The sequence below is a fragment of the Prionailurus bengalensis genome, chromosome D1 (genome assembly GCF_016509475.1).
Source record: "Prionailurus bengalensis isolate Pbe53 chromosome D1, Fcat_Pben_1.1_paternal_pri, whole genome shotgun sequence".
Taxonomy (NCBI): Eukaryota; Metazoa; Chordata; class Mammalia; order Carnivora; family Felidae; genus Prionailurus; species Prionailurus bengalensis.
Window position 1 is genome coordinate 64,197,963 of NC_057346.1, and position 72,089 is coordinate 64,270,051.

Here is a 72,089-nt window from a genome sequence, read left to right on the forward strand (position 1 = left end):
TAAATCTGATTGGTTGTTCTACTTGGATCTTGAATCCTCTCTTTTATTACAAATCTTCCTAAACTTAAAGAAAGTTGGCTGGAACCTTACTACAATTCTTAGTTCTTTCTGGTTTGTTTTCTAATTGACAACATGTGAAAATCTTAACCTCAGCCAACTTTAGGAACCAAGCCATTTATGAACATGTTTGGGATTGAGGATAATTTCCTTTGTCTCTTGAATATTGCTTGGATTTCTCTGTGGGGAGTCCATCTACATGATTGGATTTTTTAGTACTAGCTGCTGCAGTTGGAATTGTGACTGAAATAAGACTGAAGATTTAAAAGCTCAGATGCCAGAACAAGACTCTAGGGCTTTGGATTCCAATTCTGGTAAATGATATCTGTGTGACTAGTAAGGTACTTTGCATTTCTACACTTCAATTTCCTTATCTGTAAAATAGAGATTGAAAATATACTTCCTCATAGGATTATCATGAAGATTAAATAAACTAACACATATAAAGTACTTAGAACTATGCCAGACTCATAGTAAGCATTCAGTAAGTGTTAGTCATTATCATCAGACACAGCTGGAACTCCTTGGTTGAAGAAGGCAGACTTGTAATAATATTGTCTTCATCAGGTCTCCATCTCAGGTCCTATATTTCTCTTAGTTTAGGTTCCTGAAAGAAGAGGCTAAGAAAAGAACTTTGGTGCAGATAGCTTATTGGAAAAGTGATTCTAGGAAGTGGTATAAGGAAACAGTAAGAGTGAGACAGGAAACAACTAAACACCAATGAAGTTTGGATTATTGAAGTTGATACTCTAGACCATGCATTCTGTATGGGAGCAATGTAAATCCCAAAGTTCTTAGAAGAAGAGAGAAATGTTAGACATCGCAATGGTTTGTGGTCCTCTAGAGGGCTGCAGTATATAAATAGATGTACAGTATATCTGTGCTATTCAAATTTCATTCTGAATTCATCTAAAACAAAATTCTGAAAAAGTCCTTTAGGGACTATAATAATAATGATAATAGTAATAGTAATAATAATAAACATGGCACAGACAATGGGGACTTAACTCCATAGAGCTCAACCTGTAAGAATCATACAGAGTGCTTCCCAGAAATACCTGGTGTCTTTATTCATCACTTTTCCTTTGCGCTCTGGTTAAAGATTGCCTTTGGGGCATTAACTTGCCCATACTTCAACATCTTGGGCAGAATGCTAAAAGACAAAGTGGGGCGCTCTTGACGTAGAATGTCAGCAGTGCCAAGCAAGTCAGAATTGTCCACTACAGCTGATGCTAAGGTCAGAGGTGAGCTGAAACTGGGCATTATGGAGTAGTAAAATTCACTAATATCTAGTTCAGAAGTTTAAGCTCCTGCTTATTACTGGCTTTTTTTTTTTCTTGAATAGGGCCTTGGCCACTGAAGTCTTATTATGTTACAGTTCTGAATGTCACATTTTTTCATGATACTTTTCCTTTTAATCATGTGAAATATTTATACAAGGGCCAGGATTATGATCCATGGGTGTATATTTTTCTTTTCTTCCTTTACCTTGTTTGGATTGCTACTTTAGAGGCCTCTTTTAAAAATGCTATGGAAGGGGTGCCTGCGTGGCTCAGGTGGTTAAGCATCTGACTCTTGACTTTGGCTCAAGTCATGATCTCACAGTTGGTGAGATCGAGCCCCACATCAGCCTGTATGCTGACAGCCAGAGTCTGCTTGGGATTCTGTCTTTCTTCTCTCTCTGCTCCACCCATCATCCCCACTGCTCACACATTCTCTCTCTGTCTCAAAATAAATAAACATTAAAAAAATAAAAAATAAAGATGCTACGGAAAAACAGGCAGAACTAATAGCTGCAGTTTATCTGTTGGCTTTGAAACCATATTTGAAACTCCTACTCTATTATGAACAAATTTATTATTGACCTCTGTGTTTTGATTTTGAATTATAAAAGCAAAAGTGGTTTTATTGACTAAACAAGTTCACCTCATTCTCAGACTGCTAATCCAGGTAAATACAAAATATTTATTGAGAATAAAAAAATTAAATTGATCCAAAGACAATTCCCCAATAAAACTTCACGGTAATTTAGCAATATGTAAGTATGTTGATATCAGGATTAGGTAGAAGCCATGTCAAGTAGGATAGTCAGCCTACCAAATGGATCAAGCAAAGAAAGACGTGCTTAAAAACTATGTAACAGCAATATGCATCCTAATGCCAACTGGCACCTACCAGGAAGCATCTGAAAACAAATAGTCCAACAAGGTGCACTTGTTATCATTGTGCTTGTTTATAAAGATTGTGAAAACTGAACATTCAGAATGCATGTGTTTTCTTTCTGATGACAGGTAAACAGGAATAAACATTAATGGGAGAAGGAAACCAAACTTCTGTGGCTGAATTTATCTTGCTGGGACTTTCACAGGATCCAAAGATCCAGATCCTGCTGTTCTGTGTTTTCCTTACCGTTTACCTTCTCTCTGTGTTTGGAAACCTGCTTATAATAATCCTCATTCAAAGTGACTCTCGACTTCACACTCCCATGTACTTTTTCCTCAAAAACTTGTCCTTTGCTGACCTCTGTTTCTCTACAAGCATTGTTCCTCAGATGTTGGTCCACTTCCTCGTAAAAAGGAAAACCATTTCCTTTGCTGGATGCTCACTGCAGATAATTGTCTTCCTTTTAGCAGGGTGTACAGAGTGTGCACTTCTGGCAGTGATGTCCTATGACCGCTATGTGGCTGTCTGCAAGCCCCTGCATTATTCCACTGTCATGACGCAGAGGGTTTGTGTCCAGTTGGCCATAGTGTCTTGGATCAGTGGGGCATTTGTATGTTCAGTGGACAGTGCATTTACACTGTGTCTCCCCTACCAGGGACAGAATATAATTAATCATTATTTTTGTGAACCTCCTGCACTCCTGAAGCTGGCTTCAGCAGACACCTACAATGCTGAGATGGCTCTCTTTTCAATGGGTGTGATTATCCTCTTAGCACCTCTCTCCTTCATCCTTGTCTCCTACTGGCATATTATCTCAACAGTGATTCAGATGCAGTCAGAGGAGGGGAGGCTCAAGGTCTTTTCTACCTGTGGTTCTCATCTCACTGTTGTGGTTCTCTACTATGGCTCTGGAATATTTGCCTACATGAGACCCAATTCCAAGACAATGAATGAAAAGGATCAGGTCATCTCTGTGTTCTATTCAGTTATGACTTCCATGTTGAACCCCATAATTTATAGCCTGAGGAACAAGGACGTGAAGGGTGCTCTCAGGAGGCTGGTTGGAAGATAGTCTGCCTTCAGAGGCAGTGATTTCTGACATTTTTCTTAAGCACTTGGAAGATTATGACTGACAACAATAGCTCTACTACTATCCTTGTCCTTTCTTTCCCTCGCTTTATATGCTCCAGTTGATTTTTCTTCTCCACACATATTCATTAAATGCGTATTCAGTGCAAGCACTGTGTCTAGAACCTCACAATATGTAAAAGTTTGTGTCTTCCTTAAAAGGTTTCCTTACCTCTGGGTCAACAGAGTCATGTTCTGTCTTGTACTCTTTTGTTTTCTTATGGTCTCTTTTTGTAGTTCTTTCCTGAGGGAAATATTTTCCTAGCAAAGTAAACTCACCGTTGAAATGTTGGACCAAGGGAAAAAATGGATTAATCTCCCTGAACATATTTCTAGCATCCTTCACCTACTAATGAGCTGGAAAACCCAAGTTGTCATACAGTCACCTGTGGGCTTGCTGAAGTTCTGTTTCCACGTTTCTGACTAAATCAACAGTGACTGGTTAAAAAGTCAGCATTCTTTTCAGACATAAGGATGTCTTATGAGATATACCCATAGATGCATTATCTCAAACTGCCTTATTTCCAGTTAAAAGTGATTGAATCCTATAGAGTTTCTGTAACTTTCAGGCCCTCCTTGGCAATGAATTTAACTGTACTGCGTGATGACCCTTTCTAAAGCATTCCTTTCTTCTTTCTCTTTTCTCCTTCCTCCATTTTTTTTTTGTGGATGATTTTGTGCATAGTGTGTACAGGTATGAAAGAGTGTGCAAGTATGTACAGTTGTCTGCATGTGTATGTGTGTCTGTTGTCTGTGACATGTAAGCTTGACTATGTAGAATTCTCTACCAATATTATTGAATTGGATTTCTTCTCACCCCTTTACTAAGTACTATATTATCTTAGGCCAGTCTCACCTGTCCCCTAATTATTTTCCATGCCCTCCTCAGTTTTGTAGCTGTCTGCTACAATGAGTAGCAGAATAAGTTTGAGAGTGATTTCAAATTTATCACTTTGTTCTGGAGGGAGTAGAGAATACAGGTGAATTCAACCTCAGAAAATAAAAGTAAATGTTTCCTTTTTTGATTATGAAAGGAATAATGTGAGAGTATTAAAAAACAAAATCACACATAATTCCCCCTCAAGGAATAAGTCCTGTCAACATGTCAATTTTATCCTTTCAGATTTCTCTCTTTCTCTCTCTCTCTCTCTCTCTCTCTCTCTCTCTCTCTCTCTCATCTCTATCTCTATCTCTTTCTCAAGAACGCATGCAGTGTTGGCGAGGTAATAAAAATTAAAATTGCTTCATGTACGTGAAGAACTTGAATAAGTCTCATTGCTTTGAATGGGGTTTCTTTTTCCTGATACATTTCACTAACCCCCCAGTGAAAAGAATCTGAATAAAGATCCTGCCAACCTTCTTCCTAATGGATATGAATCTGTAGAAGACTGTTAGCCCAGAAGGTTAGAGTACAATAGCATATTTAAACCACTTATAGAAAGTTTGGTGTTTGATAATAGGGGCAGGAGCTCCAAAATGTCATTACAAGATTTGGTATTGAAAGTGGCTGGTGTGAACAACCACCGGAAATATTTTGGACAGGAAAAATTAATCAATGAATTAAGGTGAGATTGGCAAATTGGGGCTGGGTAGAAGGAAAGAAAAGAGAGAAAAGCCAAAGTAAAAGACATAAGTCCAAGATCTAGGTGTCAGTAGATTTGGTTTCTCCTGAGTCCTCTCTACTTAGTTTGCATATGGCAGGCTTTTCTCTGTGTCCTCACAGGGCCTTTCCTCTGTGTACTTGTACCCCATATATCTCTTTGGGTGTCCAAATTTCCTTTTCTTATAAGGACGCCCCTCAAATTAGATGAGGGCCCACCATACTGACAAAGTTTAACCTAATCACATCTTTAAAGGCCCTATCTTCATTAGCTGGTCACATATGACTCCCCCTTAATAGTTTTTCCTCTGTTGGGAGGTCGCTTTTAAGCCTACCAAGTGGTTCTATTGGCCTGAGTCCCTTCTACAGAGACTTGGCTAATTCTCTTCCATAGGATTCACATATGGCCAAGTGGAGTCATGCTTGTTCCTATTTCGTTAAATTCTGGGAGTGTGGAATGCTGTCTCTTCTCTTCAACCAGGGAGACTATACCAGTCCATAATTGACCTTTAGATTATTTATTTGTGAAGAAGGTACTTGTTCTAACATTAATCAAATTCCAGATTAGACACAAAAGTACTTTTGAAGTTCTTGTCACTTGAGGTGAGGGGAAGCACCTTATTTTCTCATGGAAGGAAGAGTAAAAATATCTTCAGAGTATTCCTCTCCACCAGCTTCCAACTATCTCTATTTTATACCATAGTAGCGTTTAAGGTTTATTGCCTATAAATCATCTATTCATCACTTCCATATAAGTTTTCCCTAATGTTTGGAATTTGGAGGTACATGAAAAATGCCTCCATGGATTTTAGGTAATATTTCTGTTCTATTAAATTAGTATACATGCAATAATCTAGCTGAAATTCTAGGAAATTCAGTCAAGTAGTACCATTTAAAAATAATGTACCGTGTTATATTTATTTACTCTCCATGACACTCATTATTCAACCATTTTTTAAATCTCCTCATCATTTTGTACATTCTAGTAAATATAAGACTATACCTTTGAGCAATGTCATTTATCTTAAATATTATTGTCTTACAATATAGCAGTTAGGTCAATGCCTTCCACATATGCTTGTGACCCTTATCGTTTCAGGGCAGTTTGACTTCCACTAGCAACTATAAGCATCTTTTGCATCCAGACTTTCTTTGGCCGATATGCCAGTTCTGCTCACATGCGCAGATGGCCTGTGGCCCAGGGAATTAATGCCCCCTGCAGCAACCAGGACTTAATGGATGATTGGTGACAGTTGGTGTCTCAATACCCCAGATCCCTCACACCTTAGGTGCGATATACGTCTGAAGTACATGTTCTACTCTTCTTTCTCAGAGTTCTCCAGGAGGATTAAGATCCAGTTGCCCATAGTAACTTGCTTGATGACAAAACCTTTATTTGTTCTTTTGCTTTCCTGTCCCACTTCCCCATCCTATTAGTTTTAAACTATAATCACTCCCTAAATGAACTTTTTTTCATTCAAATCCTTGCTCATGGTCAACTTCTGAGGGACCCAGACACACTCATTGTTTATAAATTATGTTTCCCCTGCTACAAATTGTTTCAGCTGCATGCTATCTGCTCAGTCCTTTGATGTTAATTAAAAACTGTATCCTCTGGGTGTCTGAATTAAGGAGGTAAAGAAAGGGAAAATATGGGGGAAAACTCTGACTTGGACTAGCTTCTGTACCATTAGATGATATTTTTCCATTTTCTGGTCTGGGAAACCTCTTTATTTTGGAATTAAACATAAATAAAACTTAGCCTAAATTATTTGGGTATATCAAGTTTTAAATTCCCAAGTTTGAAGCAAAACTTGTTATTTATTTTTTTAATTTTTAAAAATGTTTATTTATTTTTGAGAGAGAGAGAGAGACAGAGCACTAGCAGGGGAGGGGCAGAGAGACAGAGAGACACAGAATCTGAAGCAGACTCCAGGCTCTGAGCTGCAAGCACAGAGCCCGATGCGGGGCTCAAACTCATGGACCATGAAATCATGACCAGAGCTGAAGTCAGACACTCAACTGATTGAACCACCCAGATGCCCCAAAACTTGTTTTTTAATATATTCTTTGTTAAAATATAGAGTTGGTGAACATTTCTTCTAAATCTTGTCCTATAACTTTTCTTATCTCTAGTTTACTGACCTGAAGTCAGCTTTAAGATACACTTATATCTTCATGAATATTTTATTTGTTTGTTTATTTATTTATTTACTTTCTTGTTACCAGACCAAATATTGAATTTAACAACAATTATAGAGTAAAGGTACTATATAGAGATTGCCAAATTGGATTATAGATAATTGTTACTATTTACTGTTATTTTAAAAAAAATTAAATATTTATTATTGAGGTATATAGCTGACATACAATGTTATATTAGTTTCAGGTGTACAACATAGTGATCCAGCAATTCTATACATTACTCAGTGCTCACCACAAAATATAGTCACCATCTGTTACCGTACAATGTTACTAAAATATTATTGACTATATTCCCTATGCTGTACTTTCCATCTCCTTGACTTACTTATTTTACAACTGAAAATTTGTACCTCTTAATTCTCTTCACCTATTTTGCCCATCCCTCAACTCCCCTCTTCTCTGGCAACTGTCAGTTTGTTCTCTATATTTATGTGTCTGTTTTTTTTTAAGTTTATTTATTTTTGAGAAAGGAGGGGAAGGGCAGAGAGAGGGAGAAACATGATCCTAAGCAGACTCCACACTGTCAGCACAGAGCCAGATGTGGTTTCTATCTCATGACCCATGAGACCATGACCGGAGCTAACACCGAGAGTTGATGCTTAACCGACTGAACCACTCAGGTGCCCCATGAGTCTGGGTTTTGTTTGTTTGTTCATTTGTTTTGCTTCTTAGATTTCATATACAGGTGAAATCATATTTGTTTTCTGGTATTTGTTGCTGGTATTTGTTTCTCTGTCTGATGTATTTCACTTAGCACAATACCCTCTAGGTCCACCCACGTTGCAAATGGCAAGATGCCATTTTTTATGGCAGAATAATCTATCACTATATAGATATATATCACATATTTTTTGTATCCATTTATCTGTGGATGGACACTTGGGTTGCTTCCATCATCTGGGCATTATTTATATATCTTTTTGAGTTAGTGTTCTCATTTATTTGGATAAATATCCCTACTGGAATTACCAGATCATATGCTATTTCTATCTCTAATTTTTTTGAGAAACCTCTATACTGTTCTCCACAGTGGTTGCATCCATTTACACTCCCACCAATAGTGTATGAGGGTTCCCTTTTCTCCACATCCTCACCAACACTTGATACTGCTTGTCATTTTGATACTAGCCATTCTGACTCGTGTGAGGTGATATCTTATTGTGGTTTTGATTTGCATTTCTCTGATAATTAGGGACATTCAGCATCTTTTCATGTGTCTGTTGGGTACCTGTGTGTGTTCTTTGGAAAAATCCCAGACAAAGCTGGAGGTATCACAATCCTAGATTTCAAGATATACTACAAAGTCATAGTAACCAAAACAGTATGGTTCTGGCACAAAAATAGACACATAGATCAATAGAAAAGAATAGAGAGCCAGAAACAAACTCATATTATTCATCTATGACAAATGCGGCAAGAATATATAATTGAGAAAAGACAGCCTTTTCATTAATGGTGCTGGGAAAACTGGATAGCTACATGCAAAAGAATGAGAGTGGACTACATTCTTTTACCAGCACAGAAATACACTCAAAATGGATTAGAAACCTAAATATGAGATCTGACCATAAAAGTAAAAGAAACATAGGCCATAATCTCTTGGACATCAGCCTTAGCAACATAAGCTACTCTGATATGACTCCTCAGACAAGGGAAGCAAAAGCAAAAATAAACTATTGGGACTACGCCAAAATAAAAAGCTTCTGCACAATGACAGAAACCATCAACAAAACAAAAATGCAACCTAGTGAATGGGAGAAGATACTTGCAAATGATGTATTCAATAAGGGGTTAATATAAAAAATATATAAATAGCTTACACAGCTCAACACCAAAAAAAAAAAAAGACAATTTGATTAAAAAATGAGCAGAGGGCCTGAATACACGTTTTTGCCCCATGGATATTTTAGTTGGAATTTGACAGCAGCTGTGGTAGAAACCTTCATTTATTCACTCCTTTATTAATTTAGCAAACATTTATTGAGTACATTTATGCAGTTACCATGCTATGAGCTAGAAATGTGACTGGGAACAAAACAGACTAGTTCCTGCCCTTCTGGATTATGCTAGCATGGTGTGCTACCAGATTAACACAGAGATCAGAAGAAAAAAAAATATTCCTGCTAGTATGGAACGAAAAAATCTTTAGCCTTTTTACACCAAAAGAAAAGGAATGTGGGAATTAGGTGAGTTTAAAACAAACCCAGTAACACAAAATAGTATGTATTACAGTATTTGGCAAAGAAGATTTTGGTGATCTTGAGACAAAGTAGGTCAGTTCAGTCAAGTGAGGCACTTGGCAGGAGGTGATACAAATGGGCCGAGGAATACAATTCAGAGGTGAAGTGTGCCACAAGATGTGCCATGAAGTGAAGTCTGAGCCATAAAAACACCTACACTTGATGCCATAGGATCTCTTTCCTTTCAGACTACCCAGAATGGAGAGTATTATTGTCAACCTGGGAATCACCTACTGAAGATGTTGTAGGCTCCACCAAATGAAAAGCCTGGATCCCCACCCAACCCCATAGAAGAGAGCAATTAAGGACAGCTCCCTAAATAAGAAATATGCATTGAACTGTTACCTGTGTGAGAAATACAATTTTATTGGGTTATGCTACTGTTATTTCTGGGTTTTCTGGGCAAATGTTCTCTTCGTGTATAATGAATGAGCAATTAAAGTAGCAGTAGACCCAATTATTATAAATGCTTTTTGAAAAAATATATGGCAAAAAATGGGAGGCATTTAGAGAGATAGTCCAAAGGAAAGAAAATCCAAATTGTTGTTTGTCTGAACAGGGAGATCTTGATCATATCTGGAAGCTGATGAGGTAGCAGGAAGAGCTTACAAAACAAGAACATGTATACAATGGAGCACACGAGACAGGCAATGAACATGAGAATTCAGAATCAAGGTAACAATTACAGAAGATATTGTGGGAGTGTCCTAGAGCTGACACAAAACCTACTTTAAGATCTGGGGCAGAACACTGACCAGGAAAAGGATGCTTCTTCTTGGTGTATCCAGTCAGAAATTCAGAAATGGGCCATCAGTGCCACCTTAGGGGAAGATGGAAACCTGGGGCATCTGAGCTCATTTAGTGAGAGAAAAGAGCAGGGCTACCAGGCCAGGAAACATGCCCAAGAGGACTCATTAACATCTTGTTTCCTGGACCAGCATTTCCAGGGGAGGCCATTTCAGCTGAGAAGATAAGTCCCTGTGAATGCAGGAATGGAATAAAGCAGAGGGGGGAGGGGTCATGGGAAAGGAGCCAGAACAGCCTCCCCAGAGACAGTGAGGCCAAGCACAGCAGGGTCTCCCTTGGGGAGCTCTTCCAATATCTACTTCTTCCAGATTCCTGCTGCTCTCATCCTTGCTCCCAGACCCTAGCAGGAGTAAATGGCAGTCTGAGCATCTGGACCCAAGAACTCAGCCTGACAACTTCTCCAGAGCTGGATGGGTTCTTGACCTAGGGAACTGAGTGACAGAAACAGTTTCTTCTAATTCTCTATGGGTGTGAGAGCAGGAAATCCATCACTGAAGTAAGAGCGCCACAGAAACTACCCAAGGACTGAACTAGCCCTCTGTCTCCACTGCATCTCCAGAGAGGACCTTTAGAAGAATAGAAGGACCAGAAGGGGCCCTGACAGCTGTATTGGTCAGACTCCTCAGACTCTTAACCCAGCTTAGCAAAATTTCAACCAGTTGGACACTGCTGGAAAAGCCTCACCCTTTCCCCATTTCTACAGGAAAATCCTTCGCCTTCAAACAACCCACAGGGCAGTTTGCACGTTTGGCCGTCTGGGCTTCTCACTACCTGAGGTAAGTAAGGGCTTTGTCTCTCTGTCAGGGAAGTGTGCAGCCTCTAGGAATGCTGAGTTGAGAAACGGAGCCCCAAACAGACCCTAAGAACTTAAGCTACTCTGTCTTCCAGATTCTCTAGTGCTTTGGGGCCTGTACTTGATCCTAATGCCCTCTATTCTTGGTTTTCTAAACATGAAGAAAAATCAGTGAAAATGATGAAGGAGTCTGTGCCACATCCCAGGCCAGGGTGTCTGCTTCCTGGTGGAAATACCAGTACCTATCTTTAGCACTCCTGGGCTTTCTGCCCTCTGCTCAGAGATTTTTGGCCCTATCTGGTAAAAAATGTCTCCAAAGGGCCATCTAAGAGCAAATGATATGCCCGTCATATGCTCTAATAATACCTTTTGTGCCATTAAGATCCTGTGGACCCAGAAGAGACCCGTAGGGGAACCAGTGAAATGTCCAAATATAGAAGCCACAGTATAGGGGAAAGATTTAGAGAAACATGCTTCTCTGACAGATTCTTTAACACATGTTCAGAATTGGATTTATCTGCCTAGTTCCCATGATGCATGACATCGATACTTGTCAATCCCAAGTCCCTGTCTCTTCTGACTTTTCTGGGGTGGGATACCACATTCCAAACGTGGCTTTCCAGAACAGGAGTTCATCCTCCCTATCCCCACGACCCTTCAATCCAGTGGAGATACTCTGGTCCTGCAAGAAGGAGAGTGGGGATCTGGGTCGGGTGCACAAGAGGGAAGATAGGATTAATGAGCCTGATTACAGCATACAGCACATGCTCTTTTGTTGCCTGCACCTTTCACCGTTTCCCCCAAACACAAACACTCTGATATTCCTGGGCAGAGCCTCATCCGTTATCAGATTTTGGAGTTTTCCCAGGCTCACATGTTGTCATAGCCTGTAAAGAAACACCTATGTCCTTTCGTCCAAAAGGTTTAGCTCCTAAAACCAACACCATGTCAAACTCATCACCCCTTAGTCTGAGACAGTCTAGAATTCCTTCTCTCTCAGGCACACGGAGAGTGTGGAGCTGGCCCAGAGAGGTGACTAAGGTGGACTTACTTAACTCTTTCATGATGCTTCCATCTACAACCTTTAATTCTGCAAACCTTTAATTATGCAGTCATAAGTTATGGAAAATGAAGTGGAAGTGTTTTATTGAAAATCACATTTCTGTACCTGCTTTAGAGTTTTATATTCAGAATAGGTCTGTTAGAATACTAACTGGGCATGTAAATCAGTCATCAAACATTATACTTAAACCTAGGACAAAAATAATCAAGAGCTTATGTATTAGAATATTACTTTCTAGTACATAAGCTACCTTTAAGAGAAAGATAATTTAATCATTCTGGAAAGATACTTGTCCAGGTTTGGTGTCCTGAATAATACTTTCATATAATGACCTCTCAATGTTTAGTTATTACTATGATGCCTGCTCTCCATTTAGATGGTTGTTTCATCAATATACAATTAAAAGAGTCAGAAATGGAGAGGTCAAGAGTTAAAGTCAGAGTCCAATAGGAAAGGCAACACCTCATTGTATTCATGATACCTCACAATTCCATGTCCCTGTCTCTTCTGACTTTTCTGGGCTTGGGTACAACACTCCAAATGTGGCTTTTCAAAATGGGAGTTGGATTCAATTAGGGTCCTGTGATGTTACAAACTAGGGACCACCTTTGCAAAAATTCACCAAGAATGTGTTTGGTTCTAGGCAACTAAAGAAACAATACAGAATGGAGTACTGGAACTCCACCCTGGGCAGTGGCTTTATATTGATGGGGATTCTGAAAGACAGTGGGTCTCCTGAACTGCTCTGTGTCATAATCACAGTCCTGTACATGTTGGCCCTGACCAGCAATGGCCTGCTGCTCTTGGTCATCACAGTGGATTCCCGGCTCCACGTGCCCATGTACTTCCTGCTCGGGCAGCTCTCACTCATGGACCTCCTCTTCACATCTGTTGTCACTCCCAAGGCGCTCATGGATTTTCTGCGCAGTGAAAACACCATCTCCTTTGCAGGGCTGTGCCCTTCAGATGTTTCTGGCATTGATGCTGGGTAGTGCAGAGGACCTGCTACTGGCCTTCATGGCCTATGATAGATATGTGGCCATTTGTCATCCTCTGAACTACATGGTCTTCATGAGGCCAAGGGTCTGCTGGATCATGGTGGCCACAGCATGGATACTGGCATACCTGAATGCTCTAGGACATACCTTCTATACCATGCAGTATCCCTTCTGCAAAGCCCGGAACATCAGGCACCTGCTCTGTGAGATTCCACCTTTGCTGAAGTTGGCCTGTGCAGATACCTCCAGTTATGAACTCTTGGTGTATGTGACAGGGGTGATTTTCCTTTTGCTCCCTCTTTCTGCCATTATTGCCTCCTATGCACTAATCCTGTTTACTGTGCTTCACATGCCCTCAAATGAGGGGAGGCAGAAAGCCCTAGTCACCTGCTCTTCCCATCTGACTGTGGTTGGGATGTTCTATGGAGCTGCCACATTCATGTATGTCCTGCCCAGTTCCCTCCACAGCCCCAAGCAAGACAACATCACTTCTGTTTTCTACACGGTTGTCACTCCAGCCCTGAACCCCCTTATCTACAGCTTGAGGAATAAGGAAGTCATGGGGGCTTTGAAGAGAGTGCTGGGAAAATACATGCTGTAGACACATTCCACCATCTAGGGAGAGCTTATGGCTAGTCCTCAAAATTTATTCCTCTTTGAAGTCAGAAGAAATCTGCTAATACTCATGGTGAAAACACTATAACTCAGAGTGTATCTTTTAATAGAAAAATGAAGAAGTGTGACCTGACTTCTGAAATGATTTTGTGTGTCTGTATTTTTACCATTTTACTTTATTTTATTTTTTCAACTACAGTTGACATAGAATGTTACATTAGTTAGGTGTGCAACATAGTGACCTGACAAGTCTATACTTTATGCTGTGTTCACCACAAATGTAGCTACCATCTGTTACCATACAGCACCATTACAATATCATGGACTGTATTCCCTTTCATCCCCAGTGTACCTTTTATCCTGGTGATGTATTCATTCCCAACTGGAAGCTTGTATCTCCCACTCCTCTTGACCCATTTTCACCATCCTTCCATCTGTTCTGGCAACCACCAGTTTATTCTCTGTATCCATGGTCTATTTCTGTTGTTTCTCTGTTTGTTCTTTTGTTTTGTTTTCATTCCATGTATAAGTGAAATCATATGGGATTTGTTTTTTTCTGCCTGACTTATTTTACTTAGCATAATACCCTCAAGGTTCATCCATGTTATCACAAATGGCAAGATTTCATTCTTTTTTATGGCTGATTAATATTCCACTGTATGTGCATGTGTGTTTGTGTGTGTGTGTGTGTGTGTGTGTGTGTGTAACATCTTCTTTATCCATTCATCTATCAACAGGCATGTGGGTTGCTTTCATATCTCAGCTATTGTAAATAATGCTACAATAAAATCAGGGATGTTTATATCTTTATGAATTAGTGTTTTCATTTTCCTTGGATAAGTAGCCAGTAGTAGAACTACTGGATCATATGATATTTCTATTTTGATTTCTTGAGGAATCTCCATACCGTTTCTACAGTGGCTGCACCAATTTATATTCCCATCAGCATTGCACAAAGTTTCTTTTCCTCACGTCCTTGCCAATACTTACTTTTTGTCTTTTTTATTCTGGCATTCTGATGGATTCAAGGTGATAATCTCATTACCAAATGCTCTTTTAAGTCTTTCTTCCATCAAGCAATTTATAAGAAATGATCTGCATTCGATTTAAAATTTGCCTACGTTCCCATTTAGCTACCAAGTTGAATGAGACAAGGGACTTTTACCAATTTTGGACATGACCTCTGACTTGAAAGTCCATAGTGGACCAATGTATGAACCAAAGAAAAGAAAGTTTCAAGTGGGAAGCCTAAGCAAGGCCCATATCAAGGGAGCAGACCTTGAGATTTGCACAAATTTTAGACACCTGACCTTGTTACAAGAGCATGTAGGCAACTTAATTAATGCCCAAACTGGTAGTAGTTTGTATGGATTTGTATCATGTTCTCACTTCCTTTCTCCAAACAGTCATTACAGAAACTGACCCACCTGGACCCTCCAACAGGTGTTTTTGTTTGACTTTGTTTTTGATGTGGAAATTTTTTATACTGCCTAAAATACAAATATTGCTGAAATGAATAAAATAGAAAGGACATCTCATTAGCAAGGTCCATTGGAAACAATGCTTACTCCTTGGCAGTAAACAGAACAGACAAACAAACAACTGGTTGCAGTCTTGAAATGGAGCTAAATTGCAGAGGGTTCATATGCTTAATATGTGTGGATGTGTGAGTCTGTGGATGTGTATTTGTGCTGAAAAGGAGAGGACAACATATCAATTAATATTCTAGTGGCTTAAATATGCTTTACTACTGCCATTTGTTTGTAAGCCTGGAAATACTTAAACAAAATCTGCAGGTTGTTTTGAAGCTTCAAAATAACATGGTTCATCCAAGTGGCACTATTTTGGGGAATATTGCTCTTTTTGGAAATTTGCTAATGCTTTCTCTTTAAAAAATAATAAATAAAAATTATTAAAAATTAATAAAACAGCACTTTTCTCTGTTAAACTAAGGACTTTTTAAAAAATTAATAAAATCAGGGATACTAAAAACAGGCAAAAACCATCTAAAATCTTACCCAGAGATAACCTCCACACTTTTAGATACATTTTCTTTCATTTTGAAGGCAGGCATGCATTTCACTGAGTTTATATGTGCACATAAAGTAGAGATTTTTTTCATTTATTAATACATAGTGAATTTTTCCCCTACATTATTTGGCAGCTGTAAAGAGCAGTGACAAAGAGGCTGGGGTCAGTTGTAGAGTACTGAGGTTCGAATTCAGTATGCCCCCACTAACATAACATTTTCTTAACCTCTCTGTACCTATCTGCAAATCTCTAAGCTGTATATTGGCAGTAATAGTAAGACCTACTTCATAGTCATTGTGAGGATTAAAGAAGTTAGTAAACATAAATGTAAGACATTTAGAATAACACCTGGCATAGAATGAGTATTTAATAAATCTTAACTCTTCTGTGAATAAGTAGCCTTGAAAATATTTTTATGTAATGACATAACATTACATCATATGGATGCTTTGTAATAGAATTGGCTATTTCATCATTGATATACATCTAGTGTGTGTGTGTAAAAATAGCAATGTTGACCTCTGAGTATGTGATTGATTTTTTCCATCAGAATAAATTCTTGTGAGTGGAATTACTAAAACCAAAGTCAAAATCTATTTAATATTCTTGACATAGAAAGATGAATTAATTTTTTACATATTAAACATTCTGCATTTTTACCAGCAACATATTAAGTGTACTTAACCCATTTTCATATTGAGTTGAACAGTTTTTATTAATTTATTAGGTATAAATTTAAATATGTTACTTTAATTTGCATAATAGATGAATTTATATTTTTCTTTTTGAGTTTTTGGAGTTCTTTACAGATTAGGGACACTGATAATTTGTTATGTTTGTGGTAATAACTTTTTATCAGTGTGTTATTTTTCAAATATCTGCATGGTAAGGATTTGTAGACACAGAAGTACTGAAAATATTTGTGTAGTGAAATCTATCCATCTTTTTCTTTTCTGTTTTCTTTAAGTAATTTTACTGCTAGGATGTAATTTTCTACTCTCTCTTTAGGTAACAATTTATATATTTTATTTTTTCTTCATAATTTTATAATTTATATTTCACTTTTATTTATTTATTTTTAAATTTTTTTTTTCAACGTTTATTTACTTTTGGGACAGAGAGAGACAGAGCATGAACGGGGGAGGGGCAGAGAGAGAGGGAGACACAGAATCGGAAACAGGCTCCAGGCTCTGAGCCATCAGCCCAGAGCCTGATGCGGGGCTTGAACTCACGGACCTCGAGATCGTGACCTGGCTGAAGTCGGACGCTTAACCGACTGCGCCACCCAGGCACCCCTATATTTAACTTTTAGAATAAGTTTCTAATTTATCTTGATATGGTGAGATTTTAACTTTTTTCAAAGTTGTCATTATCTTTTTTTTGTAATGTTTATGTATTTTTGAGAGAGAGAGAGAGAGAGAAAGAGAGAGAGAGAGAGAAAGAGAGAGAGAGAGAGGGAGAGAGAGAGAGGGAGACACAGAATCCAAAGCCGGCTGCAGGCTCTGAGCTGTCAGCACAGAGCCTGACGCAGGGCTTGAACTCACAAGCCCTGAGATCATGACCTGAGCTGAAGTCAGACGCTCAACAAACTGAGCCACCCAGGTGCCCCCAAAGTTGCCCTTTTCTTTACAAGAATTCTTTTCCATGAATTTATTTTTTAAATCATGTATTATGTCTCATAAACATAGTATTAAGGTACATTTCTTGGCTATCTGTTCAGTTCTAGCTTCTTTCTCTCCTTGCTCTTTCTAAGGATATTTGATTCTGTCATCTACACCTCAAAAACCCATTGGTAATTTGATCATGAATATATTCAACTGGTAAAGTAACTTGTAATTTAGGATTTTTTGCAGTATTCAGCTATGCCTTCCAGAACATAGTATATACTACTCCACCTTCTGAACTCAATCTTCTTTCCTTTCTGAAAATGACTCTTTCACACCTCAGTCTCAGCTGATTATCTTACCCCATATGTACTTTACTTGGAATAGAATGTGGAGTATGGGGTAAGAAAGAGAAGGGAAATAAGAAAGGCCAGCCCCTTATCTTTTTCTCTTCAAACCTCCCACCCACGTGTATGTACCTGTATGTTCATATTTGGTTTCCCCCTTTACAACTATCTATTAAAGGCTGACTCACCCTTCACTAGTATTTCACCTACCAAAGATTTTGTTCCTGCAGAGTCTCTTTAATCTTAAACCATTTTCTTCTTCTCTTCTGGATCATAATCACAGGGATACAAGTGTGCTCTGATTATCCCATCATAAAGAACCCCTCTGATCGCCAAGTAATATTCCATTGTGTATATATATGTATATTTACCACATCTTTCTTATACATTCATATGTGGATGGACATTGGGGCTTTTTCCATAATTTGGCCATTGTCGATAGTGCTGCTATAAACACTGGGGTGCATGTGCTCATTCGAATGAGCATTTTTTTATCCTTTGGATAAGTACCTAGTAATGAAATTACTGGGTTGTAGGGTAGTTCTATTTTTAATTTTTTGAGGAACCTCATACTGTTTTCCAGAGTGGCTGAACCAGTTTGCATTCCCACTAATGGTGTAAGAGGGTTCCCCATTCTCTGCATCCTTGCCAACATCTCTTGTTTCCTGAGATGTTAATTTTGGCAATTCTGACAAGTGGGAGATGGTATCTCATTGGGGTTTTGATTTGTATTTTCCTGATGATGAGTGATGTTGAGCATCTTTTCATGTGCCTGTTAGCCATCTGTATGTCTTCTTTGGGGGCACCTGGGTGGCTCAGTCAGTTAAGTGTCTCACTCTTGGTTTCATCTTAGGTCATGATCTCATGGCTTTGTGGGTTCGAACCCTACATCAGGCGCTGTGCTGGCAGTTTAGACCCTGCTTGGGATTCTCTCTCTCTCACTCTCTCTCTCTCACTCTCTCTCTTCCCTTCCCCCACTTGCACTGTCTCTGTCTTTCTCAAAATAAATAAACTTTAAAGAAAAAAAAACCTTGTATGTCTTCTTTGGAAAAATGTCTATTCATGTCTTCTGACTATTTCTTCACTGACTTATTTGCTTTTTGGGTGTTGACTCTGAGAAGTTCTTTATAGATTTGGGATACTAGCCTTTATCAGATATGTCCTTTGCAAATATCTTCTCCCATTTAGTAGGTTGTCTTTTAGTATTGTGGATTGCTTCCTTCCCTGTACGAAAGATTTTTATTTTGATGAAGTCCCAATAGTTTATTTTTGCTTTTGTTTCCCATCCTCAGGAGACATTTCCAGTAAGAAGTTGCTACAGCGATGTCAAAGAGGTTGCTGCCTCTTTTCTGTTCTAGGATTTTGATGGTTCCCTCTCTCACATTTAGGTCTTTAATTCATTTTGAATTTCTTTTTGTGTATGGTGTAGGACAGTGGTCCAGTTTCATTCTTTTGCATGTTTCTGTCCAGTTTTCCCAACATCATTTGTTGAAGAACCTTTTTTTTTCTATTGGATATTCTTTCCTTCTTTGTCAAAGATTAATTGACCATATAGTTGTGAGTTAATTTCTGGGTTTTCTATTCTGTTCTATTGATCTATATATCTGCTTTGTGCCAGTTCCATACTGTCTTGATCACTATACCTTTGGGGTATTTGTTTTGTTGTTTTTCTTTTAATGTTTATTTATTTATTTGGTGGGGAGGCGGGCTCAAGGGACAGAAAGGGAAACCTAACATGTGAAGCAGGCTCCATGATGAGATCATGACCTGAGCAAAAATCATATACTCAGCCAACTGAGCCACACTGGTGCCCTGATCACTACACCTTTATAGTATAACTTGAAGTCCAGAATTGTGATGCCTCCAGCCTTCCTTTTCTTTTTTAAGGTTGCTTGGCTCTTACAGGTCTTTTGTGGTTCCATACCAATTTTAGGATTGTTTGTTCTAACTCTGTGAAAAATGCTGTTGGTATTTTGATAGGGATGTCATTAAATGTGTAGATTGCTTCGGGTGGTATAGGCATTTTAACAATATTTGTTTTTCCAATCCACAAGCATGAAATGTTTTCCCATTTCTTTGTGTCATCTGCAATTTCTTTCATGACTGTTTTATTGTTTTCAGAGTACAGATCTTTTACCTGTTTGGTTAGGTTTATTCCTAGGTATGTTATGGGTTTTGGTGCATTTGTAAATGGGATTGATTCCTTTATTTCTCTTTTTATTCTTCATTATTGGTGTATAGAGATGCAACAGATTTCTGTACATTGATTTTGTATTCTGCAACTTTACTGAATCATGTATCTGTTCTAGCAAATTTTTGGTAGAGTCTTTGGGTTTTTCTGTACAAAGTATCATGTCATCTGTAAATAGTGAAAGTTTGACTTCTTCCTTGCTGATTTGGATGCCTTTTATATCTTTTTAAAATTTTTTTATTTAAATTCCAGGGGCGCCTAAGTGGCTCAGTCGGTTGATCACCTGACTTTGGCTCAGGACATGATCTCGTGGTTCATGAGTTCAAGCCACACATCAGGCTCTGTGCTGACAGCTCAGAGCCTGGAGCCTGCTTTGGATTCTGTGTCTCTCTCCTGCCCCTCCCCCACTCTGTGCACGTGCTCTCTCTCTCTCTGTCTCTCAAAAATAAACACATAAACATTATAAAAAAGATTTTACTTAAATTACAGTTAGTTAACATATAATGGTAATATTAATTTCAAGTGTACAATTTGGTGATTCAAAACTTACAACACCTAGGGCTCATTACAAGTGCACTCCTTAATCCGCATCACTATTTAACCCATCCTCCCACCCAAACCCCCTTCTATATTTCTTTCCTTTGTCTATCAATATGCCTTGCTTTGAATAGGCAATTAACTAAATTTTCTTAGAATAGATATAGGAAAATAGGAGAAGGAAAAGAAGTGGAGGAATGGGATGAAAATGGGAAAAGTTTATAAGAAAATCACTTCTCTCTACATCTTTAAAATTCTCATCATGATTAAAGATCCTCACCTTAAAAGAGACTATTTTGCAGTCACTCTCCTGAGAGCCCCTTTGACATCCTTGTTTCTCAGACTGTAAATGATCGGGTTCAGCATGGGTGTCACTGCTGAGTAGAACACAGAGATCATTTTATCCCTTTCATTCATTATCTTGGAGTTTGGCCTCATATAGGCAAATATTGCTGAGCCATAGAAGAGGACAACAACAATGAGATGGGAGCCACAGGTAGAGAAAGCCTTGAATCTCCCCTCCCCAGACTGCATTTGGATCACAGCGGAGATAATATTCCAGTAGGAGACAAGGATCAGGCAGACAGGAGCTAGGAGGATGACCACGCCCATTGCAAAGATGGCCATTTCTGTGCTATAGGTATTTGTGGAAGCCAGCTTCAGGAGGGCAGGAGGTTCACAAAAAAAGTGGTTAATGATATTGTTCCCTTGGTAGGGCAGACACAGTGTGAATGTGGTATCCACTAGAGATACTAACGCTCCACTGACCCAGGACCCTAAGGCCAGCTGGACACATAACCAATGTGTCATGATAGAAGAGTAGTGCAGGGGCTTACAGACAGCCACATACCGGTCATAGGACATCACCGCCAGCAGTGCGCACTCTGTACACCCAACCAGAAGTAAGACAAATATTTGAGTTGAGCATCCAGCAAAGGAAATGGTTTTCCTCTTTGCCAGGAAGTGGACTAGCACCTGGGGCACTGTGGTGGTAGAGAAACAGAGATCAGCAGAGGACAAGTTTCCAAGGAAAAAGTACATGGGTGTGTGGAGTCTGGAGTCTGTGTGGATGAGCACAATGATAAGCAGATTTCCCAGTACAGTCAGCAAGTAGATGATCAGAAAAAGGAAGAAGAGCAGGAGTTGTGTGTGTGGATCCTGTGAAAGGCCCAGGAAGACAAATTCAGTCACGTAGGTTTGGTTTTCTTCTCCCATGAAAATTTATTACTGTTTATAGGTCAGCACCAAGAAAAGAAACACATATTGATCAGTTATTAAAAAAAATGTATCTGGGTAACTTAGGTATTTTATTAATCAGCATTAGAACTGAGCTATTAATTTCTATCTCTTGGCAGATCCCATATATCAGAAGACCGAGCTCTCTTTTTGCTCAGTAGTTTTGACAGATGAAAGTCATCTGATTTTCTATCCCCTTAAGTCTTTTAGTTGCACCAGAGGGTCAGAAATCATCCTGAATATGCTACATGACCAAACCTTAGCAGGACTACTTATGGTCCTGACAAGACTATAGTGCCGCTCACAGTGCATCCTTCCTTTGATGTAGGTTTGGGAAGCAAACAAATTGATGCTGCTTTAAACCAGTTCGATTGTTATGCTGAAAACTGTGTGATGACATTTGTGAAGGCTGATTTTTTTTCATTATTTTTGCAAAACAATCCTAAAGAAGCACTCTGAGCAACGAACGGGAAGTTAAAGGAAGATGTAGTAGTCTGTGATCCTGGCCCTTAAATAAATCTTCCCTCATTTGTTTTCAGTGTGAAGAGGGTACCCAGGAACATCGGTAGAAATAACTGCCTCAGTGGTTGTTGCACTCAGTAGCGTCCTTTAAATATGTCTTAATCTGTTCTCCACACATAATCTCTCTTTACATAAGGTCCTTTGGCAATAACAATACTAATTATAATGTGTTGGGCCCTGTCCTGATGCCATCATTGTTTCTTTACACTTATTTTAAATCTTCTATTCATCTGAGGAGGTTATTATCATCCCCAGTATATAGATGATAAAACAAAGACTCAGAAAAAATTTTAAGCTTTCTTACTTTCTGTAATCTGCAGTTCTTTTTCTTTCTTACTCAAAAATTCATTGTAAAGAAAGTTAAACTTTCACCCAATTGTTTCTGCCTATTTCCCACATCCACTCCTAAAAGACAGATCCATAGACCTTCGTTTTATGAGTTTAAGAGCTAATCCACTATGGCAGAGCTCTCTGTAGGCACAACAATTACACTCAAACATATATGAACAGATATTTTTAAATAATTTTGGGGGATCTTGCCCAAATGGAAAGAATTAATGGAACACGTCTTGAGAAAAGTGATACAAGTTATTTGTAAATTACTTGATTGTATACCTTTAAAAAATCAAAGGGAGGAGCGCCTGGGTGGCCCAGGTTAAGTGTCTGGCTCTTGATTTCAACTCAGGTCATGATCTCATGGTTTGTGTGATGGAACCCTGCGATGGGCTCTGCCCTGACAGCACGGAGCCTGCTTGGGATTCTCTCTTTCCCTCTCTCTCTGCCCCTCCTCTGCTTTTGCAACCCTCTCTCTCTTTCTCTCTCTCAAAATAAACAAATAATCTCTAAAATAAAAAAAAATTAAAATCAAAAGGTGCAATTTGAGTTTATGATAACCAGTAAGAAATGTGATCTTGTACAAGGTCAGTCTTGTACAACTGAACAGTCTTGTGTTATATACCAAAATAAACAAGTAGATATCTTAGCAAAAAAAAAATTCCTCCACAGTGGCTTAAACTTCGCAAAGTGTACACCTAAGAAGTATTCATGATCTATTTGAAGAAAATCATGAAACACGATATCTGAATATGTGGACATACTAATTTTGTAAACAAAACAGCATAGTCTTATCAAGGTATTCATTTTGCCCAAATTAATTCATAAATGCACTGAAATTCCAACCAAGTTCACAGAAGACTTTTTGTAAGGGAATTTAATAATCTTATTCTACATTTTATCTAGATGACTAATTCTATGATAGAAAATAAAGTGTGGAAAAGAAAAATTAGGGGATATAGGGAACACATTCTACCAGATATAAAATATATAGTAAATTTTACCTCCCTTATTAATATAGTGTATACTGAGCAAGCACAAAACACTTGACTGATAAATATAGAACTGAAACGTATCCTAATATGTATGAAAATTTAATATATGGTAAAGGTGGCATCTTAAATAAGTGTATTTACTTAACAAAGGCCATGGGACAATTACTTATGCTTTTTAGAACATCATGGATACCTGTTTATATATACATATAATGTAAGTATAAGCAATAATTAATTCCGAATGTGCTAATGATCTAACTTTTAAAAACATCTAAGTTTGTTTTTTTTTTTTTAATTTTTTTTTCAACGTTTATTTATTTTTGGGACAGAGAGAGACAGAGCATGAACGGGCGAGGGGCAGAGAGAGAGGGAGACATAGAATCGGAAACAGGCTCCAGGCTCTGAGCCATCAGCCCAGAGCCCGACGCGGGGCTCAAACTCACCGACCGCGAGATCATGACCTGGCTGAAGTCGGACGCTTAACCGACTGCGCCACCCAGGCGCCCCCTTTTTTTTTTTAATGAAAATTGGTAGTCTGTCCATCTCCCTATCTATCATGTGTCTATCCATCCATCTAATCTTTGGGTCATAAAGGCTTTCCTAAACATGCACCAAAAGAGAGAGAGAGAGAATGAGAGAGAGAGAAAGAAAGAAAAAAAAGAAATAGTAAAGGAAAATACTAACAAAACTGACAATTTAAACCATAAGAGACTCTTAATGCTAGAGAACAAACTGAGGGTTGATGGAGTGAGGTGGGTGGGGTTCGGTTAAATGGATGACAGGTACTAAGGAGGGCATTTGTGATAAGCACTGGGTGTTGTATGTAAGTGATGAATCACTGAATTCTGCTCCTGAAGCCAATATTGCACTGTCTGTTAACTAACTAGAACTTAAATAAAAATTTTAGGGGTGACTGGGTGGCTCAGTCAGTTAAGTGTCCGACTTCAGCTCAGGTCATGATCTTACTGTGAGTCCAAGCCCCTCATAAGGCCCTGTGATGATATCTCAGAGCCTGGAGCCTGCTTCAGATTATGTGTCTCCCTCTCTCTCTCCCCCCCCCCCCCACCCCGCCGCTGCTCACACTCTGTCTCTCTTTCTCTCTCTCTCTCTCTCACAAATAAATAAGCATAAAAATTTTTTTTAAATAATTTTAAAACTAAAATAAATACATTTTAAAACAAAATATGATTTAAAAATATCAGATTTCTATTTAGTAGACCACTATAAACAAAATAAAATAAATAAATCTAAGTATTTTCAAAAACTTAAAATTTTTCTATTATTCCTAATATAGAAAAACTTCTTAAAATCAATAATAAAAGATATATAATCCATTAGAAAAATGGATGAAAGTTTAAATATCCCGTTCACAGAAGTAAGTAAAAGTGAATAATAAACACGAAACAAAAACATGCACATTAAAACAAGACGAGATACCGTATTTTGGTTAGAGGTAAAATTTAAGAAGGTATAACATACAAGTTTAGTGATATAACAAGATGATTATGATAAGTTATTAAATGTAAGGAAAGCTATTTGACTTTATATGTGATGTATCATTTTTTTTTACACGTTTATTTATTATTGAGAGACAGAGCATGAACAGGGGAGGGGCAGAGAGAGAGGGAGACACAGAATTGGAAGCAGGCTCCAGGCTCTGAGCTGTCAGCACAGAGCCCGATGCGGGGCTCAGGCTCACAAACTGCAGGATTATGACCTGAGCCGAAGTCAGATACTTAACCAACTGAGCCACCCAGGCACCCCGGTGATGTATCATTTTAATCTTTTAAACGGAGTGTGAAGGTGTATGTATATTTGTATGTACATGTGTATTTGCAGTATGTATGTATTTCCATGGGCATTTCTCCTGCTGTGAGAGTCCATTGCTCAGGACTTGTCAGTTGTAAGGAAACAGCACAGTTCACTGATTGGGAATGCAGGTTCTACCACTAAACTGGAGGGTTTGAATGCAGCTTTTGTAGTTGATGGGTGACCAATAGAGAATTACTTAGCTTTTCTGTGTCTAGTTTTTCTCATCTATGAGCTGGTGATACAAATAAAACATATCGTGTTTATATAAGGAGTAAATAAAATATAAACCATTTAAAGAATTTCGGACAGTAAACAAGGCTAGCTCATAATATTATGTAATATCCCATTGTACTAAAGGGATCATGGCCTAGATCCCTAGATCCCTGCATGTTAGGAAAACAGCTGTTAAGGAGGAAGCATAGGAACACATGGCTGCAGTGTTTGAGGAGGATGCTTATTCTCACCGTTTTTACCCTTTGGATTCTTTTTTTTTTCCCTTAGTTGTGACCAGGTAGTTTTATATATTTATATAAATTTGCACAATTTGGAAAAATTCCAAACAAGTTCTATTTTAGGCTTTGGAGGGCCTATGGTAGACAGCCATGGGTCATTAGAAAAAAAAAAAAAGAAACAGAGGAAGACAAATTAGGTACATCTAAATATATTGAGAATTTTTTCATAGGAAAACCTCTGAATAAAGAAATATTTACAATAGTCTTCTCAGGACCTTCCTTCACAGGACCATTCTGATCCCTCTGATTTTAACTACCTGTTAATTGTCTGAAGTAAGCTTTAGCGTAATGACTTTCTTACAATTCTTTACTCAGTGTACAATGTAGACTTGACCATTATATTCACAATGTCCAGAAAAATATTTGTATGTACTATCTTTCATGAAGCTGTTACATTGGCTTTTAAGTATGTGATTATATATTTGTCTCCCTGGACTGAGTTTTTCTTCAAGATAGTAAAACTGATGTCACTTAATCTTTATTATCTGAATATCAGTATCACCTGAGACATGATAGGGGTTTAAAATGAATGGACAAATAGACTCATGCTGACACTCCACACCAACACATTAGCACACCAACACATTCACTCTCTCAAGAGAAATGTAAATGAGAAGAGTGGTCTTATGTTGACTGTTGAAATGTTGAACTCTGACCTGGGATTGGGAAGTTCTTGGTTTAGAAGATCCCAGGATTGATCACTAGGTTAAAGAGAATGAATAAACTGGCTGTCACCCACATCCAAATGAAGAAGGGTGAGTTCAGTGTGATAGGGGACAAGACTGTCACATAGGATTTGTGTATATCTGCACATACAAATTAGCATACTCACACAGTCTTATGTGGCCATCCGGGGATGTCTGACGACAAGAAGATGCTGCCTGTGTCCCCTAGGTTCAGGTTCTGTCCTGGCCCTGCCTACTCTCACTGTCCAAACCCAGTGGCTAAACAGAACAAGGAGGGAAGCCCTGTAAAGGGAACATTGAGACAGCAAGGGGGGGAGGAGAATCTGGCAGATTAGCTTTTGGTGCCAAATAAGAGGCAATGGGTGTTCACAGCCCCTGCAGTCACTCTAATATCCCTGGTCAGTATCTTAGTCCTCTCCAGAGGAGTTGCAGAACAGGATTTTGGAGGCTATCACTCAGAATCAGTAAAAAAAAAAGATTACGTATTTTCTGTAGAAGCCAGATGAAAAAGAGAGGGGGGTGGGGCGCCTGGGTGGCGCAGTCGGTTAAGCGTCCGACTTCAGCCAGGTCACGATCTCGAGGTCCGTGAGTTCGAGCTCCGCGTCAGGCTCTGGGCTGATGGCTCGGAGCCTGGAGCCTGTTTCCGATTCTGTGTCTCCCTCTCTCTCTGCCCCTCCCCCGTTCATGCTCTGTCTCTCTTTGTCCCAAAAATAAAAAAATAAAAAAATAAAAAAAAAAAAAGAGAGGGGAGTGAAAGGCAGAGCCCACCCCGATGAACAGAATCAAGATTTCAGACTCTCTAAAAGGATTAAATCTCCCTAATCACCTTACCCACTCTCCCATGGAGGACTGGCATGAGCCAAACAGGACACTGGGGTCAGTGATGAAGAAACAAGTTAATGAATGAAGGGAGATATGGTTTTGGCAGTCTGCGAATCCATATCCTAACAGGCAATTTCCACTGCCATTTACCGAATATTCTGAAGGTTAGGACATCATCTGGGCTATGAGTCCTATTCTACCCCAAGGCAAGAAGCACCATTTTATAAAATTCCCCAAATTCACCAAAGAACCAGACTGGAGGATTTTCATGGCAGGAAGTCTTTAAATCTGAGGTCCTAAGAGCTATTGTAAACAGGGCATTCCCTTGAGCAATTCGTGCTATTAACTTTTTAAAACCTTTCTACAATAAGAGATTCCCCTTGGGCATTTTTCATTGTAATCACAAACTGAAATACTTGAACCTTATCTGATAATCATATACTACTGTAGTGTTTCTCAAACCAATCTAAGGACAACTGGTGTCTCTGAATTTTGTCAGCATTTCAAAAATAGAGGTTTCGATAATGATGCTAACATTAGAGACAGCTTACAGAAGTGTATTCTGCATGATCTGGATGATACCCACTAAACTAACTACTGCCAGGGGTTTTCAGAACTCGTGGCTGCCATTGTACCCCAAATGCTTGAAGTCTTATGCTAATGGGGTGGGGGGAACACAACCCTAAACAGCTTTGGATGCAGTTTAGGATGTGTGACTGTTTAAATGAAGGCTTTATTGTAACTATTCAAGTACAGAAGAGTGGTGTGAGAACAAAGTCAGCATATAACAAAGGGCCATATAAACAAGTCCAAAAGACAATTCTTGATTTCCTCACCGAACTCCTCCTTCTGGAGTCTTCCTCATCGTCCACAACATTGCTCAGGTCAAAGACTTAGGGATATTTCATTACTCTTTTTTTCATCTTGTACATCTAATCTGACCACATTTCTTATCTCCTCTGGCTCTCCATTGCTACAACCCTAGTTAAGACCAGCATCTCTACCATGGGCTAATGCAATAGAACTTACTCTTACTGATTGCTTTTCTTGTTTCCATGCTTGTCCACTTACAATCCACGCTCCATACAACACTCAGAGTGACCTTTTAATAGTGTAACATGAACATAGGGGGAGGGAAAGAAAAGTAAGATACAAACAGAGAGGGAGGCAAACCATAAGAGACTCTCAAAATACAGAGAGAGACTGAAAGTTGCTGGAGGAGAGGTGGGTGGAGGGATGGGCTAAATGGGTGTTATATAGGAGATATATATATATATATATATATATATATATATATATATATCCCCACTTGGAACCTCATAAAGTGACCTTTGGAATAAAGATCTTTGCCAATGTAATTAAGGGAAATTTCAAGACGAAATCCTCCTGGATTGGGGTAAACCCTAAGCCAAGTGACAGATATCCTTTTAAGAAAAGGGGTAGACACAGAGACAGAGGAAAGAAGGCCCTATGAGGACAGAGGTAGAGATTGGAGTTATGCTGCCACAAACTAAGGGACACTTCAGCACCAAAAACAGAGGCTTCTGAGGGAACAGAGTCTACACATACCTTGATTTCAGACTTCTGGCCTCAAGAACTATGAATTTCTGTTGTTTTAAACTACTAACATTGTGATAATTTGTTTTGGCAGCCCTGGGAAACTAATAAAACAGCCCTACCAATCTGGTCCTTGCCTGTTTCTGTGAACTCATTCCTTGCCACTCTCCCTGGCACTTATCAGCCTCCAATCACTCTCTCTGACTTTCCTCTCCTCTGATTTCAAAAAAAAACTTATTCGCATCCAAACTGTTCAGACTCTATTCTCTCTGCCTGGACCCTCTTCCCCCAAATAATGTCTTGGTTCTTTCTTCTGAACATCCTGGTCACAGCACAAATGTTAATTTCTCTAATATGTAAGGTCTACTTTAACTGAAATGTCATCTTCCCAGAAAGATCTTTCCTGAGCACCTGCTCAAAATTGCAACCAACCCTTCCTTGCTTTTATTTCCTCATAATAACTTATTACCATCAGACATATGTGTTTTACTTGTTTATTTTATCATCTTCTGCTAAAATGTAAGTTCTATGAGTATAGGAATTTTGAACTTCATTTATTCCTGTATGTTCACCACATAGAAGAGTTCTCAATAAATATTAAGTCAATAAATGATTAGATGTTCATTGAATAAATGAACTCAAACTGTGCTATGGAAATCAATGCTCATTGGGTTGATTTAATACGAAAGGAACAGTCATAAACCTGTGACATAAATGAAAGAAACTTAATTTCTTTTAAAAACTGAAAAACTATTTGCTCTAGAAGACGAAGGTAGTACCCAGAATATGGTGACTTCAGTATGTATGTATATATATATGTATATGGTGTTTTAGTTTCTCACATGTTATTAGCTGCCTAGCTGCCCCTGCGTAGTCATTGGTAGTCTGCTATTCAGTCAGAGGCTGATGTTTTCATTTTAAAATATATATCAGTATCTGTGTTTTCTTACCTTCTTGCCTCCACCAGTTCCCTAATGAGGTCAGATGTATAGTTTTTATGTAACTCAGTGATCCATGGGCACTTTTTCTATGATCATTCTAATTCTGTGATATAACTTCTTTTTTACTTAATGGCCAGTAAAGAGGAAGTGGTGAAGTGAGCTTCTGAATGACCATGAGGCAGCATTATATGTAGAAGTGGATGCTATTCAATTTCAGTTCTGGGTAGTTAATGTAATGCCCCTGATTTTGAATCCGAGAGACCACCAAGGAGCGATACCGATGCTACTGCACGATTTGCAAGCTTGAGCTTGGGCCCAAGTATACCCGACACAGCGGAGCAGGGACTTGGACCCCTAGGTTAAGAGGCATAGCAGTTTTATAGGGGCCAGTGGCTAATGAGATTGTAACACACACAGAAAGTTGCATAGTCATGTCAGTCCACACGCAGGTGGCCAATTGAATTACAATTTACCCTATAGTAACTGTTTGAACTAGCCTATCACTCTGGTCAGAATTGGCGTGCAAGTTTGGCGGGCAAAAGACGGGGTTTACATTCTCTGGCGGTTAGGGGTTCCGCATTCCTACATGAGCCGGTTTCCAGTAAGGGTGTGCTCAGCGGCTTGACTAGGGTGGGGGAGTGTCTTAAGCAATAAGTAGGTCATTTGGAGGTTATACATGAGATGGTGGGTGTAGCACAAAATGGAGTTAGTCTTGCTCTGCTTGTCCAGGGGTAGGGGATTTTTGTTAAATTCCTTGGGTCCCACAGTTAACTGAAGAAAATGAAAACATTAATTAGAAAAGATACATGCACCCCTATGATCATTGCAGTATTATTTACAGTAGCCAAGGTATGGAAGCAACCTAAGTGTCCATCAATAGATGAATGGATAAAGAAGAGGTGATATGTGTATCATGGAGTTAGAGGATATTATGCTAAGTAAAATAACTTAGAGACAGACAAATACCATATGATTTCACATATATGTGGAATTTAAGAAACAAAAAAGAAACAAAACAAGTAAACAAAATAAGACATAAACAGACTCATAAATACAGAGAACAAACTGGTGATTGCCAGATGGGAGGGAGGCAAGGGGATGGGTGAAATATATCAAAGGGATTAAGAGATACATTTGATTATAAAATAAATAAATCATGAGATGTAAAGTACAGCATAGGGAATATAGTCAACACTATTGTAATAACTTTGTCAGGTGACAGATGATATCTCCATTTACTGTGGTGAGCATTATGTAATATATATAAATATTAAATCACTATGCTGTGCACCTGAAATTAATATAATATTGTATGTTATCTATATTTTAATTTTAAAAAAGGAAAATGCTATCATTTATAACATAGCTTCTCTAAGAGTCTATAGTGCAAGACCAGTTTTGGTTTCCTTGTATAAGATCATGCTAGTTACACATAATTTGAAAATGTACCTCACACATGCATAGTGAATCTATTATTGCACACATCTGTTCTCCCCTGCAGAATCATTCTGCACACAGGTCATTCAATTCAGCAAGGACATCATGGCACAGAATGAATAGCATTGGATTCTCAGGATAGGCCATGGACATTGAAGCTGGAGCAGCCAGACCTCAATGTGGCAAGCTTGATTTTCATTTGGGACTTATTTTCTCTGGCTCATGCCACACTTCACCCATAATTGCTTTGTTCATAGTCACGAAGCAAGAGCAGAACTCCAAGTTGAAATTTCTCCTGGTAAAAGATAAAATTTCCCATATTCTTCCCACTGTGTGAAAGGAGGATTTGTCTATGGTGGGCAGCACTCTTCTCTGTATGACAAGAATCCCTAGAAACAGCTGCATGGAGGATAAGGTGGGACAAGTCAGGGGATATCTGTAAGTCTGGCAAATGAAGTACAAAGTAATGGAATATGTTTGTGTCATGGGACTTCTGCCTGGAGAAATAGACAATCATGGAGGAGAAATAGGCAGAACTATGAACAGGCAGAATGTAGTCTCCAGCTATGTTGTCATGACTCACAGGCCCTGCAATCAGGGATGAGAATTGGTAGTGTTTCTACACGCCAATGGCGTGTTGGGTCAATTCCACTTTATACCTGAAGTTAAACCTTCAGCTGAGGGTAGATGTTCTTCCAAAGGAGGGGCAGTGTGCATGCTGAACATCAGTGAGTGACTACAAGTATCACCAGTGGTGCTTCTGCTATAAAGAGGTTACAGCGGTTGTTTAAAAAAAAAAAAAAGCTTAAGGACCATTTAATCCCACAGAACAATCTATATCTTCTGGAATTGCTTCTCATATATCAGCCTTTCTTTACTACTTCCCCAAATGAGAACTTAATGGGTACTGGCATCATCAAGCCTGCAGAAATGGGGAGAGCATGTTTGAAGAGGCAACAGCTGTGGTATATTGGTGTCATATGGGGTATATTGTGATATATTGGTGTGGTATATTGATGCAGGAAGGTTGCCTTTTAATTCTAATTCCCTCAACCCAGCAATTGTCCTTGGAGGGAAAGAGTGTGTGATATATGGAAGGTGTTTGCTGAATATGAGATCCCACAAATTATTGTCTAGGCCAGTAGCTCCCCCATGTGTAGTTGAATTGATGATAGCAGTATTTTGGGACCATACAGCAAAACAAAAACAAAATTTCCATATAAGAACTTTAAGGTTAAAAAAATCATTCATATTTTCTGACAAGAAATTGTAGAGTCTAGCATAATGACATCAGGTAGTATTCCAAGGTTTGTGGATGGCTGTAGAAGATGTTAGCATGGGATGAAGCTGACAAGTACCAAAAGGTACTATGTCTGGGTGAAAATGTATTAGTGAACCAGTAAGGCAGTGTAAATGAAGATCCTCATATGTGTGTGTGTGTGTGTGTATGTATACACATATATATGTATATAAATGTATATAAACGTATGTATAAATTGTATAAAATATATATATCATGTATATATAAAATGTATATAAATGTATATATATAAATGTATACAAATGTATATAATATATAAATGTAATTTATATTATAATATATAATATAATAGCAAAAAGCTGTAATGAGGCAAGCAAGCTATAACCACAGAGAATAAGCTTGAGCAAGATGCAGTTGACAAACTTGAAAACATCCTAGATATACAAGAATACTTGTATGACCCTTTGTTCTGGATCAGCTTAGAAACAGTTCACAGAGAAAGCTGTTAAAAATGTTGAACCACTTTGGAGTGTCTTCATTCTCATAGATGTGTATCAATATAAAGATCATGCCTCTGAGAGGCTCTATCTTCCAAATGCTTTCCTAAATGCCTCCTTTACCTCCTTGTTTCTCAGGCTGTAAATGAATGGGTTCATCATGGATGTTATGACTGAGTAGAACACAGAAATCACCTTATCCCCTTCATTTATCTTCTTGGAATTTGGACGCATGTAGGTAAATATAGTTGAGCCGTAGAAGAAGACCACAACAATGAGATGAGAACCACAGGTAGAAAAGGCCTTAAGTCTCCCCTCACCTGACTGTATCCGAATCACAGTGGAGATAATATTCCAGTAGGAGAAAAGGATGAGGGAGACAGGACCAAGGAGAATTACTATGCCCATTGCCAAGATGGCCATCTCAGCTTTGTAGGTTTCTTCTGAAGCCAACTTCAAGAGTGCAGGAGGCTCACAAAAATAATGATTAATTATATTCTGTCCATGGTATGAGAGACATAAAGTAAATATTGCGTCTACTAAAGACACAATGGCTCCACTGGCCCAGGACCCTATGATCAGCTGTACACACACCCTCTGGGTCATGAGGATGGAGTAGTGAAGGGGCTTACAGACAGCCACATAGCGGTCATAGGACATCACTGCTAGGAGGGAACTTTCTGTACAGCCAGCTACTAGGAAAAAAATCATCTGAATTGAACACCCAGCAAAGGAAATGGTCTTTCTCATTACCAGCAAGTGGAATAGCATCTGGGGGATGACTGTTGTAGAGAAACAGAGATCAGTAAATGACAGGTTTTTAAGGAAGAAGTACATTGGTGTATGAAGTCGAGAGTCAATATGAATTAGCACTATGATGAGAAAATTCCCACACAGAGTCAGCAGGTAGATGATGAGAAACACTACAAACAGCAGGATTTGGGTCTGCCAATCTGAAGAAAGGCCTAGCAAGATGAATTCAGTCAGATAGGTTTGGTTTTCTGTGCCCATTGGTGTTTATTTCTGTCTACACATCAGCATAAATAAAGGAATCAAAAGTTGACTATGGTGGAAAACCAAATCCTGAAAGTGAAGATCTCATTGTAAGAACAAATATGTTTTATTGAAAAAATATCTTGGAAGCATTTAAGACACTTGATTTTCCAAAATTTCCATCCTTAATTCTTACGGAAGCTATTTGAAAAAAGATGCTCACATATTATATGGATTTGAAAAAATATGAAGAGTTCTGCCTTTAGTAGAAAGCCCAGGTTTTTCTTTTATCTAGTTTACTTTTCAATCAGCAGATTTTGACTTTCATTTCATCAAGGAGAGGAACCAATAATTATCTTTTCCTTTGTGTTTCTAGGGGATCATTTATCATCCTTCCAAGAAGGAAGGGAATTTTAAGAAACCATTTAGATCATGTTATAATCCACACATTTAGTCCTTTTCTAAATTCTTCACTGGATCAGAGAATCAAGCCTTGATGGCAGTGTTGAAGATTAAGGCATGATAGGCCCTCATTGCTACAGAGCCAAGATGTTGGAGACAAGGCCAGACTTAAGTAGCACCACACCCTATGGAATCAGGAACAGCCTTTGTGGAGACCAAGTGCCACCACAATAGCTGTCTGCACAGTTTCAGTATCTTTTCTAGTGTGACAGTATTTGAGCTCATTCATGCTGCAGTTTGTTTCAGAGTACGCAATCAATGAGTTAGGTACATCAGTAGGAAATCAGGTACTGGTCCAATGCTTTGTAGCCAGGCAGGAAATACTATTCAATCTATACATTATTGTACATCAGAAACAAGCAAGGAATAACATGGCTGGATATAAGCTAATAGAGATGGAAATTATAAAGAGTTAGGGAAGTTAGCTGGGGGCATGGGTAAATGGCTGGCACTCAGGGTTGGAGACATCTATCCCTGAGAAGGGTGGAAGTAATAGTCTTAGAATTGGCCTTTAGAATGAAGATGTCAGAACAGAAAGTCAGCCCACCTGGCAGGGCCATCTTGAGATAGACAGATATCAGAGCCTACAGACTAGAAAGGTTTGTCTTCACATGTAAGACCCTACCTCTAGCTGGCAGTATAGGAAAACTATGGCCAGAGCAATTGTGCCTTGACCACTGGCTCATGAGGTGCCAAGTAGGACTTAATTTCAGGAACATGACTTGACAGTGAGGTTTCTATGCATGAATTTCCATTCAGATGGAAATGAAATGGGTCCAGTCTGAGCCTACAATAGAGTCCATTGGTCTTTAAGGGACCAGGAAGGCAGAGTCAGGGAATGATTTGAGGAATTGGCAAAATTAAATGAGAAATATCTTTTCTTTAGATAAGTTGAAATACACAGGAAGAGCACTGATAAAGTCTCTAACCTAGTAGCCAAACTCGTTTTCCAACAATTCTTGATAACTGCAGTTTTTCACTGCTTCATCATGGTAAATTTACATGCAATGAACTATGAATATTTCACGTGTACAATCTGGTGAGTTTTGATATATGTATACAATAATGTGCTTTGAAAAGGTTACTATTAACTTATATATGATTGTTTGTTTACAATTCTGTCTTCTGACTGGGCTATAAGTTTCTTCAGGGTAGAAATCCTATCTCAATCCATATGTCTGCATCACCTGGCATATAGTAAATTTTCAAGAACTATTCACAGACTGAATGGGTGAATAAATAACTGAATGCATCCAGGACTGAACAAACTCTTCCTCAACACATAGTCTCTGTCACACACACACATCCACTCAATAACTCCTAAGTGCTAATCATCCTATGTAAAGCATAGTATGAGATTCAGAAGGCACAGCTGATATTGATCCAGCTATGTGGTCCACCTTGGAATGGGGATATTCTGTGACCAATCAGAAGGATAAACACAAAGGATGATCACCTGGACTACTGGTGAGAGTACATAAGTGGTAGTTCTTCCAGGGGAATAGATCCTTAATATGCAATCCTATTCTCTTTCTCATTCTTAGCCTCTGAGAAGATATATGCAATGTGGTAGCAACCTGAGTACTAGGGTACTGGGGCAGGGAGTGCCCACACACCCAACATTAGCACTCACTTAGCTCTGGCTCCTTCTCACCTCTTAAACAATGGACAGCACATTCCGACAAGCTCTGTTGTGCATCCTCGGCAGTGCCCTGTGAGTCCAGTATCACCCAAAGAGTGTCAGAAAACTGAAAGAGGAAAAGACATCTATAATAACAAGGATAAAAGGTCAGAATACAGGAAGATTCTGGGAATCGAAAAGTGGTAAGCTAGTTTGAGAGACAGCGGATCTTTTGGTTCTTTGCACCTCTCAGCACACAAGCTAATCCCTTAAAAAAGTCCAGTAGCAAAATTTGTAAGACTAAGGATTCTAGAGAAGAGAGAAAAAGAAAAATCTGCTCTCACAAATAGACTGTGGGTTCTAAAAATAAGAATATGACCCTTTTCCCAGGATAGACACAAGATTTCTGGTTCTGGGGGGACTTTATTCCTGCAGTATTTTCTTTCTTCTTACCTGGAGACATGGGATGAGTTTGTTCTGGAGAAGGGGAGCTACATGGGAGGGTACCTCACATAGGAATACAAAAGAACGAAATCCAGAAATCCAAGTTACAGATCCAGATTTGGGTATTGGATCCTAGTGATTTCTCAGCCCTCTCTCTTAACAGCTGGATATGATGAAGTGGACTTTTCAGTGGCTTCCATTCCAACCTCTGGCTGTATTCTCAGATGAGTTAAACACTTACTTTCGAGCACCGACCCTGGAATGAATCTTATTATGAAAGGATTCTTGAAATATGAGGCCCTGAGAAGTGACGCACATGGGACAGTCCCTAGGGTTCTCCTCAGCACAGCTCACTCTATTATCTCTACACACAATGAAATACCATGGGACTTTTTATTTTTTATTTTTTGGCAACCATATTGAATACTGTGAATCTCCTTTATTTCCAATCTTTCTGTAAGAGAAAAAAATTCATATGTTCTGGGCCTCAGGATAACTTAACAATCTATCTCTACCATTCTTGTTTTCTTCTTGGGAGCGGAACCTAGAGTGTAAAGTACATGCAGGCCCATCTGTGCATTCTTTACTTCAAATCCTCAGAAAGTGGAAATCTACACACTCTCTCAGTATTTTTCTATTAAAATGAGTTTAAAATTATTGCTCATTTGAGATACAGTGACCACTGTTACATAATATTAGCTGGTCCTAAAAAACAATAGTTTAAGAAAATCTCTGTAAAAACCAAGTGTTTGAGCCAATATGCCAAATGCAAGGACAGATCCTTATTTTTCTGAGGGATTCCAGGTTGAAATTACTCGGGGCGCCTGGGTGGCTCAGTGGGTTAAGCGGCCGACTTTGGCTCAGATCGTGATCTAGCGGTCCTGATCTAGCAGTCCGTGAGTTTGAGCCCCGCGTCGGGCTCTGTGCTGACTTCTCAGAGCCTGGAGCCTGTTTCAGATTCTGTGTCTCCCTCTCTCTGACCTTCCCCCATTCATGCTCTGTCTCTCTCTGCCTCAAAAAGAAACGTTAAAAAAAAAAATAAAAAAAAAAAGAAATTACTCAATGTTGTGTTTTCTTGCCAATGTTTATTTCTTTTTATATGAACAATATTGTAACCCTTGGTATATGTGTTGCTAAATTTTCCCCATTTGCTTCTTTAATGGCAACACTAACATGTTTATTTATTTATTGCTCTACATTATTTATACATTTTATCAGTCAAATATTTCCATATTTCCCATTTTGTTTCTTTACCCCAAATTTCACCCTTTCTATTATAGATAGTCTATGAAAATTTTCTTTTCTTGGGGCACATGGGTGGCTCAGTCAGTTGGGCATCAGACTTCAGTTCAGGTCATGATCTCACAGCTGGTGAGTTTGAGCCCCGCATCAGGCTCTGTGCTGACAGCTCAGAGCCTGGAGCCTGCTTCAGATTCTGTGTCCCTCTCTTGCTATGCCCCTCCCCCGCTCATGCTCTGTCTCTCTATCTCTCTGTTTCTCTCTCACTCCCTCAAGAATAAATACACATTAAAAATTTTTTAAAAAATTTTCTTCTCTTTACTTTTGACAATTTTTTTCATCCTTGGCTTTTCAGTCAAATTGTTATTTATTCTGATGTGAGGTATCTCATGATGATTTCATACATGCTTATGACTCTCCAGAGGAATGGGACTAATTTACCCTTTCAAGTTCTCTCTACTACATCCCTGTTGCTTTTTCTTTATTCAAATCAATTTGGCGTGAATGTTTTCAATCCACTGTCAGAATGTGGTAAGAAAATTTTATATTGTTATATTTTCCATTTAATGGGATTCAAATGTTATTAATTTTTAATTGCTTAATTCTTTAGTCATTACTGGACCTTTCCGTAGAATTTGTAGGCTCTGGTAACTTGTCTTTTGAATGAGATGGATGGGAAAAAAAAGTCAAGATTTGAGATTTAGTTTAGAAGACTCTATAGACTTGTGACATTTGTCCTGATAAAGGATATGTGGGAGAATTATTATGACTAGCTATTATTATTGTTCTTATATGAAAGTCATATAGATTAAGGGGCTAGTCTGAGGTCAATCACAGTTGAAATAAGCTCAAACTCTAATCTTTAACCTTAAGACTAGTCTTAAGGCTATCTCTCTTACCTCATGCTGTACCACTTCCTAATATTTAATGCCCTTTAGCAAGCATAACGTTCATATATTAGTTTTAAGGCCAATGTGGGTTGGCTGGGTTATCTCACACCTTGGGACAAACATGTGAAAGCATGTCTGCATAAAAGTAGAGAACGGCCTGAGTTATCTAGTGAGCCCTTAAGTCTACTACCCAACAACCACATGGACCAGAATGAACAATCCACTCCTGTGGGCCGGGACCTGTATACTTGCCACATGGACATAGGAAATGAAGAGAAGAAATGGCTAACCTTCCCAGAAGGTTCAATGACTTTTTACCTTCCCATTCATGTTAAGTAGTGCAAGAAAGGATATGGAGTTTAAACTTGGCCCTCTTAGGACACAAGGACCCTCGTCACCAGTAAATGCATGCCCAAATTCATGTCCTTTAACACTTCCTATAATGTTACCATGTTTCTTTTCTTGTACAGGAGCTAGCAAATATGCTGAGAATAGTTAAAAAATGGGAGTAGAATAGTTTTCCTCTTTTGCATATGCAGAGAAAGAAATACAATGAGAGATATGAAAATACTCTACCCTCCCCAACAGTGTCCACCTGATGGTCTTGGACTACATGAAAGAGCAATGATAGCTAATGTGCCTGTGGCCTCACAAATGTAGAAGCAGCATTTACCTGATCCACTCTGCTTTTCCCTTAAGAGGAAGAAACACACTCCTGTCTGACACATGATTGTTAAGTCTGCTGGGGAAACAAGAAGTATGTGTGATATATAAGGGAACCTAATGGTAAGGACTCTTCAGTCATACCTCCTCATGTATTACTGGTGCAGAACTCAGAGGAGACAGTGGCTGCTTACTGTCTCTCTTCAGGATAGTAGGTAGGATCTAGACAATGCTAGTTGTCTGCTCACAATTCATATATATCATAAATAAAATAATCATTATGCCACTAAATTATCTCCTTAAGCTATAATAAATCAAGCACCAAGTTCTATCATTTCTAATTTATAAATAACTGAAAATCACCATTTTCTCTTTATTTCTCCAGACTATCTTAGTTCAGGTGGTCCTGACTGTGATTTCAAGACTGTATTATTGCTATACTTTCCTAAATGTTTTTGGGGTCTTCTGTGTTAAGAATATTTGAGAAGTGGGACCTTGGATTTGATAGAGCCAAGTCTGTTAAATTCTACTTTGTTTTCTTATTGCCATTTCTATGGATGGAGAGAAAGCTATATTTTATTACAAAGTAGGATGAATATTTACATATCTAGCTAGTTAAACTACACTGATTATTTGAAGAAATTACTCAATTTCTTTTATTTATATATTTTAATTTTAATTCCAGCATAGTTAACATACAATGTGATTTGGCTTCAGGTGTACAATATAGTGATCCAGTAATTCTTTACATTACTCAGTGCCCATCATGATAACTGTACTGTTAATTCTTTCACCTATGTCAACCATCCCCTTACACACCTACCCTCTGGCAACCATCAGTTTGTTCTTTGTAGTTAAGGGTCTGTTTTTTGGTTTGTCTCTTGAAATTACCCAATTTATTAACCACAGAAGCCAACAAAATTAAATTACTTCTCTAACTCTATATTCATTTGATGATTCAGGAACTAAACAATATTGATCAATTTTGATTAACTTAGAACCTTTCTAAAATTTTTATTTGTTTGTTTTCTTTTCTTGGAGCCATTGCAAAAGGCTTGAGCTGGCCCACTTGAAAAGGCCTATAGTTATGTCTCTATAGGGTTATGATTTATATCTGGAAGGACTATGACTCAAGTCCCATGGATTACTATTCAAATAACTGAGTTTTATCATACAAACAATCAAAAACAACCAAATGACATGTCATTAACTAGTTCAAGTATGATTACATGGCAGTGTTCAAATGGCCTCTTGTTAATGTTAGGTTAGAATTTTGTGGGGGCTTCTGGTTGGCTCAGTCGGTTGAGCCTCCTGCTCTTGATTCCAGCTCAGGTCATGATCTCCTGGCTCATGGGATTGAGCCTGACCCCTGGTGTTAGGCTCTGTGTTGACAGCACAGAGTCTGCTTGAGATTCTCTCTCTCCCTCTCTCTCTGTCCATTTCCCACTCGCGTGTGTGCACACACTCTCTCTCAAAATAAACAACAACAACAAAAAAGAATTTTGCTTTGTAGACGGTAAAAACTGTGAAAGTTTCTTACTTCTTTTGAACATATTTTTGCACTCCTGTCTTCTGTGATTTAGCACTGTATTTCTTCAATTGATCAATTTAAAAACAATTCAGTGAAATTCTAGTTTTGAGTCAGTACTCTTGTCTTTATTCATTTACTGATTCCTTTTATTGATTATGAATATCTCTGAATAATATATGGTTTACTTTTCAAACTTTTTAGGGTTTATAAACTGTAATGATCCTGTATGTATTTATAAATGATTTTTTTACTCCAAATAATATTTTTTAATATTAGTTCATATCAATGCATATATATATAATCCAATCCTTTACTGTTATATTCATTCTGGGTGGGGTTTTTTTTGCCTCAGGCTTTTTAAGTGGCTCAATTATAAACAACAAATTGAAAGAGTTACCTTCTTTATTATTCATTTATACTCTGTCATTTAACTGCAGCATTTAGTGAATTTATATTTACTGAACTGATTAGTAAGATTTATTTTTACATATGAGTTTGTGCTGCTTTTCTGTTTCTGTGCCAAGATGCTTGACCCACAGAGATTGTGAAATAGTAAATGTGTCATTTTAAACCACTAAAAAAAAAAAAAGAGAAGTCCTTATATAGATGGATTGTAGTCATAATGGATGAAAAACACAAGTGATCTGAGCTCAAAGTCTGATTAATCCAGATTAAAGTTGGTTGAAAAGAGATGGGATGGCCTGTGGAAGTGTCCTTATTAGCAGTGGTGGAGTGAAGTTTAGCCCTCTGGCATCCGTGAGTCAGCAAAAGACATATCAATAGAGGTGACAGTTATTACCACACAGGAGAATGAAATCTCAGTCTATAATAAGACGGTTTCTTGACATAAGGATTATTAATTTCAAGTAGTCCAGTTGCAATAAAACCATAGTGGTGGATGTAAGATCTCCATTACTTTTCCCATATTTACTATGCCAGAGAGAAATCACTATGGTGAAATGAGGGTATACTGTAAAGTTACCTACTACGACAGAGTATAGTAAGAATTCAAGGCTATTGCTCAGATGGGCTCACCAAGCAGAATTCTGCTATACATTCCCATACCTTCTATCCACCCCATAAAAAGATAAGGCCTTGATTAAAAGATGAATAAAAGGTGCATGTTAAGTCTATATTTTGGATCATTATGAATTCATTCATTCCTTCAGTTGCCAAGTCCCAAGAAGGAAGAGTAAGTGTGAAAGATAATGGTATTTTCTCAACCTGCCCTTGCACCATCCCCTTTATGATAGGTCCTTCAGGATTTGTTACTTCTTCTCTTCCTCTCTCTCCTCACCTGGAGTCTTGAGTGTCACTCCAAGGTGGGAGTGGGACCAAAAGCCTGTTGATGAATGTCTTTAATAAATTTCAATTTTATGATTATTGGACTAGAAAATTATCTCTTGGGGGTGCTTGGGTGGCTTAGCCGTTTAAGCATCTGACTTGGGCTCAGGTCATGATCTCACGTTCTTGAGTTTGAGCTCCGCGTCAGACTCTGTGCTGACAGTGTGGATTCTGCTTGGGATTCTCTCTCCCTCCCTCTGTGCCCCTCCCCTGCTTGTACCTTCCTTCTTTCTCTCTCAAAATAAACAAACTTCAAAATATTTTTTAAAAAAGAGAGAAAATTATCTGTTGGAAAATCCCTAGGGCAAATGGGTGAGGGAAAGTCTTATGATGGCAATTTCTAGAACAACCAAGGTCCAGGGACTTTCAATCAGGATTTATTTATTTCTCATACAAATTATTTACATCTCAGCTGGGAGTAAAAGTTCTTACTGTGTAAATCTTGGGATACACATATACACACACTCACAGACACATTTATCTGGCTTGTTTACTTATTGATACATTTATTTCCTCTTTTGATATGTATCTCCTATTAGTTATAGATCTTCAACAATATGAGCAGTTTCATTACAATGTTTAAGTACTTTTTCTGTTCATAATTATTCCAGTGACTTTACTTTTACTTTTGTACGAGCAGCAATAAGAAATTCTTACAACAATCCGAGAGTAATTGAACAAAGTATTCACTGATAATTTCTCTGTTCAAGATGGCAGAAAGTCAGCAGAGGAGTGAATATATGCTCAGTTAGCCCTGAATAAAATTCTGTTTTTCAGCAGATGCAAAGGAGAAGCCACCTTTGATTAGAGAGAACATGTAATGGCTGTGTGAATATAGATTAGGTGAGAACATTTAATAGCTATGTGAATATGGATAAGCCACCAAACCAAACATTGCTGGGAACTAGTCGTTGTATATGTGGAATGGGGGATAATATTTGTCCTGTTTATATCTTTATAAGGCAAAAAGTAACAGTCTTTTCTGTTTTGCCTAAAGGCAAAAAGTAACAGTCATTAATATTTATACATCCAATAATAATGTTCACAAAGCAGACTGTACAGAAGATGCATTGAACTATAGACATTGAAGCATATACATGAAAAGAGAATATTTTAATATACCTTTCCTAATTCAAGACAGATCAAAAGGACAAAAATAGCAAGAATAAAAAGACCTAAAATATAACCAGTAAAGTAGATAATATAAGTACATATCAAACTGTAAACCATCATAATAAAAATTATATCTTCTTTCAAATGTATCCAAAACATTGCAAATATTTTTATAAACACAACCTCAATAAATTTGAATGAATAGTTAAAATACAAGCAATATATATATATATATATATATATATATATATATATATATAGCTACCTATAGGGAGTGGAAGTGAATAGATTGGACAGAGATGTCAGCTAGACTTCTCTGGTTAGACAGCGTTTTATAGGTTGATTTTTTTATTCAAAAATTAAAAGCAATCCCTAAAAGCTGAAAAAGAAAGATGAAATAAACAAATCTAGCTATGTATCCAATTTGTGATATGTGTATGGTAAGATAAAACAATTGAGTAGTATGTTGTTACCATCAGGAACGGGGATATTTGGTGAGAGGCAAGGAGGAGAGATTGGAGAATAATAGAAAGCCTCAACGGTATTGCTAATGCTAGATGTTCAATACATAAAAATTATATATATGCATTAAAAATATTGAATGCATTAATGAATGAAAGGAATATCATATATCTCCTGTGGAGAATGGTGTTAGGGACACCAATTAGTAAGCTGCTGTAGTAAATGCTCAGGGCAGACAAGATGAGATCAAATTTGGACCAGAGTGGAATATTTTTGTGTGTTGAGAACTGGTATAATCTGTGATGTATTCAGGGAAAAAAATACAATGAAGGACTTTCTGGTAGATTGTATATTAGTTATGAGAAAAAAGAATTCTGAATGATTCCTAAGATTTTTACCTGAGTGAGGTTATGATATCTCTTTCCTTCGTGAGCATTAATTTTAGTATCTGTTCTGCCTTTTTTGTTTTTTGTTTTTTTTAATTCCTGGGCAAAGGAGATATTAATTCTGTTTGTATGTGTGTGGAAAGGTACCTTTTGATCTTTTTCATTATGAGTCAGCTTCAAGCATTACAGAGTAATTGATTTGATTGGTTTTCAGGCAAGGGACTTGGAATAAAGAGGAGTCCCATTTTTTTTTTTTAATTTTAATTTTTAGGTTTTTTTTGGAATGGTTTTAAAAGCTTCATTGAATCTGGATTTTATAGATCAATAGTACCAGACAAGAACATTTCTTGAGTTTGTGAAACACATCTTAGTGCCAGGCAACTGGAAGATGTTTGATAAATGCTTTTGGAAACATAAGGAAATAAATGACTAAGCACCAACTGAGACTAGGTATTTTCCATGATAGAAACATTTCAGTCACAGATCCTGCAGGTAAAGACTTTAAACTTTATTGGGAGAGAAAGACGTTTAAATTCTTTTCATGCAGTGAGAAAAAGAGAGACTGGGTCTCAGCTAGAATTTAGTTCAAATTCTGATTCTATTGTTTAAAAAAATAAAAATAAAAGGAGTCCCATTTTAAATTGGGAATTTAAACAACTTTGAAAGGACTGGGGCAGGAACGAGTCGTAAAAGAAAGACCTAGTCACTGGCCAAAATATAATTGACAAGGGTGAAGACCCAGGAAAGGTATTGGGAATACCATTTTTGTTTCGGATGTTGATTTCAACCGTTTGTTCACATTCAGTGTTAATTGGGGCTGAGACTTTTAGAGAGGATGTTCCTAGCAGAGAACATTTGCATTACAGTTCTGACTACCATGTATGCTTTCTCCTTTCACATACTAGCTTCAAGGCATCGGTATTTTGTGATGAAATTTCTTTATAAATAATGTGACATGGAAAGCACATGGCTGTCCTAATGTCATATGGGCAGCTTAAGGAGCTGATGCTACAATCCAGAACATAGGTATCTGATAGGAATTTTTCCAGAGTCCGGAGCTCTGATATAGATCTGGAAAGATCTCTCCACAATAAAACATTTAATATTATATGACTACAGATTCACAGTAGTAAAGAATTAAGAACTGAGAAGTTTCCTCACTAGCAAGTAGTAAAGTCTAACATTTGTATCTTCATTCAGTATCTTCATTTTCCTCTTTAGTTTTTATTTCCTGTTTTAAATAGAAACATCAAGAAAAAATTCTGGCCAACTTCCTGTATGGTTGAATACAGAACTGTTGTAGGGGAGGGAAAGAAAAACATGAAGTGAAAAATAAGATAATCTCTGTTAGAACAGAATGGGAATTTCAACCAGATCCTGGGGTATTGATCAGAAAAATGAAAATATCCTTAGCTATTGAAACATAGGGCTAATGGAGACAAACTCGTGTCTCTAAGGCCAAATGAGGACTTAATCTCCAGTGTGGCAGATTTTCAGAATTTTCAAAATGTGGAAGATGCCAGCATAAGACCAAGTGCAGATATGGAGTCCCATGTAGAAGCTATAGGGCTTCCACATGACATTGGCATCTACCATCTCTGGGCAGAAGTGAATCGCCCCAGTACTCTCCTGGAGGCTTCTATTACCTCCTTGTTTCTCAGACTATAGACAAGAGGGTTCAGTGTTGGAGTAATGACAGTATAAAATAGAGAGAGAATGTTGTCCTGTTGGGGACTATGGTAGTAATTGGGCTGGATGTACATCAACATGGCAGCTCCATAGTACATTCCTACCACAGTCAGGTGAGAAGAGCATGTGGTGAGGACTTTCTTCCTTCCCTTACCCGAGGACATGTGAAGGACAGCAATTAGGACAAACGTATAAGAGGCAAGGATAGCAGCAAGGGTAGGCATGAGAAAGATCACACCTATCACATATACCATGAGCTCATATATGGAGGTATCTGCACAGGCCAATTTCAACAAGGGTGGGATCTCACAGAGTAGGTGCCTGATTTTCCGAGACATACAGAAAGGAAAGTGCATAGTATATGAGGTGAGTATCACACCATTCAGGAATGCCAGGATCCAAGGTGTGGCTATTGTGAGCCAGCATATCCTTGGCCTCATGCGGACCATGTAGTGCAAAGGATGACAAATAGCCACATACCTGTCATAGGCCATGAACACCAGTAGTAAGTCCTCTGCACCTCCTGAAGTGAGAACTACTAACATCTGAAAGGTGCAGCCTTCAAAGGAGATGGTGTTCTCCCCATGCAGATAATCCACAAGCATTTTGGGAGTAACTGCAGATGCAAACATCAAGTCCATGAGAGATAGCTGGCTAAGTAGAAGGTACATAGGCACATGGAGCCAGGAATCCATTATAATGACCAAGAGCAGCAGGCCATTGCTGGTCAGGGCCAACATGTACAGGACAGCGATTGTGGCAAAAAGCAGTTTGGGAACCCCACTGTCATTCAGAATCTCCGCTAATGTGAAGTCATTTCCCAAGGTGGAGTTCCAGAGCTCCATTCTGTGGTTTCTTTACTTGTCTGAAATTACACAAGATCTAGGTAAAGTAGTTCTGATGTGATATCTGGAGACTCCTTGGCTTTATAATATTATAGCCTTTGATCAGCAAGATTAGTTGTTCGATTTATCATATTGTACTATACTTTTTCATTCATGAATTAACTCAGCATTATGTACTGATAACATGTTGCAAAAGAGCACACTTCTTCCCTACTTCTGATGTTTCCCTCAATGTTAGGGGAGTCCCATTGTGCAATAATTCTGGGCTTGTCTCTGCCTTATACTTCTACTCTGCCATTTACTTTTTCTGAAAAATGTGGAGCAACTTAATGGGAAAGATTAAAGGGAAAATCTGGGCACATGCTAACCAGCCTCCTTTTCAGGAGATATAGGGTCTTTGAGAGGGCTAATATGTATTTCCCTCTCTCCCACCCAGGTTTTGAACCAATTGAGAAAGAAGATATTTGTGCAGGCCAAAGTGTCACCCCTGTTTTTCATAAAACAGAAATTTGAGAATGAAGCCTATATGTCAGTCAGCAATGGGTTTCCTAATACCAACCCCCAAATGGACATAATTACTTTTGCAATCACAGGCAATATAGGAATAAGCCAGTTTTCCCACAAGGAAGGAATAGTGGGAAAGGGGAACAGGATAGGCCAAGTACTAGCAATTGTATCTTTCAAAAAAAGAAATTTATCTGAGTTCTTTCTGTAATTGGATTATGTTCCTCCCTTCCTTGAGAAGAAATGAGGAGAGAGTAAAGACTAGGTGTCTTACATTACTATTTCCTTGACATAGAAGCAAATTTTGGGAGAGAGAAGAACCATCCCCTCCCATGCCTCTTGTGTGCCAAGCACAAGATAGCTCCCAAGCATAGAGTGGAGTACATAACATAGAGAACACCTGACCACATTAAGTTATATTCTTTTTTTTTTTCACCATCTCTGATTTTTACTTTTTTTTTTAAGTTTATATCTTTATTTTGAGAGAGAGAGAGAGAAAGAGAGAGAGAGTGCACAAGCGGGGCAGGGGCAGAGAGAAGGAGAGACAGAATCCCAAGCAGGTTCTGCACCATCAGCACAGAGCCTGATGGGAGGCTTGAACTCACGAACCATGAGATCATGACCTAAGCTGATATCAAGAGTCCAATGCTTAATCGACTGTGCCACCCAGGAACAGGCTTCATTTTTTAAAATTTTTATTCCAGTACAGTTAACACATAGTATTAAATTGGTTTCAGATGTACAATAGAGGATTCAACAATTCTATATATTACTCACTGCTCATCAAGAAAAGTCGACACTTGGGGCTCCTGGGTGGCTCAGTTGGTTAAGGGTCCGACTTCAGCTCAGGTCACGATCTCACAGTCTGTGAGTTCCAGCCTGGCGTCGGGCTCTGTGCTTACAGCTCAGAGCCTGGAGCCTGCTTCAGATTCTGTGGCTCCCTCTCTCTCCGCCCCTTCCCCACTCATGCTTTGTCTCTCTCTGTCTCAAAAATAAATAAAAACATTTAAAAAAGGAAACTATTTTAAAAAAAGATAAGTGTACACTTATCTTGAGGAGCACTTATCTTCAGTTACGTTCTTATGAACGGCATTGAAAAATAGGTGTAGGAGCGTCTGGGTTGCTCCGTCAGTTAAGCATCTGACTTCAGGTCAGTTCATGATCTCACAGTCTGAGTTCAAGTGCCACATCAGGTGAGCTTGTGCTCTGCTTCGGGAGAGCCTTGCTTCTCTCTCTCTCTCTCTCCTTCTATCTGCCCCTCACTCACTTGCACCTCCTCTCCTCTCTAAAAATAATAGGTGTAATCACAAACTGTGAAAATTATCATAATGAAAAAGAAGAGATAGTGGTTCTCATGTAGATTGGTAACTAAGAAAATACCTCTTGGGGTGCCTGGGTGGCTCAGTTGGTTAAGCATCCGGCTTCAGCTCAGGTCATGATCTTATGGTTCATGAGTTCAAGCCCCATGTTGGGCTCTGTGGTGACAGCTCAGAGCCTGGAGCCTACTTCTAATTCTGTGTCTCCCTCTCTCTCTGCCACTCATGCTCCATATCTCTCTGTCTCTCAAAATGCATAAACATTAAAAAAAAATTTTAAGAAAGTACCTCTCTGGTTCAATATTTGTAAATCAATCAATATGATACGTCACATTAGTAGAAGAAAGGATAAGAACCATATGATCTTGTCAATAGATGTAGAAAAAGTATTTGACAAAATACAGCATCTTTCTTAATAAAAACCCTCAAGAACGTCAGTATAGAAAGAACATATCTAATGTTTGTTTGTTTATTTATTTATTTAGAGAGAGAGAGAGAGAAAGAGACAGAGTGGGGGAGGGGTAGAGAGAGTCCATTGACTGATGAATGGATAATGAAGGTGTGGTTTATATATACACTGGAATACTACTTGGCAATGAGAAAGAATAAAATCTTTTCATTTGCAACAACGTGGATGGAACTGGAGGGTATTATGCTAAGTGAAATAAGTCAAAGAAAGATATCATGTTTTCACTCATATGTGGAATTTGAAAAATTTAGCAGAAGGCCATGGGAGTTGGGAAGGGGAAAAATTAGTTTCTAACAGAGAGGGAGGAAAACCATAAGATACTCTTAAATACAGAGAACAAACTGAGGATTGATGGCGGGGGAGATGTGGGGAAGGGGAAAATGGGTGATGGGCACGAGGTGGGCACTTGTTGGGATGAGCACTGGGTGTTTCATGTAAACAATGAATCATGGGAATCTATATCTGAAGCCAAGAGCACACTCATACACTGTATGTTAGCTAACTTGACAATAAATTATATTTTAAAAAATGTAACTGGCAAGAAGGCAGCAGAGGAAGGGTCTATATCTTCAGGCAGCCTGACCTAGAATGAAGCAAAGCATTTCTAAGCTTAATCTTGAATGGAAAAGCAAAAGACTGTCCATAGGTTCTTTGAAGTGACAAAAAATACACTAGTGTCAGTTGTGGGCATCTTCCAACATTCTGAATAATCACTGATTTCTGCTAAACACTGCAGTCTGAGACCCAGGATCTGAGCATGGGAGATGATCACCAACAATCCCGCAATGAGAAAGAGAGAGAGAAAGACAGAAAAGAACCATTGGCTCAGTTATGATCATGTGATGTTCGACCTCACATACTATTTGTATTGCAAAATTGCTCATTTATCAAGTTAAAATTTAGTAGAAATGTTTGCTCATCTTTTGAACACTTGAAGAACAAGTTACTCTCAATCCAAGGATTTACATGGTAAATATCCTCCAGGGATTATATTTTGTGTATTATGCAGGCTTAGAATATGAGAAAAGGGAGACTATTTCTACTCTTCTTCTGTATCAATCAAATCATGTTTCTCCCTTTCTGCCTTCACAGAAGGGATGCCCCATCTCACATGATGAGTAATTCTACTTGATAAAAAATACTATTTTTATTAAAAAAAAAAGACAGAAAAAATACCTCTCTGAGAGTGTGAATTTCAAGCTCAGTAGATCAGTAATTCTACTTGATAAAAAATACTATTTTTATTTAAAAAAAAAAGACAGAAAAGAAAATACCTCTCTGACAGTGTGAATTTCAAGCTCAGTTTTTAAAGACGAGCATAGGGGCCGCCTGGGTGGCTCAGTTGGTTGAGTGTTTGACTTCAGCTCAGGGCTTGTGAGTTTGAGCCCCAGGTCAGAATCTGTGCTGACAGCTCAGAGCCTGGAGCCTGCTTCTGATTCTGTGTCTCCTCTCTCTGCCCCTCTCCTCCTTGTGCTCTGTCTCTGTCTCTCAAAAATAAACATTAACAAAAAAAATTTAAAAAATAAAGATGAGTATAAATGATTCAAATGAAGACGAGTGAAGAGGCTCCTGAGCATATAATGCATTATATGCAGAATCTCTGAAATAGAAAACAGCTTGTAATTTCTGAGAAGCTAAATGAAGACTGATGAGGCAGGTAGTAACTGAGATAAATTTGGAGAGATAGATATGTTCCAAATCATGCTTGTACTTCTAGGTGATATGGAATGCAGTGCGCACGCACACACACACACACACACAGGTGTGACATCAGACAATTTTTAAAAGTAACTCTTAGGGGTGCCTGGGTGGCTTAGTCAGTTAAGCATCTAACTTTGGCTCAGGTCATGATCTCATAGTTTGTGAGTTTGAGCCCTGGGTTAGGCTCTATGCTGACAGCTCAGAGTCTGGAGCCTGTTGCAAATTCTGTGTCTCCCTCTCTCTGCACCTCCCCTGCCCACGTTCTGTCTCTCTCTCAAAAATAAGTGAACATTAAAAAAGTTTTTAAAGTAACCCTTATAGTTGTAGGGTTATAGTTGAAAGAGTAATGGGTGGAAGATGGACAAGAGTGAATTATATGGAAGTGATGAATCACTAAATCCTACTCCTGAAACCAATATTACACTATATGTTAGCTAGAATTTAAATACAAACTTGGAACAACAACAAAGATATGTCCAGAAGTGATTGTGGTCATCCAGGTAAGATGGATCAGGAAAATAGCACATATATAATAAACACACGTTGGAGGCAGAAACAATAATCATTGGTGATTGGCTAGATATTTGCAATGGAAATAAATCAAGAAAAGCCAGTTTGGGAGGTGATAAAAGAAGAATTGAGAGTTTTTAAGGAACCAGAAAATCCCATAAGAATGAGAAGTCCATTTGCTCAGTGTGTATAGATGAATGGGATAGATAGAAGGAAAGAGGTATTGACTTAGCGGGAAAAAACTGAAGGACTGTTTTCTCCTGCAAAGTGCATAGTTTTAGCATCTATACTAGAATTAAAAGTAACTTATGCATCACAATGACAATATTACAATATTCTGTATTATCTACGTATTTATTTTTGTCAGCTGACTTACATTATCCAGCTCAACACATTCCAGACCCATATTCAAAATTCCTAGCCCTGGGTGCCTGGGTGACTCAGAGCCTGGAGCCTGCTTCGGATCTGTGTCTCCCTCTCTCTCTGCCGTTCCCCTGCTCACACTGTCTCTCTCTCTCTCTCAAAAATAAACATTAATTTTTTTAAAAAAATCCTTGTCCTTAATTATTATTATTATTATTATTAATTATTATTATTATTATTATGGCCTGGAAGCCATATCTCCCAAAGATAAAGTCCTTACCTCAGATGGACAGGAGACACTGCCGGTAGATTTTACTGCAAGATGTAATAGCTTATATGAGAGAGCCAAGGAGTGCAGATAGAAATTGGTGAATAAAGTGGCTTTTGCCAGAATTTGGGTAAGTATCTGCTGTGAGGAGGTATGGGAGGTCAGTGAGACAGGGCCTTCTCTGGCTTGGCAGACCTTCTCTGGGAATGGGTAGCCTTGTCTCTGAATGGCCAATACTACTGAGAGAAGAGTCATGTAGGAATAAGAGGTTGCCTGTCTCCTCTCTTGTGTGAGGAGTTAGGACAGACTGCTTCTCTGATCAGTCACCCTGTAAAGGAATTTTTCTAGCCCTCAAACAATTGTCAGGCTGAGGTCACTGCTTAGGCTTTTAAAAATGCTTCCACTCCTATTGGGCTCTGAAGGAAAAGCTGAATAAAGGAAAAATCCAAGGAAGGGGATATGAGAAAACCCAAAAGGAGAACCTAAAATGACTGGCCTCACTTTCCCTGAGGGCCACAGTGAGCCAGGGCCCTGTTTTGGGGGTGGTTCTTTTGCCTTCCTGTGTGAGGACAATGACTTTGATCCCCCTCTCCTCCCCAGAAGCTTTATTTAAAGGGAAATCTCTCCCCAGCTGACTTATTCCCTCGCTGGAGATCCTAGTCTAGGAGATAGGATTTTAATAAATCCCCTAGGTATGATTCCTGACCTTCCACCTCTGCTTTCTTCTGTCAGTAAATGAGCTCTGCTGGCCCAGAGGGAACCCTTCACCTGTAAAGGAAAACAGAGGGCCATTTTCACATCCCTGACTGTGCATTTAGTGACCATGTCTTGGGCTAGTACTACCAATCTGCTCCAAGACCCATGGTATAATGAAGACCCTACATGGTCTCAGAAAAGGTGTGGAAGCAAGACTCTTAGTCTTTCCCCAAGAGGTAATCCTTTCACTGAACATAAGTGAGTATCTCAGAGCAAATTAACTAAGACAAATGCATACAGGATTTCCTGCTTTATTTTCCCTCCATAGATATGTTTTCTTTTTAAATTTTCTTACTCAATAGTTATTGGACTCCTATGTGCCAGATGTGAGGTGCTAAGTTATATATCAATGAAAAAAATAGACAACTATCCCTCTGACATGGGTCTTATATTAGAACACTTGTAACATGGAAGGGGCAGCACTGTGTTCTCACTGCAAGAGACACTAACCCTGGATATAGATTTGCCTTTCCTAAATGCAATGCTTATGTCAAAACTACTATCTGTGGACTTACAGAATGACCTTATCCACTGTCATGCTCTTCCACATAGCATTGCTTCAGATCAATAAATGCGGTACACTTCACAGTAAATGAATTATAGCAATGGGCCCATCCTCATGGAATTCACTGATCTTACCATTTTCTCCACCATCACTGAAGTAGTTGGTTGGATTGTATGGTGGAAAACCTCTTAAAGGGCCAGTTACAGTACCAGCTAGATTGTGATACTTTGTAGGGCTAGAGAAATGTCCTCCAGGATACTGTGTGTGCTCTGAATCAGCATCCAATCTATAGTGCCATTTCTCCCACTACCAATAGGCATATATCCAGCAATCAAGGGGTAAAAATAGGAGTGGCTCCATTCCTTATTACCCCTAGTGAGTCTTAGTAAAATTTTTGCATCCTGTCCCTGTGACTTTCCTGGCCTAGAGGTCTTAGTCCCAAAGGAAGGAATGTTTCCATTAGGAGGTACAACAATACCTCCTCTCTTGGTGTGCATATATATATCACAAATATGTTTTCATTCCTTATCTCCTTTATCCCTATACCACGCAACATAAGATATGTTAAGAAATTAACTTTATGTCACAGTATTTGAGTTACAGGAGAAGAGCAAACATCCTCTAAGGACTTTGCATCTTCTGGAGCAAGATTTAGCATATTTTCAGTTAGAATATATGCAAGTTAAGTTGTATTGTGGTAGGTAGAAGTATGACTTCGTTATTGTCTTTATTTGAAGAGGGTGTGGTTTAAAGAGATGTGTATGAGTGCCAAGTTGACAAGAGATGGACCGTCGTGGTCAGTTTTATGTGTCAATTTGGCTAGGCTTTAGTCCCCACTTTTTCAAACAAACATTAATCTAGGTGTTGCTGTGAAGGTATTTTGTAGAAGTGGTTAAAGTCCATAATCAGATGACTTTAAGTATGAAAGATTATTCTAGATAATCTAGAGGAGCCTGATTCAATCAGTTGAAAGGCTGTAAGAGCAGAACTGAGACTTCCCTGAGGAAAAGAAGTTACACCTGTGGGAAGCAGCTTTGGCTGCTTGAGACTTCCGGGCTGCCTTTTCTGACAGCCTGCCCTATAAATTTCAGATTTGCCTTGCCATCCCCACAACTGCATAAGCCAGCTCCATGTAATAAATCTCTTAATATACATCTCCTACTGGTTCTATTTATTTGTTTGCACCCTTACTTGTACATTCAATATACATTTTTCTGCAGTAAAGGGAAAATTTTACCAATTTAGTCACCTAGAAAACTTCTGGCTACCCTGAATTTTGACAGTTTATCCATCACTTTCTTGCTGGTTCACTGTCTGATGGATGTCCAGGAAAACTATAGCCTTTTCTATCCACCTCCTTCTCTGTATATTTCTTTTCAGATACAAGTCACACTGTCTTTCCTTCTTGAATGTCACTCTTTGAATTTTGAACAAAATAACATAGTTATAACTGGAGTATAACATTAAATATGTAGCACAATATAAAACTTAATTACATATAGTTTTTGATCTTTAATTCTTAAAATCTGAGTTGTGGATGAAATCGTTAATTGTACCCTTTTATACTTTTCTGAATGTTTTAAATATTTGAAAGTAAAATATTTTAAATATTAAAGTAAAAGAAACATAAAAAGCAAACACATCATAAGTGGACAGAGAACAATGCACTGTTATAGAAACAATAAGTTAACTCTCTTGGAAATCCAGTTCACCAAATAAATTAGAAGGTAAGTAAGTACACAGAGGATTTGTATAACAACTGATCTAATGGCTATATAGAAAACTTTAAAAATCAGACAGTCTAGACTAGAAAAGGAATGTCAGTTCATAAATATAGATGATAGTTGAGATTAGAATAATAAATGACCACAGGCAGGGCTGCTTAACCTAACCAAAATTAAAAAGAATTTTAAGGGGGCGCCTGGGTGGCTCAGTTGGTTAAGCGTCGGACTTCAGCCCAGGTCACGATCTCATGGTTCGTGAGTTCGAGCCCCGCGTCGGGCTCTGGGCTGATGGCTCAGAGCCTGGAGCCTGCTTCCGATTCTGTGTCTCCCTCTCTCTCTGCCCCTCCCCTGTTCATGCTCTGTCTCTGTCTCAAAAGTAAAATAAACGTTAAAAAAATTTTTTTTTAATTTAAGAACAAAAAATAATGTTGTGAGGTTTCAAAATAGCACTAATTGGCCATTAGGAATTAACGAAGATTTTCAAGCAGAAATATATACAGCATAACACTGCTATCTTTTTAAATTTTTTAAAAATGTTTTTATTTATTTTTGAGACAGAGAGAGACAGAGCATGACCAGGGGAGGGGCAGAGAGAGGGGGAGACACAGAATCTGAAGTGGGCTCCAGGCTCTGAGCTGTCAGCAAAGAGCCCAACACGGGGCTCGAACTCACAGAGTGTGAGATCATGACCTGAGCTGAAGTTGGACGCTCAACCGACTGAGCCACCCAGGCGCCCCAACACTGCTGTCTTTTGACAAAAAGACTAAAAAAATTCTAAGATGGGGTAGAAATGATATGATTCAAGATAGAGCATGTTATATTATTTTCAGTGCCTGTGTGAAGGCCATGGCCCATAGTGCTTCTTTTTGACTAAAGAAAAATGGTACAGAGGCACCTAGGTGGCTCAATTGGTTAAGCATCTGACTTTGGCTCAGGTCATGATCTTGCAGTTCTTGAGTTCAAGACCCATGTAGGGCTCTGTACTGACAGCTCAGAGCCTGGAGCCTGCTTCAGATTCTGTGTCTCCCTCTCTTTCTTTGCCCCTCCCTCACTCACACTCTGTCTCTCTCTTTCTCTCAAAAATAAGCAAACAGTAAAAAAAAATAAGTAAAATAAAAATTATATATATTATTATGAATGTACAGTTGTTAGGCTACAAATAAGGAAGACCAGGAGAAAATAACAGGTTCAGGTAAATTGGAAACTACCACAGTCTGTAAAATATAATAATCTATATAAAATTAAATTAAAACAACCCCATGTGACGTTATACAAAAACTTAATACAAAATGGGAAGACCATGTAATTACAATGTGAATAAAGTCAAAACAAAGCAAATACGGTATCAATAACCCAATTAAACTTATGTAATGTGGTTTCCAAAGTGTTGGGGTAAAATAGTATGCCTGCCATCCTTAAACTCTCTACAGACTATATTTCATTAATTCACTCATCCAATATTGTTGCTGAGCCAGACAGAATCCATCTCTCGTCTATCATTTTATAATGTCTGACTGAAAGTATATAGTAGGATATTGCATCTGCCTTTCCACAATCAAAAAGGAAACAAATGAGAAGAGGAATGTTCTCGGAAACCTCGGAAAATGCTGCACATCTAGGCTAAGTACCATCTAAGCAAAAGCACTTTTGTGGCCTCTTGTCAATGTCAATGCTTCCTTTACCTGAAAAGGAATGGGCTTTAATGAATTGCTACTAGGTTTTCTGAGGGTCTAGCTGCTGACTCTATAACATCTGAAAAATTACACATGTAGAAATTCCAACAAAGGAAGAAAATTAAAGCATGAAGTTATATATTAAATACATATAGTTTATTGAAACTCTATACATTTTTATATTCTAAAATTACATAATTGTTATGTGTAAATATTGCATATAATAATATATAACTATATTTATACACACAAACACATATATACACACAAATGTATGTTAAATTTGCTTTCTCTCTGCCATGATAAGTGTTGCATGCTGTCTACCTTGCGGTATTTCTGTTACAGCCTAAAAGAAGCTTTTCTTTCATATTTTCTTAAATTTGAGAAAGTGATTAAAATGAGATATCATCAATTGATTATAAAAGGAACCAGGCCCCTAACCCTCTAGGAAGCAATAAACAGGTCCTAGCCATGAAGTTAATGATAGAAGAACCTCTTTTTGTTTACTCCCCCTAAGAAAAAGAGGGCTTTTAAGACAAAACAAAATTGGGGTGCCTGGGTGGCTCAGTTGGTTAAGCGTCTGACTTGGGCTCAGGTCATGATCTCACGGTTTGTGAGTTAGAGCCCCGCATTGGGCTCTGTGCTGACTAACCAAAAGTTGAGCTCCAGCTCAGAGCCTGGAGCCTGCTTCTGATTCTGTGTCTCCCTCTCTCTCTGCCCCTCCCCCACTTGTACTCTGTCTGTCTCTCAAAAATAAATAGAACATTTTAAAAAATTTAAAAAATTAATAAAAACAAAACAAAATCAAAATGGAACTATAAAATAGAACTATAAAAACTAGTTGGATAATAACTGATTATTTCTTAGCATCTTCATAAAAATAAAATTATTTTAAAACTCCAGTATCAATATATGTCTCTTAAAGTTCTGGTTATTTCACTCACTACATTAGAAAAAGAAGCATTTAATTAAGGCCTGAAAGAAAAGGAGATTTCCTCTGATTTTTTTTTTTTTTGCCTCTTATCCTTCAATTGTGTACTAAGTCAGTGTGTTTATAATTGCAGACTTTTACCTAATATAAGTGTTTTTTTGAGATTAAGTTAAATGAAAAGAGAAGACATGTCTGAGTCTCTTTAGCAAAGACAATCTCTCAAGAAAAGGGCTTGGCCACTAGACATGGTTTTTCTGATGGCATCTTTGACCTCCTTGTTCCTCAGGCAATAGATAATAGGGTTGAGCATGGGAGTAAAGACTGCATATATGGCTGAGATCAATTTGTTAGAATTGAATGAAGCAATGGCTCGAGGTCGGACATACATGAAGATCACAGCTGTATAGAAGATGACCACCACTGTAAGGTGAGAGGCACAGGTGGAGAAGGTCTTCCACTGCCCAGTGGCTGAGGGAATGTGCAGGATGGTAGAGACAATGAAGCCATAGGAAAGGACAGTGGCTGAGAGGGGAAACACAAGAATGAGAATGGCTAGCACAAAGTCTACCATCTCAGCCATAGAAAAATCCATGCAGGCCAGTTTGAGGATAGGAGAAACATCACAGAAAAAATGGTTCAAGATATTATTGCCACAGAAGGCAACTCGGGAGATGAAGTATACCTTTGCCATGGAGATGGTGAAGCCACTCACCCAGGAACTGATGGTCAGCTGAACGCAAAATCCTGTGGTCATCATGGCTGGATAACGAAGAGGACAACATATAGCCACGTAACGGTCATAGGCCATGGCAGCCAAGAGCACACATTCAGTACAGGCAAGTGAGATGAAGAAATAGAGTTGGATCATGCATCCCAGGAAGGAGATGGTATTGGGACGAAGTAGGAATCCAGCCAACATCTTAGGGACTGTGACAGATACATACCAAGTCTCCAGAAAGGACATGGTGCCCAGAAAATAGTACATAGGCTTGTGCAGGGACCCAGTAACCCATACAGTGAGAATGATAACCAAATTCTCCAGCAGCACAAACAGGTAGGTGATGAGGAAGAGAAGGAAAAGCAGAACCTGTAGCCAAGGGGAAGTATGGAAGCCCACGAGGATGAATTCACTAACATAGGTGGTATTTTCCTTTGACATGACTAAGACACCAAAAGACAAAGGATTTAATGAAAATAGCACAAATCAAAGAATGAGATCCACATTAGTAGCAAGGGGCCCTCAGGCTGTAGGTACTTTATCATTAAACTTAACCCTAGTGCCACAATCTGGTCCCAGGGCATGATTTGGCAGTCCTGAAAGGCCACAAGATCCTCCCCAGAAAATCAGATGTCAGAACAGAGCCTGAAAACAAATCCACCAAAGACACAATGTTAAGAATCCAAAGAAACCAATATTGCACTGTATGTTAACTAGAATTTAAATAAATTTTTTTAAAAAAATAGTGGCAAACATAAATGAGGCTGAAGAGATACCCTCTCTATTCCTCTAATATCATTGTATATTCAAAAACGCTTGAGCTGTCATATATATATATAATTCTCTCCCAGCACCATAATTTCCCACTTACAAAATTATAGCATTAGAAACTGTGGTTAGGGGCGCCTGGGTGGCTCGGTCAGTTAAGCGTCCGCCTTCGGCTCAGGTCATGATCTCATGGTCCGTGAGTTCGAGCCCCACGTCAGGCTCTGTGCTGACTGCTCAGAGCCTGGAGCCTGTTTCAGATTCTGTGTCTCCCTCTCTCTCTGCCCCTCCCCTGTTCATGTTCTGTCTCTCTCTGTCTCAAAAATAAATAAACGTTAAAAAAATTTTTAAAAAAAGGAACTATGGTTAAAGGAAAATTTTAATTTTCTTTGATAAACTAATAATAATTAATGTATTTTGCTAAAGTTAATGTTTATAAAGTCCATATACCAAGTTTAAGAGTCATTAAAACAATAATACCCTTTATTAAGATAATTTTACTCATGAGAATTTAATTCAAACTAATACCAGAAAACATATGTATGAAGAGGTTCATAACATTATGATACCTAAGAGTGAGGAAATCATTACATAAGTTATGATTGTCAACTGGATGAAATAAGTGATAATTATAAGAATCTTGTAAAAATAAAAAAGGATTTAATAGTTGGTAAAAGCACAAAACAGACAAACAATGAATCTTAAAGCAGAATCATGAGGTCAGATTCAGGATTTAGTCCTTCAGATCTAGGTCAGAAATGTCGTCAGGTAGTACTAGGAGTAAATACTTTCCTTATCAGCATATTTCCAGGTTTCACAGGCAGTTATAAGGCAAAAGACCATCATGGTTGGAACAAGTGCCAAGGGCAGGACAGGGAAACAGCATAGTTAAAATTCTGGAGAAAATAAAATATCAACTGGAAAACACCCTCCTGACCAGGAGAATTTCTGCCTTTGGTGCACTCTTCAGGATGGTCTTTTCAGGATGCTGGCCAAAGTAGTTAACAATTACTTGCCTATTTTTAGGGCCATGGACTTAAAAATTGAATGAAGACTGTCTGCTCTCTTGAATAATTAAACACATTTTTATTTTTTAGATGGCTCCTAATAATAGTATTTTATATATACATATATACTATATACTATACTATTTTATATATACATGTGTATATGTATATATGTATATATAAAATACTTTTATATATACATATATAATGGTTTTATATATACATATAAAATGGTTCACATTTGATTCCAAATTAATTTGTATAGTTCATCTATATCTTCTTCAAAGACTGGTTCAAAATTTTGATACTCTCAGAAGTGTTACTTGATTAATTCTCTCTACTCCTTGACTCTGAAAACCCTCCTCAATCTGGACATTGCTGAACACAAGTTGCATTTAAGAAGTTACCTTGAGAGTGGGGACTCAGGAGATTCAACAACTCAGAAGGTTTCCTACAGCACAATAGGATCAAAGAGAGAACTGAAATTTAAAAACACTTTCTTCACAAGTGAGGATAGAAGAAAGAGAAAAGTAGAGATAAAAGTTGGCTTGAGATTATAAACAAAATTAATCTTAAAATAGAAACATCTTTTTCGAGACCAATAGAGATGACCTGGAAAGGGAAAAGCAGAATTTAGGGAACTGAAAAGCACAAGATGTGAAATTTCTGAGGTGTTTAGTAGTGATTTCTGATTTATTATGTACTGTGTGGGCCAAAACCCCCAGATCTCCAACAAAGTAGTTGGTTATGTGTGTGGGAAAAATTACCACAGTAAAATATAACTCAAATTTGACTTCTTCCTCCACTAAAAAGAAGTTATCCTTTAATTAATTTTAACAACTCTCTCAGGGAGGTCATTTTTACCCCAGTTGTGAGGCAGTATAGAAGCACCTAGCCTAAACTGGAACAATTACAGTACAATGTTGTGAAGGAATTTTTACATGTAAATGCACACTCATTCATTTCTGGTATTTTAGGAATCATAGAAAACAAAAGAGTAACATAACAAGAGACTTGACATGGACAAAGGGGCCCCAGTACTCAGAGTGTACTAAAGCATGAAAACTACAGACCACTGGGACATATAATTTTAAGACCTGAATTTTAGTCCATGATCTATCTCTGGCTAACTGTATATAATCTGAAGCAAACCTCAGATTATCTAAATTTTAATTCCCTTAAGAGTCAAAAAAGGATATCATATTAAACAATTCAACAAATCATAAACAATTTATAGTATTGTTAGTAGTTAAGAGAAAGATCTATTGAATACTTATTGGGTGCCTGGTCCCACACTGCATTTTGAAAATATAAAGAAGAAAAAGTCATATTTCCCTATTCAAAGTCTTGAGAAGAAGATACAAGTGAACAAGCCATTAGAGTTTAGTGTGTTACAGCCATAAGAAAGATACATACTTGGGGCGATTGGGTGGCTCAGTCAGTTAAGCATCCAACTCTTGATTTCTGCTCAGGTCATGATCTCATGATTTGTGTGATGGAGCTCCATATAGGGCTCTGGGCTAACAGCATGGAGCTTAAGATTCTCTCTCTCTCTCTGCTCCCCACCCAAATAAATAAATAAACATTAAAACAAAAAAGATATATACTCAGGTATATAGGAGAAGTTCCTAACATTGCCTTCAGAAGAAAACTAATGGGACTTTCTTATTTGCACCTGAGCAGCTGAGCCCTGTTGGAGAAAACTCACAAAAGAAGGCAGATGAGGGGCACCTGGGTGGCTCAGTTGGGCTCCGTTAGTTAAGTGTCCAACTCTTGATTTTGGCTTAGGCCCAGCATCAGGCTCTGTGTTGGCAGCACGGAGTCTGCTTGGGACTCTCTCTCTCCCTCTCTCTTTGCCTCTCCCACTCACACTGTCTCTCTCAAATAAATAAAATAAAATAAACTTAATAAAAAGAAGACAAATGATTACTGCTATAAATTTATGGTCATGTAGCTCAACTCGTTCACAAACAATGGCTATCCTACACAATTCACTCTCCACGTTTCTCAAAGACTCTTGCCTCTGATCTCCAATCTGCCATCCTCACTCTTTTCTCTGACACTCAGCACAATTTTACCTTCTATTTTACAAATGAAGCTCTAGGATACATATTTATTCAGCTTCCCACTATCAAGTCATTATGCTCACCTTCTGACATCTTTGCTCATTCCTACTTTACTTCTTATCTAAGACCAGTCGTTCCATCTGCTCTACACATCCCATTTTTCAGGAAAACCATCTATCAGAGACCCCATCTCTTTTATGTTAAATTCATTATTTTCACAGATACTCATTGAGCACCTATTATGTGACAGGCACTATTCTAGATGCTTGAAATAGCTCCCTGACCAAAACAGACAAAAACAAGCCCTAATCTTAAGAAGTTACATCCTAGTAGAAGGATACAGGTAGTAAATATGGTACTTCTCAGGACTTTGAATATACACGATAGAGATATAAATGTAAGAACTGATATGTTCTGTGGATAAAATAAATAGAGCAAGGTAAGGAAAATCACAACTGCAGAGAGTTGAGCAGGTTCATATTTCAAATAGGGTGATCAGGATAGGCCTTATTGAGCAGAATCATGAAGAATGTGACAGCCATTTGGCTGTCTGATGGAAGAGCTTTCCAGACAAAGGGAACAAGCAGTTCAAAGATCCTAAGGTGAGATACAATGTAAGGAACAGCAAGTCCAGTACGGTTGGAGTAGAATGAGTGGAACGGAGAGATGAAGTCAGAGAAGTAAGGGATAGGAGAAGTGATGATGAGCTGATCACCACAGGCCTTTCATGTTCTTTTAATTTATTTTTTAGAGAGAGAGAAAGAGTCACCACAGGCCTTTTAAGCAGGTGTAATCGTGTTGGACTTTACTCTCAGTATACTGGGGACACTTGGGAAGGTTTTGAGCAGTTAAATGACCTGATCTTATTGATATTTTAAGAATGCTTCTGGCATATTCTTCTTATCTGAATCATTTCCTACAACTTTTATCTGGTTAATCAATGATGTGTCTTTCTAAAAATAATCCTTCTTTACTGGTAATATTTTTGCATCTGCTTGAAAACACTGTACCATTAATTAATCCCTCTTTCCTCTCCATTGCCTATTTTCTATTACTGCTACCTTTCTGGTGATATTACCATTTTAAAAATGTCAGCTTTAGTTTTCCACTCCCTGACTCCTCGCCTAACCTTAGCTCCCACACCTTCAACCCTACCATGACAGTTCCAGGCACTGAGAACACTACGAAAAACATAAATTTGGCACTGTTTAGTAAAGAAGAAAGAGAAGGGAACAGAGAATTAGAATATAATGTAATAAGCATTACAATAGAATATCGAGTTTTCTAATTCTCAACCAAATACTAAGTATTAGGAACCCAGGATAGAGAGTAACTCTTTGTCAGAGGAACTCAAAAAGCCTTTACTGAGGAGGTACCATTTGAACTGAAATGAAGCTTGTAGAGTTTTGGAGTGGAGGAGAAATATCAAGGAGAAACAATAGCAAATCCAAAGGCACAAAGTAGATATAAAAAGTTAATGATGGAATGATTTGCATTTTGATTAGAAAAAATTGGCACATGGAGAAGAGAAATGGATCAAGATAAGGCTGGAGGATGTTATATATGATCAGTCATTTTCACATTTTTTAACTTTTTACTAATTCCCTCCCCATTTCCAGCACAGAATCCTACAACATCTGACAAAATAACTCTTATCACACTGACCAGATGTAGAAAACAAGATGAGTCCACTTTACATATTCTCTAATGTTAGCTTGAATTCCCTTGATTTTTAAGATTTGTAATTTATTCTTGAAATTTTGAGGAAGTTGATATTGCCTTATTTCCTCAGGCATGACCTAGATCTTCACATACACCCACCATTCTGAGAACATGAATGAGGGCCACCTGGGACTACTGTCCTTCACTTTCTCCCAGTTTTCCTACTTGGCCTTCATCACCTTCCCTCCTCATCTCTGCCTTCTCCAATATAATCTGTCCAATAATAAAAATATTCATCATTAACTGGGTATCTATCACACAGCAGACTTTGTACTATGTCCTTTCCATATTTTAACTCATTTAATTCTCACAGCAACCTAATAACGGTAGATATTATTGGTCCCACATTACAGATAATTGGGTAAATAATTTGGTTAAATTCATACAAGTAAAAACTTGTGGAAATGGAATTATAAGCTAAAACTGTTAGTGCCCGAAATCTATACTCTTTCAACTAAGCAATAATCCTCCCTCTTTAGGTATTGCTTCCCACCTCTCTGTCTTCTCACTGCCATGCTCCCAGTTCACACCCAAATTGTGTATCCACAGTCTGCTCTTTCTTTATTTCTTTACCATGTCACCCATTCTCCTGATCTTCAATCTTGACCCTCATACTAAAACCAATTTCTCTTTTTATTCAAGTCTTTTATGTCCAAGCTCCTCATACCTTTTACATCCATGTAAGCCTTTGTGATCAACCTAAAGTTCCAAAACCTGATTTATCTAGTCATTTCCCATGAGTCACCTGCCTTGTAAGTATGTCTAACATTTAAGACCTAGTACTATGATGCTTTTCACCTCATCCCTCGTTAGACCCTCATGTTGGTCTAAACCTACATGGCCCTTCCCACTGCACATTGACCTCTGATCCAGCTACTGACGTGTTGTGCTCCATCTAACCACCATTTCCTAACTCTGAAGGTCTTTATTAGGAAATGAATCTTGGCTAGGTCAGAGGAGGGGCTCCCTAGCTGAGTTAAAGGAGTAGATTGATGTGTATTACTTGGAAGATGGTAGGTGGGAAGTAGAAGGAAGGGAAAGTTAGGTGAGAACTAGGGGAATAGTGCAAATAAAGGGAGGTAGTTTGTGTCAATCGGGTAGAGGGTAGGCTGGAAAGGAATATTGAAAGTTTAAGTCTCAGCAGAGGTAGGGTGGACATGCATTGCAAGGGGCTAGAACCCATACAGAGTATGGCAAAAAGTATATTGTCCATTTAAAACAACACATATAGGCGCTAAACAGTATTCCTGTTCCAGACTGAGTGATTTTGCTAAAATAAATATGATCATGTAACTCTCCAATTCAAATCCTAGAGTGACAACTGTACATCTGAACTCCTTACATTGCATAGCAGGTCTCTCATGATCTGACCCTCACATTTATCATATCTTAATCTTCTTTTTTTGTTAGATACTCAACTAAAGCTCAAGAATTTGTATTTTTTCAGGGCAACATCCTTCTTCAAGACTGTGCAGTTGTGCATACTCTGTCCTCTACCTGAAATTCTTTTTAGCGCTTGCCACCTGTAAAGTGCCTACTCAGATCCATCCTCTTTATAAAACCAACCCTAACCCCACCCCACTCCCACTATCACCTACCTCCTGCCCATCATCCCTAGCTATCTGGTTTTGTAACATTTTGGAACTTAGAGCATCATAATCATGATAACATGTATCACTTTGCTTACATTTCACCACTACTATATTTGTGAACTTCTTGAAAATTCCAATTTTATCCATTTTCATGTTGTTTGTCCTTTTATCTCTAGTATCTAGCACAGGTCCTGATGCATGGTTGGCACTCAATAAGTAAATAGTTTATCATATTTAATTAAGAATAAATGTCTTACTTGGGATGCCTCGGTGGCTCAGTTGGTTAAGAATCTGGCTTTGGCTCAGGTCATGAGCTCACAGTGGGTTTGAGCCCCACTTCGGGCTCTGTGCTGACAGCTCAGAGCCTGGAGCCTGCTTCGGATTCTGTGTCTCCCTCTCTCTCTCTCTGCCCCTCCTCTGCTCATACTCTGTCTTTCTCTCTGTCTCTCAAAAATAACCAAAACATTAAAAAAAATCTACATAAAAAAGATTAGATGTCTCACCATAGTGCATTGTTTACTTCTCTTTAGGATTCTGGGTGAAGTAGGTCATCTTGGTTGAGTCTGGCTTGGAGACCTTGGTTCAGTTGCCCAGTGGCCAGATCTGTGGAAAGGTACTCAAAGAATCTGGCCTGTGTTGCCTCTTCACCTGAAAGGATTTGCAGATAAGTTACAGAAAGGAAAAGGGAAAGAAAGGGGAAAGCAAATAAAAAAGAGGCTGATCTAAATCCTGGAAAATTGTTTCTCTATGAAACTCAAGAGTTCCATGACTTTGTAATTCTCCTTGCCTGGGAAAGACTTTGGGGTCCAGATGGATTATAAAGAAATGAAAAATTACTCTGCTATTGGTTGAAAAAAAATGCAATATAACCAAATGCAAAGGTTACTTCTGGGACTGTTGGATGCCCCTGTTGGATGATAGTCCAAAGGAGAGCAATTTTTCAGTTTTGTATGTTTTTTCTCCATAGCTGTTTGAGGTATATCCCTTCCCATTCGTCTCTCTCTTGCTTTCATTCTGTTTCCCTGCCACTGAACTTGGGCAGGCTTTGCATGTTGATTCTTCCCATAGACCTTATTCAGGCAGAACCTATAGCTGAACAGGTCAAGGATGCAATAAGACCACTGCTCAGTAGAGACAACCGTTCTTTAAAAGACACATCCTTGGAGACCTGGTTCACAAGTGCTATAGGATTTTCAAGAGCAACAGTGACAAAGAAGTTAGAGAAAATTCCCTAGTGATCTCTGAATGTCAACAAACAAAGAAGATGCTATATGATTATCAGATGGGGAAACAGAGAACATCTTCCTAGCAAATCAGCCTGGTGATTCATCCTAATCCTTTTGGCAAGCCTTGATTTTCCTTCTCTCTGGTTGTTCGGGAAATAACTATTACTCATGATGTAGGACTTTAAGGCATTAATATTACTCAGAAAGTACTAGTGAGAGGCTCAAAATACACAAAAGATGATTGAACAGTGTTAACAGTACACTAAACTCTAGGGAGAAGCACAACTTTCTTTCTATTCCTTTCACTCAAGAGAAGAGTACTCCCAAGCAAGGAAGACAAACAACTACACATAGGGCTAGGTATCAAGCTTTGGTGGGTAAAGCAAATTTAGAAGTAGCCAATTCTATCTCTTATCTTTTAAGAAAAATTCTCTTATCTTGACTCTTTTTGAAATGTCATATAATACTCTTCTCTTTTGTGTTTCATGTGAATAGTTATTGAGAATAATCTGAGGAAGATGTTTTAGAAGGAGGAATATGCATTTCTAGAGATCCAAGAAGAAAATAAACTGGGATCCCAAGCAAAGGAGGGCAGGAGACAAGGCAAAGGGCACATAGAACAGGCAGCTGATGGCTTCTTCGCGCTAAACCTTAGATTAAAACCTCTTTGCTCATTTAATCTTTCCATGTCTCCTTTAACTATCAAAGTTGTAAGACCTTGAGGGCCATTGTTGGTCTGGGGGGAAGTACAAAGAGGCTGTTGAGACTTGTCAGCAGAACAAGAAATGACCTTGTGTCTCAGATCTGATCCAGGCCTGCTTATCAATTAAGAGACTGAGGACACATATCTGATGTGACAGCATGTGTCTTTGCCTGTAATATTCCCTCTGCATATGTCTCGCTTTGAAAACAGCAAGTGTGTGGTAGCAGCAGATGAAGGCTTTGTCCAATATTTGGAACTTTTCTTAGTTCTCTGTTAAATACTTTTTTTTATTAGAGTTAACACCACCAAACGTAAGTAGAATTTTGGTGTCATCTACATAGCATTCATGTGGATGTATTTTCTTGACTAAAATTCATGAGCAAGAATAACAATAATTTTTTAATGTGTGGATTTATTTTAACACATAGTTATAATATATAATATATCAATTTATTCATTCAATTAATCTTTATCAAAAATAAATTTAGGTGAAATAATTATGAAATTCAATCAGAAAATAGTTATTACTATATTTACGTGGTTATTTTCACCATTCATCTAATGTGGAGCTTACATGGTATTTTTCCATTTAGGCTTATAAGGAACCCTGCTCTGTCAATTCATAAAGTTTATTGGTTTGGTTAATTTGCTTATCAATAACTGAAACACTGGAACTCTGGGATAATTCCAGATATCTTAGAAAGTAGAAGCTTTCATGCCATTGAAGTTTCATGCCAGAAACCTTTGAAGTATTCTAAACTTTAATTCCTTTGCCCCCAAATACCCTAGTCAATCAAATGAGTAAGGTCATCTCTATTTTAAAAATTCAAGGATGCTGTCAGTAGGGTGATAAGGACATCTGTGAATACATAGGAGCAAGATCAACTCTTTTCAGAAAACAGAGACTAACAATAAGTTGTGTGCCTGTTATGTGCTAAAGACTTCACATATGTGTTGTCTAATTTAATGCTTCCAATAACTCTATTAAATGCTATCATATTTCCAATTATCAAACAAAAAAGAATATAGAGCAGTTTTTTCCAGGGTGATTATATCTGTCAGTGTTCTGTTATAGGTTACAGAATTCACCTTAGCTAGTTGAAGTAGAAAGAGAATTTGGTTCTTTAAAATCATTGTGAAAGTTGGCATAGGGGACATTAGGCGAGCCCCAGGAACAATGTTCAGCCTCCAGGATCCCCTCCTCTCAGTCACAATAGAGAAAGTTGCTGCTGTTGCTGCTGCTTCCTTTGCAGGGCTGATGAACCAGAATCTACTGGCTCCCAAACTTTGGCCATACTTTATATCAGATAAATGAATGTCCCATACTCTGCCTCCCTCTGTACGTTACTAATGTGTGAATCAAAGTCTCATATGAACACAAGACAGGAACCTAAACATGAATGAAAACCTGAAAACTTTAGTTTTAAGTTCCAGCCTCAGCATGTTAGAAAGTATTGAAATGGATATGAAGAACTAATCTATGATATTTACCTAGTCTAAAAATCAAACAATTTGAAAGAATAGGGTATTTAAAAATTGGAACTATGGCAAAGGATTTAGAAGATATGGGCACTGTGACTATCAACTGAGAGTATGACATACATTCAGAGAGGGATTTACTCATCAAATATCTATTGACTGTTGAATAGATAATAAATAAATTTTTAGTAATTGTGAATATACAGAAATATCTATGGTGTAAGAAACTTGCTATCTAGTATGAGAAATAATATGTATATTTGAATTATTATCAGTATAAGACAGAGGCTAGAAGAATGCTATACCAAGATATTGTCACACCAAATAGGAGTTAAGTACAGGAAGAGATCGTTTCTTTCTAATAGTGTGGGGATAAATAAGCAAAAGCTTGATGTTAGAAAAAATAAGGAAAGCTTCATGGAAGACTTGGGACTCCTTCCCAAGTCTTAAAGATATTATGAGCAATACTGTTTATCTTGTATTTTGTTAAGTGTATTTTGTTAATTTAAAACAGTATGTGTCAAACACTGTGCCAGATATGCTCACATATAACCATTACAATTTTTTTGAGCATAGATTACACACAATGTTATGTTAGTTTCAGGTATACAACATAGTGATTCCACAAGTTCATAGGTTATGCTATGCTCACAAGTATAACTAACATCTGTCACTATACAACACTATTACGTTATCCTTGACTGTGTTCTGAATACCGTGCCTTTTATTCCCATAACTTACTCATTCCGTAACTGGAAGCCTATATCTACCACACTCCTTCATCTGTTTTGCCCCTACACCCCTCCCTCTAGCAAGTGTCAGTTGGTTCTCTGTATTTACAGGTATGATTCTGCTTTTTGTTTGTTTCTTTCTTTATTTGTTTTGTTATTTAGATTCCACATATGAGTAAAATCATATGGTATTTGTCTTTCTCTGACTGACTTATATCACTTAGCATAATACCCATCCATGTTGTTATAATTTGTATGATCTCATTCTTTTTTATAAAGCTGAGTAATATTCCATTGTGTGTGTGTGTGTGTGTGTGTGTGTGTGTATATATATATGTATATATATATATACCACATCTTCTTTATTCATCTATTGATGGACATTTTGGTTTCTTCCATATGGCTATAGTGAATAATACTACAATAAACATAGGGGTGCATATATATTTTTGAATTAGCATTTTTGTTTCCTTTGGTAAATGCCCAGTAGTGGAATTATTGGATCATGTGTTGTTGTTTTTTTTTAATTTTTTAAGGAACTTCCATAGTATTTTCCACAGTGGCTATATCAATTTTACATGGTTCCTTTTTCTCCACAACCTCACCAAATATTTGTTCACTCAGATTAATCAGTAGCTTGGCTAATTATTTAATCCTCACCTCCTAGCTATAGTCCTACTATTCTACGAAGGTAAGAATCACCTGGGTGCTTGTTAAAAAGTCAGATCCCCGGTTCTACCCTAAACCTAAGGAGTCCTGCTGTTCAGAGGAAGAGACCCCAAAACTGTATTACTAACAACTGCCTCAGGGAACCCTTATCACTAACACTTGTTATTTCTTGTCTTTTTCTCTCTCTCTTTTTTTAAGTTTGTTTGTTTGTTTGTTTACTTATTTATTTATAGAGAATGAGCAGGGAAGGGGCAAAGAGAGGAGCCTGATATGGGGCTTGAACTTGCACACTGTGAGATCATGATCTGAGCTGAAACCAAGAGTCAGACCTTTAACCAACTGAGCCACCCAAGCACCCCTCTTGTCTTTTTTATTTTAGCCATTTAGACAAGTGTAAGGTGATATCTCATTGTGGTTTTGATTTGCATTTCCAAATGATGAGTGATGTTGAGCATCTCTTTATCTATTTGTTGGCCATCTGTAAGTCTTCTTTGGAAAAATATCTATTCACGTTCTCTGTCCTTTTTAAAAACAAATTATTTGTTGTTTGGTGTTGTGTTGTATAAGTACATCTTGGAGTCTGGTTTTGTGATGCCTCCAGTTTTGGTTTTCTTTTTTAACATTATATTGACTATACAGGGTCTTTTATGGTTCCATACAAATTTTAGAATTGTTTGTTCTGTCTCTATGAAAAACACTGGTGTTATTATTTTGTTAAGTTTATTTATTTATTTTGAGAGAGATTGCAAGAGGGGGAGGGGAAGAGAAAGAGGAAGAATCTCAAGCAGCCTCCATCTCGATCTCATAAACTACGAGATCATGACCTGAGCAGTAATCAAGAGACTGTAACTTAACCGACTGAGCCACCCAGGCACCCCAATGCTGGTGTTATTTTGATAGGGATTCATTGAATTGTAGATCGCTTTGGGTAGTATAGACATTTTAACAATATTCATTCTTCTAATCCATGAGCATGAAATATTTTTCCATTTCTTTGTGTCTTCTTCAATTTCTTTCATAAGGGTTCTATAGTTTTTAGAGCACAGATCTTTTACCTCTTTGGTTGGGTTTATTCCTAGGTACCTTATGGTTTGTGGTGATTGTAAATGGGATTGATTCTTTTGTTTCCCTTTCTTCTGCTTCATTATTTGTGTATTGAAATGCAACCAATTTCTGTACATTGTTTTTATGTCCTTCAACTTTGCTGAATTCATATATTAGTTCTAGCAATTTTTTAGTGGAGTCTTTCGGGTTTTCTATGTAGACTATCATTTCATCTGCAAAGATGAAAGTGAAAGTTTGACTTCTTCCTTGACAATTTGGATGCCTTTTATTTGTTTTTGTTACCTGATTGCTGAGGCTAAGATTTCCAATACTATGATGAACAACAGTAGAGTGGACATCTCTGTTGTGTTCCTGATCTCAGGGGAAATGCTCTCAGTTTTTCCCCATCGAGGATGATATTAGCTGTGGGTCTTTCATATATGGCTTTTATGATGTTGAGGTATGTTCCTTCTATCCTGACTTTTTTGAGGGTTTTTATTAAGAAAGGTTACTATATTTTGTCAAATGCTATTTCTGCATCTACTGAAAGGATTATATGGTTCTTATCCTTTTTTTAATTATTATTAATGTGGTGTATCGCATTAAGGTTTGTAGATATTGAACCACGCCTACAGTCCAGGAATAAATCCCACTTGATCATGATGAAGCATTATTTTAATGTTGTTGAATTGATTTGCTGGTAGTACCTTGTTGAGAATTTTTACATTCAGGTTCATCAGGGCTTGTAATTCTGTTCTTTAGTGGGGTCTTTGTCTGTTTTTGGAATTAAGGTAATTCTGGCTTCATAGAATGAGTCCAGAAGCTTTCCTTTCATTTCTATGTTTGGGTATAGCTATTAACTCTGCTTTAAATATCTGGTAGAATTCCCCTTGGAAGCCATCTGGCCCAGGACTCTTATTTGTTGGGAGATTTTCGATAACTGATTTAATTTCTTCACTGTTTATGGGTCTGTTC

General features: G+C 38.1%; 6 protein-coding genes across 6 annotated transcripts; 2 read left to right on the top strand and 4 right to left on the bottom strand.

Moving 5' to 3' along the window:
• Window positions 1-1,947: 1,947 nt before the first annotated feature.
• Window positions 1,948-3,504, top strand: LOC122482652 (olfactory receptor 2D3-like). Its single transcript, XM_043578967.1, has one exon. The coding sequence runs from the start codon at window positions 2,369-2,371 to the stop codon at window positions 3,290-3,292; it is 924 nt and encodes a 307-aa protein (XP_043434902.1). The 5' UTR covers window positions 1,948-2,368; the 3' UTR covers window positions 3,293-3,504.
• Window positions 3,505-12,644: 9,140 nt separating this feature from the next.
• LOC122482653 (olfactory receptor 2AG2-like) lies at window positions 12,645-13,673 on the top strand. Its single transcript, XM_043578968.1, is given in 2 exon segments — window positions 12,645-13,006; window positions 13,008-13,673. Coding segments are annotated over 2 exon segments (951 nt in total). The 5' UTR covers window positions 12,645-12,721.
• A 711-nt stretch (window positions 13,674-14,384) lies between these two features.
• LOC122482655 (olfactory receptor 2D3-like) lies at window positions 14,385-21,594 on the bottom strand. Its single transcript, XM_043578969.1, has 2 exons — window positions 20,686-21,594; window positions 14,385-14,396 (listed from the first exon to the last, which is right to left on the bottom strand). The coding sequence occupies exons 1-2, from the start codon at window positions 21,592-21,594 to the stop codon at window positions 14,385-14,387; spliced, it is 921 nt and encodes a 306-aa protein (XP_043434904.1).
• An 11,483-nt stretch (window positions 21,595-33,077) lies between these two features.
• On the bottom strand, window positions 33,078-34,001 carry LOC122482656 (olfactory receptor 2D3-like). The gene has a single exon (XM_043578970.1). It carries the CDS (start codon window positions 33,999-34,001, stop codon window positions 33,078-33,080), a length of 924 nt encoding a protein of 307 aa, XP_043434905.1.
• An 11,451-nt stretch (window positions 34,002-45,452) lies between these two features.
• LOC122482657 (olfactory receptor 2AG1-like) lies at window positions 45,453-47,136 on the bottom strand. The gene has a single exon (XM_043578971.1). It carries the CDS (start codon window positions 46,670-46,672, stop codon window positions 45,728-45,730), a length of 945 nt encoding a protein of 314 aa, XP_043434906.1. The 5' UTR covers window positions 46,673-47,136; the 3' UTR covers window positions 45,453-45,727.
• Window positions 47,137-57,594: 10,458 nt separating this feature from the next.
• On the bottom strand, window positions 57,595-58,573 carry LOC122482658 (olfactory receptor 6). Its single transcript, XM_043578973.1, has one exon. The coding sequence runs from the start codon at window positions 58,549-58,551 to the stop codon at window positions 57,595-57,597; it is 957 nt and encodes a 318-aa protein (XP_043434908.1). The 5' UTR covers window positions 58,552-58,573.
• Between the last annotated feature and the right edge of the window lie 13,516 nt (window positions 58,574-72,089).

Coding starts and splice junctions, on each gene's coding strand:
- LOC122482652 (XM_043578967.1), top strand. CDS start 2,369: ATGGGAGAAGGAAACCAAACTTCTGTGGCTGAATTTATCTTGCTGGGA.
- LOC122482655 (XM_043578969.1), bottom strand. CDS start 21,594: ATGGGAGAAGAAAACCAAACCTACGTGACTGAATTTGTCTTCCTGGGC.
- LOC122482656 (XM_043578970.1), bottom strand. CDS start 34,001: ATGGGCACAGAAAACCAAACCTATCTGACTGAATTCATCTTGCTAGGC.
- LOC122482657 (XM_043578971.1), bottom strand. CDS start 46,672: ATGGAGCTCTGGAACTCCACCTTGGGAAATGACTTCACATTAGCGGAG.
- LOC122482658 (XM_043578973.1), bottom strand. CDS start 58,551: ATGTCAAAGGAAAATACCACCTATGTTAGTGAATTCATCCTCGTGGGC.